Consider the following 72,089-nt stretch of genomic DNA (forward strand, 5'->3'; position numbering starts at 1 on the left):
AACAAATTGCGCTTAGGTCCATAAGCATTAAAGATAGATATTATAAGAAAATACTTGCAACGTGGTAGAAATGTAACGAACAAAAGAACATTGTTAAACAAATATGCAATGCACTTTTAAATATTGCAAAATATTTATGGATTGTTATCAAATAAAATTTAGTGAATAAAATGCTTCAAGTGAATTATTGCAAATAAATGGCGTTGAAACACATGGATTTTAGGATCAGAGTAAGAAATGAAATAAAGGTGGTGTCTGAAATTTGAGATAAACTAAGACCTTAGGGACCAGAATCTATGAACGAAGCAGGATCGGCATCATGGGTAGTATTTAGTACAATTAACCATTTGAAAAGAAGAAGTTTGCTAGATGGGCCTCAAACTAGCTGTCCCGAAATTAGGTACAGTAAGAATACGGCCAGACGTTACGAGCCAACATCAGTCAAAAGGGAAAGAAACAGATTGAACAAAGGCACGAATATATGCACGGAATTCATGTCATGTCGAGGCGTTAAGGACCAGGATTTGTCCACGTTGATTAAGACCAGCTTTAGTACGTACACAAATGTAATCCCTGAAGGCAATGACAAAACAACGCATAACAATTTTCTCAAACTGTGCAAAATGTTTTGCACATCACTAGTATACTCGTAAATTATAATGTTGATGTTCACTGACATATATTGCAATCTTGCACTGATTATTAACACTGATATCTATTCATGTTCGTTTCGCATGGGGAAACAGGTTAGAATCACAGAAACATTGATATAACATTTCAATACCTTCCTTGATTTATGCGGTAACTTCATCAAGTTATAATCATTTTATTGTTTTTTTTTCACGTATTCATTCCGTTTGCAACATAATTGAAAGTGTTTTTTTGTGATTCCATTCTAATTCCAGACCGGTTATACAACACGTATCAAACTCAAAGCGAATAAAACATATCATTACATTATCAGATACCAGGAACGCGTCTAAACCTTTCACTATTTAATTGTCAATGCTCATTGTTTATGTATTGTTGTGCAGTCTAATACAATAATACAAGGCACAGTTTGTTTGACGGAAGAGGGAAGTTAAGCAAGGCAACATAGTCCATTGAACTTGGATTTGGATTATCAATGTAGTGTATTGTCTTTCACTATCACGGCATATGATCGATACCTTTTTTATCTGTGTATATTTGTTCTTGCAACTAAACAGTAGCCATGATATTTAAAATAGCTATAATGTGTCTACTTTCAGAGCGTTCATAAAATTGTTACCTTGAATTTTCTTTTTGTTCAGTTATAAACGGACAAAAGAGATCGAAAGAAACCATCCGTAAAAAACAGTATTTATATTCACTTAAATGATTGGCTTGAAAGAACTTCCATTATCACATTTATTAGAAAAGAAAACGTGCGGAGGCTAATCAATATTGGCGGAAGTGCAACACTCAGGGACCTTGCAGAATAACTTCAAATATCATGCTCGACAGATTAATAAGGGATTTTTTTATATTTACTGTTGAACCATATTTGGTTTAAACATTATATATTTTTACAACGATTGTGAAGAAAGTTGTGAAAACTGATACTTAGTCACTCTCGTGGTACTATGTTGCACGAGAGTGTATTCTTGTGCTGTGGGGAAACCGGAGAACCCGGAGAAAATCCACTTGTCCGGCTTGGTAACCACAAACTAAACTCACATCATAATTTTAAACAGTTTATTCCACAGCCTTTCAAATTGAAACCAGAAAAAATCATCCAAATCACGCTTCTATGCAAATCGTAAAATCTCTAAACCTACCAGGATGGCTCTCTCAAGAAAATAAAGCAAAAATTAGGCTTCGTAATAGAAGCAACAAAGAAATTGTACACATCACATTCGCAGCAAAAAGGTCTATGAAACAATGTAAATCCCCGATTCCTCTTACTTTGTCAATACAAACTGATGATCACACTTACGTCCTCTTCAACTCTCTCCAGTTATTAATGCGTATTGTTAAGTCAACTCTATCTTTAAAATCCGCCATTTTCTAAAGATGCACTTTTATTCCAAAATAAGATTTACCACAGTTAAAACAATTTTTTTGATATACCAAAAATTGATTAATGAATGTCGAAATCAATGGTTTTTATGAAAGATACAGGGATTAATTTAAAAGAAAAACACTGTGTTTCTACCTTATGAGACGATAGTGGATCTTAGTAAATCTTTAAGCACTCACCAAACATTTAAAATATTGGGAATTCAGCTATTAAATAAACGGTTACAATTATGTTACCAGCAATTATGTTTTCCATAAATGCATTAATAAGGAAGTAATTAAAGGTATATGACTCAAAAACTATGGGTGTAATTCATGTATATGTATTTGTTTTGAATAAGAGTGTCACTTTAACTTGTTAAACCTCCAGTCAAACAAAGACCTAGGTTGGTTATCCTTTGATGACGGATGCTTTATCAGTGTTGTTTTTATTTACTATTGCGTTTAATTGTCATATCTTCGTTTGCAAACAACACAAAACACATTTCCACACGCAAAGATAATGGTTTTCTTTGCTAATAAAATAACTTTAATAAGATATCAATTTCTTTCTTTGCCAAATTATCTATAATTGTTGTCATTGATGTATTCGTGATGACACTGCATTTAAAACTCTTAAAGCTACCTTAAAAACTCTTGTTGCCAGAACAGAACATAATTATTGTTGTACATGCCATATTTCACTATTATTCTAAATGATGAATGCTCGTATTTGTATTAAAGATTGAAGGTTTGATGGTGTGTTGTAAAATTGTTCAATCCATTTAGGCTCTATATCTACACCTTGTCGTTGTTAAAGACTACATTTCCTTCCATGCTAAATAATAACAACAAAAATATAAGGTAGCAAACACGTTCAGAATTGTATTAAAAGTGAATTGAGGTACGTTCCTCCAAACCCAAATTTAGTTACACACGTTTGAAACAGCATTTTTGTCGTCAATAATAAAAAATATATTGAAAAAGGGCTTATGTTGAGATTATAATATTTTGGACATAAACATTACTTACCGTTTATAAGGGGAGATGATAATTCTATTTCTACATTCCTTTTCTTTGAGCTGAAAATTTGACCATTTTCCTTTGTATACAGTCATAAAAAGCAATAACAATCACTAGAACCTAAATACGATTTAATATTTTATCGATGTGATATCTGTTAAAGCTGTGTGACTTTGAAATATGAACTACCCGGAAAATAAAACAAAAAACAATTACCTCATCAATAAACATAAAAAATATACAGTTTATACTCTGAAACTCGAATGTCAACAACGAAGCATGGTCTTCCCCTTTCAGGTCTCTTCAAGAGAATCATACAGATTTCTGACAGTAAGAGTGAGTGAATACCATAAAATAAACTCGAAAACTGTTTTAATCTACTGTTAATTCTTATTTGATTTTTTACACTTTTCACTTGTTTCATTCAGTTAATGGGGACAAGTCATATTTTTCATGCGCTGTTTTATTTTATTTTGTTTGTACATTCATGATATTTTATTTGGAACATAAATGCATTAATGAAAGTTTATTTAGATACGTTGACTGAATTAAAATACAAGTGAATAATCAGCCTAAAAGAAATTTTGGAAACGTGAATATTTCTCTACGTAGAATGGAAGATTACTCGACCAAAACTGTTGTGAATGCGTCCCACCTGAAAAGGGGTATACAAAAAGTAGGTATTTTAAAAAATAAATTACATTATCAATGAATCTTCAAATATAAGTGTGTAATAACAAAACATAAAAATTATAGAATATTTATTGTCAGTGAAAGATTGTATTCCATTTCGATCATGATCCCAGGAAATACACACTGTATTTTCACTCTTGGCTTCACGACTCGAAAATCGTGAAATATGTTTTCCTATGAATTTTTTTTTTTTAATTCAATCATTAAATAGTGCAGACGTTTGAAATAAATAAATCTTATATAAGTTTTAAAAATGCAAAACGTTTGGAAAATCTTTCAATTTGATAAATCGTCTCACTGACACATTGATGTAACATATGTTATTTAATAAATTCAAAAGAAGAGTGTATAGATTAGAACCTCATCAATAATTGTTAATTTTGCATGTAATACAGTATATACTGCCTTGATATGAATGTACTTTGTGTAACTATGATTCTCGATATGCTTTGTTAAAAGAAGGCATAATGCCCTCTTCAATCTCTTCGATCATCAGGCTGTATTCTTTGAAGAAATATTGTCAGTGCGATAAGTCTCTCAGTAAGTGATTGTATAATACAGGGTTTGAATTATAAGAGTTTTTTTCCTTGAAAGGATATTTTTTCTCTCGCTTCATTTTTGAAAAATATTCTGATACAAAGAACAAACGCAAAATCTATACTAAACATTTGTTAAATCAGAAGATATATTTTTGGTTATTAACTATTGTATAGCGATTTTTACATTGTAATACACTGCTTTGAAAACGTAAATATGTTTACAGTGCATACCAAAATTGTTTCTAGTACAAATCACATTGACAGGTTTTTTTATATAAAATTGAAACATTAAACTTATTTTATATCTTACTTTAGCCTAGATGTATCATACATTTCCGCTATAATAGACATCGTATGAGCTACAATGATTTTTAAAAAATATTAAATAGAAGAAGCACTTGTAAACTTATTTAAATAATAAGATATATGGCACTTGCCGATACATAAATCAACATTTATATGTCAATCTTTTATATCAACCGTGACTCAATATGTGTTTTGTTGTGGCTAAAATGTGATATTAAAATCATCTCATTAGTTGGTAAAATGGAAACACAAATAGTATCTTTAAATGTTAGAGGTTTAGGCAAAATAGAAAAAAGAAAACAATTTTTTTCAAATGGATGAAAAATAACCATTATGACGTTATATAAACGCAAGAGGTACACTGCTCTAAACAATTATTTTCAAAATGGAAAGGCGAATGGGATGGACCTTGTGTTTTTAGCGGTAACCGTTCAAATAGCATAGGAGTCGCAATTCTTATCAACCCCTAAACCAATATAAAATTAGTAAATCACACCGAAACTAAAAAGGGTAGACTTCTTACAGTAGACATCATATTAAACGAAAATGAAATTACCTTAATTAACATATATGGACCCAATAAGGAAGAAACTAGTACACTTTATCTGCTACAAAAATATTTGTTGGAGATTAATAATAAAACATTCATTATTGGTGGAGATTTCAATACTATTCTAAATAGCTCACTAGACAAAACGAACGGCAAAACGGACACACATTAAAAGTGTAGAGATAAAATACATAACATAATAAACTCTTGTGAAGTAGTTGATATATGGCGACTACTCCATCCCTCTAAAATGCAATATACCAGGCATTCAAATTCCAAACAACATATTCACTGTCGTCTTCATTATTTCCTTATATCAAATAATATTTTAAGTATGATTAAACCAGGTTTTAAAACAGATCATTCAATTGTATTATTAAAGATAGACGACTTAATATGCGAAAAAAAGGTACGAGTTACTTCAAATTAAATAATGCTCTTTTACTAGACAATGAATATAAGTCTAAACTACGGGAATGCATACAAGAAACAAAACATTACAATGAATCTGCTAATCCAAACACTTTATGGGAAATGATAAAAGGTTCAATTAGGAACACAACGATAAAATATGCATTTCATATTGAAAGAGTGCTTTAATCAGAAGAGAAAAGTATAATAAAAGAAATTAACACTATTGAATCACAGCTTAATATAGGCAATGTCGACAATATAACTCAGATACTAAATTTAGAGAAGAAAGACTCTAAGGAGAAAACCGTTTGTAAACTGATAAAATTTTATCAGGAGTTAAAACACTCTAATTGAAGAAGGAAACTTTTATAAAAAATTCTATAGTAAAGACTTAAATGTGGAAGACAATATAAGAGATGCATTCCTAATTACAAACAACAATAGACTTCCGATCTCGATAGTACTTTATGCGAAGGTTTACTCTCAAAATATGAATGCGGAAATGCTTTAAAGGAAATGAAAAATAATAAAAGCCCTGGGTCAGATGACCTGACTACAGAATTTTATAAAATATTCTGGAAAGATATCCAGTCCGTTCTTATAAACTCATTAAATTACTCTTTTCAAAGTTGACAACTAACAACACTTCAAGGCAAGGTATAATATCACTTATTCCAAAACCTGATAAAAATTTAGAAAACCTTTCCAATTGGAGGCCGATCAGTCTATTGAATATTGATTACAAAATAGCAACGAAAGCAATAGCTAATAGAATTAAAAAATACAACCTAAAATTATTGACTTTGAGTAAACTGTTGTTTTCAAAGATAAATTGGCGAAAATGTTCGACTTATCATAGAAGGTATGCAATATCTTGAAGAAAATTAACAACCTGGTCTCCTATTTTTCGCTGACTTTCAAAAAGCTTTTCATGGTATTGATCATTCCTTTATACTTGACAGTTTGCGATCTTTCAATTTTGGCACAGAGATCATTCAATGGACTATACTCTTCTATACAGATATTCAAAATATAATAATAAGCAATGGCCATTTATCGCAGTCCTTCGAAATTGAAAAAGGGGTACGCCACTTTCTTCCATTTTATTCACCATTTGTTTACAAATGCTCTCAGGCTATATAAAACAAAACGTTGATATCAAGGGAATCAAAATCGGTGATACAGAAATAAAACAATCTCTTTTAGCTGATGATGCAACGTATTATACTGATGACTCGGAAAGGTCCTTTACATCCTTGGTTAATTCGTTGGAATCATATTCAAAATGTTCTGGTATAACCCTAAACACAAATAAATCCCTCATTCTTAGAGTGGGTACTTTAAAAACACAAATATAAAGTTCTGCAATACTAAACCATTTATTTGGACTTCAGAATGCTCAATTGCTTTAGGTTTTACATTTTATAATGACAAACAAAAGACAATAGACGAAAATATAAACGAAAGGTCGAATAATTTCATAAAGACAGAACTAAAACAATGGGAACATAGAAAACTAACCTTAATGGGTAAAATTACAGCTGTGAAAACATACACATTACCAAAAATCATCTTCCCATTTACTGTTTTCGCTAATCCAAGCAAGTATATTATTAAAAATATTAAACAATCTATCTTCAAAATCATTTGGGACAAAACGCCAGACAAAATAAAAAGAAATATTATGTACCAAAACTACGAAAACGGTTGACTAAAACTTACAAATGTCGAACACTTTTTTTACTCCATTAAAGCCGTCTGGGTAAAAAGATATTTAGACGACAAAAACAAAAGTCAAGGGAAAATATTTCTTAAACAGAAGCTTATTAATTATGGAAATGAATTGGTTCTTTAATGTGAACTAAACAATGTCCTAATAAAATACTTTCAGAAGCAGGTTCATTCATTAATGATGTCCTCAAAGCCTGGAGTAAAATTAAACAAATTTACGACTCATACTCAATGAAAACAGCTAAAACAGTGATATGGAATAAGCAAACAATTTGCAATATAGGAAACTCTCTGTTTTTTAAACAATGGTATGGAAAAGGTATTAAGTGTCTTGAACATATTTTTGACTATAGAACAAACAAATTTTATGAACTTAATAAAATGGAATACCTACACAACATAAGGAACACAGATTTTATAAAGTACCAAACACTTGTTCGATCAATTCCAATAAATATCAAGACTCAGCTGACTACAGATGGGATCATTCAAACTAATATTCAACAATTTAAAGAAAAAGTTGAAACATCAGAACAAACAAATAAACTTATGTATTCACTGTTGTTGCAAAATAGTCTTCAGCCGACTTCTGAAACAAAATGGAAAGAAACTCTGGATACAAGTGAAATTCTGGAATGGAAAACCATATATGGTAACATTCACAAATCAACGATAGATACAACATTGCGTAGCTTCAACTATAAATTCCTTATGAGAACATTACCGACGAACCAATTTCTGTTTAAACTCAAATTAGTCGACTGTAGTTTATGTACATTTTGCAATTCAAATGTAGAATCAATTGAACATTTGTATTGGGAGTGTCATAAACACAACAATTATGGAATAAATTAAACAACTTTATTGCATTGACGTCAATGAATATAACAATTTACAAACAGGAAGCTCTTTTAGGCAATTACAAGAAAAGCAAGAACAGTAATATCTGTAATTTTCTAATTATCTTAATGACATTTTATATCAACTCATCAAAATGTAATGACAGACAATTGTCTTTCGATGCATTTTTGCATTATCTGAAATTAAGAATCAAAATAGAAGAGCCAATAGCATTTAACAATCATAAGTATGAAACCGGCAGAAATAAATGGGAAGTACTCAATATTCTAAACAACTAATATACATAGGAAGACACATCTAGCCTAAACAACGAATATCACATCAAGTTTTTTTTTATTCCTGAAACAAATAAAGTAATGACATCACTTTGTGTGTGTGAGTGTGCGTGTGTGTGCGTGCGTGCATGTGTGTAGGCAAGACTGCGTGCGTGTGTGAGTGCGTGTGCGTGTGTGCGTGCGTGCTTGTGTGTGTGTGAGTGTGTTAAAAAAATTCCTATCCAACACAGTTATGTTTAAGTATATGTATATTCTTGATATATTAGGTAAATATAATATTTGTTGAAAATAAATGAGAAAAAAAAATGAAATAAAATATGATCTGATAGTGGAATAAAAACATCAGCTTCGTAAACAAAAGAAATGATGTACTTAAATGTGTTTTTCCATAATTTATGTAGTGGTTAAATGGTGACAAACCTCAGGTTTGTCTCCACGTGTGATCAATAATTGCAAAATTAAACATATTAGTCGGATCGAAGCAACACGTCGCTTTATGATAGAGGTCAATGTTACAGTGAAACACCCAACACGGAAGTGTTTGATAATTGATTAGTTCTTTATTGATTTAATGCTTTCAATTGGATTTTCGCAAAGGCATCTGGGTCATTGTTTGTGTCTAAAATGTTGATTAATATCATTTTGGGTGTAATGTTATAAACAACATATCTGCAGATATTTAATGTCTTTGATATAAAAGAAAGAAAGATGTATGTGGATTTTCTGTGAGACTATCTGTGAATTTTTTATAGGACCTAACATATGTGCTTTATAATGTTATGCGGCTATTATTATCACTTTTGAAAAACAAATTTTATCGATTAAGTTATCATGTTCTCGTTATTAACAGCCATAAAAAACCTTTTTTCATCAACACGTTCATACATGGATATATTGTTCTGTGTATGTAACTGATACAAGCATACAATGTACATGTATTTTAAGAGCTTTGTGTACACTAACACTCTGTTGTTTTATTTGAACAATTTATGACTGAATAAATGACATAACTTTTTATTTGTTTTCTCTGCTTGATGTGTATTTCCTATAACCTCATTTTACCAATACCTAGTAATACATGTACATAGTAAGAGTCCAAGGAATTCGACCCCTTGACCATTCACAAAACTAATCAGCACAGACTCAGTAATAAGACCACCCCACTATTAAGACCATTTTTTCAAAGTCTTCCACAGGTGGTCTGAATAGAGATATTTTTAATTTGTCTGGGGTAAATATGTCATATGATCAACTATTTTCGGTTCATTGTAATTCTGTCTTTTAGATTTTTGCGTCTTGATTTAACAAATTAACAGGTCAATTTATAGCAATATTCAACAAACACATAACGAGTAGCTTTATTCTCATTTTAAAACAAATGAAACATCAAACAGCAAGAATGTTAATCAGTGTGCAGACTGTCTCTTTTCAAAACAGGTCATACTGACAGGTCATTCGAGGTATTATAAACTAATTAAAGCACCCAACAACCGGATACATACATCACTTGCTTACGAATGCATTCATCCACAGCAACAGTGCCAACCATTCAAACATACAACGTTGTCCTGCAAAGACAGCTATATTAGCGGATAAGCTGACCTTTGTGATCGTTTTCGTGGTTGGATAGCTTATTTTAAAACATGTTGATTACTCAGGCGACTCAGACAATATAAAAAAACTATACACACAACCAAAACCTGACCGTTACACATAAATAGTTGAATACGTCAGTAGAAGCAGATTCCGTGATTATTTAAAAAGGCATGACTTCGTTGGAAATCTAGCGATGACGTACACACAGTATACTATAAAACGCCTCTTTGAAAACGGGACAGCTAAAATTATACAGAAACGGATTGAGTGTAGAGTTCAAATAGGTCATCCAAAATACCGTTTCGATAATAGCTTCCGGCACCAGTCCAGGGTACACTATGCTGATATCAAACACAACATGGAAGGGGAGCCAAAGAATCACGTATCCAATTACGATGTAAGTTAGTGTTTTGAATACCCTTTTGTCTTTAACATTCCTGTGTTTTATTCTTCTTGAAACTGTCTGTGTAGAGTTTTGGTCGATAGGATCTACTGACAACGAGGTTGTTCTAGCACTTTGGAAATGTTCTGAATGTTCGTCTCCTTTTAATGACTCGTTTGTCTTTCTTTCACAGTTGCTTGTTATGTTAGTATAATGTTTGAAATGGCTAGGTACCGTTAATAGGTTAGAAGCCTCAACAATGAATATTCCAGACTTATCTTTGCTTGTACTAGCCTGTTTTGTCATACCCGAGGCCCGTTGTTCTTGCTGTGCTGATAGATTACCAGTGTTACACTGAGAGCCTTCTGGCACAACGCTGTTCACATAACATGTATCTGAAAACTTTTCAGTCATATTTATGTTTCGAATCGATGAAGACCTGACCTTATTCGTTTTCAGCAATCCAACTCCTCTTCTCTTCATGAAAGCGTACACACGGGAGTAGCAGAATATCAAAACGAGAAATGGTCCATGATGTCCAAGAGTAGCGATAATGAAAACGAATTCCACATTTAGAGCGGGGTTCCAGTAGCATTCGCCCGGCTTGCTGTGTCTCAATCTATCCGATAGCCATGGCGGCACCCATAACGCAAGCATTAACAACCTGTAAAACATAAAGAAAGCAATTATCTATCATCAACACACGTATAAAGCATTTGGCCAAGCTATACTAATTAGGTGGCAATTATTATTAGTAAACATTGTGGAAACTATAGATGTTATCTCCATGTTTGTTTTGGAATGGGTGAAATAAAGGTAAGTTGACTTGACTTGACTTGCAAAAGAGTTTCTTTGTGCGTTTATGTTATCATATGTATTACTGTTTCATTGCTGATTTATATGATAACGTTTGCATATTATACACGTTTAATAACGGTGATGTATGGTAGAAATCACGTCTTCCCAGTTTAGCTTAAATAGCAAACTTATTATCGATCAGTTTATACAGTATAAGGTAGATTGTGTCCAAGGTTGCATGGTTCGTTTGAACTCGGGAGATTGTTATTAAAGATATCATCAACTAAAAAAAATTGAAACGAAAGAACTGCGCATTGGAACATGAAATTGAACAAATATCTTCTAGTTTTAATTAAACTAATATATATTACACGAGTAAGGAAGAAGCCCAGACTCTGCCTGAGCCATATTCATTAACAAACTAAGAAGTAATTGAAATTAGAAGTACTTAGATTGTACTATAATTATAATGAATAAAAAGACTGATGAAATAAACTATACATGTCTAAGGAACATTATAATAATTATATTGAATATATTTTCTGGAAACAAGAATGGTACATTTTTGCCATCTTTGATAAAGGTATTCATAAATGAGGTAACAAAAACAATTTGACAAAGTGGCATAGCTCCTCAAAATTGTTAAGTCATTCTTTAAGAGCAATCAAGCAACTTGTTGCATGGGATGGATACTTGTGTAAACTCCATTGATATACATTTGATTTGCACATTCAAAATACATAATTATTTTTTTCTTATTTTCTCACGGGTTTATTCTGAACAACATCGGTCTCAAACAATATATGTAAAAACTGCAAATTAATTAAGTCAAGAGTATTTTCCCAGTTTATTAAGGGCTTTATCTAATTACATAGTTGAGTCAAAGTGATGTCACAGCATGTGAACAATATATTGCCTGTCATGTACACATGGAAGAATTTTGAACAATCTTTAAAACAATTATTGTCATATACTATAATATTTAAAATGTATAGAAGAAAACCCTCTTTTTTGTCCCTTGTGACTATCAACTTGGTTTATATTTGAACCTTTGACTTTTGGGCTTATTCATGCCGTTTACATTATACTTTGGACTGAAGTCTTTCCAGAAGAAAATCTTTAATGTTTAGTCTATCATCTGTGACTTCAATAGACCTTCAACATTACCTTTTGTCTGAGTCAAAGACGATAACACGCGTATGTATAACATTGAATACGAATGGGGAGTTTTGAATAGAAGGGCGCCTTTAATTTTTTATTTGTATTTCAGCCAATATAAAATTGGTGAATACTAAGTAAATTAAAGTAATAAAACGTCTTACCACACGGTGACAACAGACAGAAGGCAAAACCTCTTGCTATGATGTTGTCTGTAGTGTTGAATCCAGGTAACGGACCAGAATCTGTCAAGGGATATTAGGATCAGAGTGAACACGGACACAAACGTCATCCCTGAAATAGCAGAAAACCCAAAATGATATGAACCAACAGATGCGCTTGTTGGTCAGGATTAGAGCAATACTACTATCACCAAGGATAACTCTTGGAGAGCTATATTAATATCACCAATGGTAACTCTAGGAAATATATACTACTATCACCAATGGTAACTCTGGGAAATGTATATTTCTATCACCAATGGTAACTCTACGAAATATATACTACTATCACCAATGGTAACTCTGGGAAATATATACTACTATCACCAATGGTAACTCTGGGAAATATATACTACTATCACCAATGATATCTATAGGAAAGTTATATTACTTTCACCAATGGTAACTCTAGGAAATATATACTACTATCACCAATGGTAACTCTAGGAAATATATACTACTATCACCAATGGTAACTCTGGGAAATGTATATTTCTATCACCAATGGTAACTCTAGGAAATATATACTACTATCACCAATGGTAACTCTGGGAAATATATATTTCTATCACCAATGGTAACTCTAGGAAAGCTATACTACTATCACCAATGGTAACTCTAGGAAAGCTTTACTACTGTCACCAATGGTATCTCTAGGAAAGCTTTACAACTATCACCAATGGTATCTCTAGGAAAGCTTTACAACTATCACCAATGGTATCTCTATGAAAGCTTTACAACTATCACCAATGGTAACTCTAGGAAAGCTTTACTTTTATCACCAATGGTATCTCTAGGAAAGCTTTACAACTATCACCAATGGTAACTCTAGGAAAGCTTTACTACTGTCACCAATGGTATCTCTAGGAAAGCTTTACAACTATCACCAATGGTATCTCTAGGAAAGCTTTACAACTATCACCAATGGTATCTCTAGGAAAGCTTTACAACTATCACCAATGGTATCTCTAGGAAAACTTTACAACTATCACCAATGGTATCTCTAGGAAAGCTTTACAACTATCACCAATGGTAACTCTAGGAAAGCTTTACTACTGTCACCAATGGTATCTCTAGGAAAGCTTTACAACTATCACCAATGGTATCTCTAGGAAAACTTTACAACTATCACCAATGGTAACTCTAGGAAAACTTTACAACTATCACCAATGGTATCTCTAGGAAAGCTTTACTACTATCACCAATGGTAACTCTAGGAAAGCTATACTTTTATCACCAATGGTATCTCTAGGAAAGCTTTACAACTATCAGAAATGGTAACTCTAGGAAAGCTTTACTACTATCACCAATGGTAACTCTGGGAAAGCTTTACTACTATCACCAATGGTAACTCTAGGAAAGCTTTACTACTATCACCAATGGTAACTCTGGGAAAACTTTACAACTATCACCAATGGTAACTCTAGGAAAGCTTTACTACTATCACCAATGGTAACTCTGGGAAAGCTTTACTACTATCACCAATGGTAACTCTGGGAAAGCTTTACTACTATCACCAATGGTAACTCTGGGAAAGCTTTACTACTATCACCAATGGTAACTCTGGGAAAGCTTTACTACTATCACCAATGGTAACTCTGGGAAAGCTTTACAACTATCAGAAATGGTAACTCTGGGAAAGCTTTACTACTATCACCAATGGTAACTCTGGGAAAGCTTTACTACTATCACCAATGGTAACTCTAGGAAAGCTTTACTACTATCACCAATGGTAACTCTGGGAAAGCTTTACTACTATCACCAATGGTAACTCTGGGAAAGCTTTACTACTATCACCAATGGTAACTCTGGGAAAGCTTTACTACTATCACCAATGGTAACTCTAGGAAAGCTTTACAACTATCAGAAATGGTAACTCTGGGAAAGCTTTACTACTATCACCAATGGTAACTCTAGGCAAAATATATTTCTATCACCAATGGTAACTCTAGGCTAAATAAATTTCTATCACCAATGGTAACTCTAGGAAAGCTTTACTACTATCACCAATGGTAACTCTAGGCAAAATATATTTCTATCACCAATGGTAACTCTAGGCTAAATAAATTTCTATCACCAATGGTAACCCTAGGTAAGCTATACTACTATAAGCCAATGGTACCTCTAGGAAACCTATATTACTATCACCAATGATATCTATAGGAAAGTTATATTACTTTCACCAATGGTAACACTAGGAAAGCTATATTACCATCACCAATATTAGCGTGAACACGGACACAAACGTCATCCCTGAAATAGGAGACAACCCAACATGTTAAGAATATGCAGATGTCCTTGGTGATCAGGATAAGCGTGAACACGGACACAAACGCCATTACTAAAGAAGGAAACAAACCAAAATGTTAAGAACCTGCGCAATGTCCTTTTTGATCAGGATAAGCATGAACACGGACGCGAACATCATGTACCGAATGTAAGTCATACCAAGACATGTAGGACGTGGACTTATCCATGGATATTTTGATCAGCGTCAGGAATGACACAAGCGTCCTGTCTGAATTTTGAATAAACCAACACATTCCGGACCAGCATCTGTGAACGGAGCAGGATCGGCATATTGGGGTAGTAGCAAGTACAGTTAACCATTTCAAACACGTCATAATAAAGTTTCCAAGATTGGCCTCACACTAGCGGCCCAAAACGTAGGTACAGTTAGAATACGATCAAAAATGTATTTAAACAATGTTTCTTTATTCCAAGCATTAGACAGAAGCAAACGTCATGTCAGAAATTTGAGACACGAATCAAATCGTGACGAACCAACATCAGTCCAAAGGAGCAGAAGCAGAGTAAACATGGACACGAATATATGCACGGAATTCATGTCAGATCAAGACGTTAAGGACCAGGAATTGTACATGTTCATGAGGATCAGCTTTAGTACTGATTCAAATGTAATCCCCGAAGGAGATGACAAAACAACGCATAACAATTTTCTCAAAATGTGTATAAGGTTTTGCACATCACTAGAGTGTCAATATGCACATTTTTGTTTCAGTATACTCGTCAATTGTATTTTGATAGTAGCTTTGCTTTAGAATCTTAGAAACATTGAAATAATATTTCAATACCTTCCTTGATTTAAAAGGTACCTTTATCAAGTTATAATCCTTCACTGTTTTTTTCATATATTCATTCCGTTTGCAACATAGTTAAAAGTTTTTTTGTGATAAAAAAAGAAATGCAGACTATTTATACCATGCGTATCAAACTAAAAGCAAATAATACATAATCATTACCTGATAAGATACCAGAAATGCGTCTAATACTCAAGGAATACTTATGCATAGTTTATATGACTGATCTATCGTTTTATAGAAGGAAAGTATCATTTGAAGCTACGTTATAAGTTGATGACAAAATAAATATCCATATTTCATAGTGTGTCATCAGACTTGTATGAGTCTTAATTTAACTATAGCACCAGGCATTTTTTTAAATAAATGTTTGATAAACATACTGTTATTATGAAACAGTAATGATCTTGTCTTAGATCAATATCGCCAGTTAACCATTTCCCAAAAGTAAAGCTTTATATAAGGGCATGTAACTAGTAGTCTTAGAAAAATCCTATCAAATTTTGAAAAGTGTATATAAATGATCATCAGGGCTGGTATTCAATATTGGTCTTGATTGGACCTAAGAACGATGTAGCTATTCGGGATACATGCAACTTATAACCAATCAAGTGTTAAGTATGACCATAAGATTAATTTTAGTTGAATAGTGAATACCAGCCCAGCATAATTTCTAGGTCAACCATTATCTGAAAGAAGTTTACCATAATCGAAGAAAATCCAGACTGCACACATAAACTCTCCGAATGGCCAATACGTCCCATAGAACGCCTGCGTAGCTTTAAAGCTCATGGCGCTGACGGCAACGGCGACGTCGGTAATTGCCAAATTCACGATGTAGTAGTTGAATGTTGTACGTAGGCACTTCCGAATTTTTATTGCCAATAATACCAGAATGTTGCCAATCACAGTGATTATGACTATGATGTACAATAAAACACCAACTAGTATTTTATTAAAGGTGATTTCAACCTTGATAGCTTCTGTATTGCAGGTACCATTGCAGATAGTTCCATTCATCGTGAATGTCGTCTGGAGACTGTAAGAATCGTAGAGAAATCTAGCACTATTCCATAGCATCTCCAATACCGCATGGTGTCCTTTATTCACAAGTTCTTTTTTCCATTTAGTAATGAAAAATAGCTACGGGAATCAAATATATCTGTATTTGCCTAGAAATATATTTATGTCATGGACAATTTTCTTAATAGTTGATGACCGAATTAATCATTAATTTCAATACAGTGGGAAAGTATCTTTCGCGCATCAAGTAACACCAAGGATTTTTTTCCTATCAAGAACTTTAATAGTAGTGTTAGTATTGGTTTGTAATGAATCTACTGTGATAATTGGATACACGGTAATTAAAATTGTAATTATTTCAAAATTGTACAAACCATGTGAACTTGACATATTTTCAGAGATGTATAGAAAAGGCTAGATAACCACAACAACTATTACAGTTTTATCAGTTTTATTCGTATTGCGAAACCCCATGTATGGGTGTGAATACAATGCTTATAACGTGTACATTTTGAGAGATCAATAAAACAATAGAAACTTCAGGGATATGCCAAGTAGTAGCCTTGAATTCCGTATTAAATGACCACTCAATCTGAAATACTCTATTTACTAACTAAGATATACTAGTTTCCTTTAATGGCCCTTAACTTGTTTTCTGCTGTATATTAAAAGTATTTTTCTTTTGCTGCGAACAGCTTGACCTTACTTGAGCCTTGATAAAAAATAAAATGTCTAATATGTTTTCCTAATCATGATAGATGTACCATATATGTTCACCGTCGTCTTTGAGGATGCGTGAGAGTCCTTCGTTTGATTCCATTTTGGAGGCATCTAATGAATTATACCTGATTAACTGCTGAAATACGTCTGGCGGAAAAGTTTGCAGTCGATGCCCCGGCATTCGTTTGTTTGTTACGCTCCATTGTTGCAGAGTGTGCGTTTGTAAGAGAATTATTCGCTGTGTTTCAGATGTACCTGAGTACATGTCATATTTGTTTGCGGTGACTTTAATTTGCAAATCGCCGTTTTGCTTATGATTAAAAATGATTTCAACAAATACGCTGTACGTGCATGCGGTATGACATTAGTTTATACGTGGCATGCACGCAATTGGCAGTGTCGTTCTTTAACGCCTTTGAGTCCTGCATTGACAATGAAAAACATTGATTACATAGTCATAACGTTACTATGCGTTACAAACTTTTTAATGGACACACCGACATCTCCACAGTGCAGTATCCTCACCTGGAACGTCCGTGGCGCTATGTCTTCAGCGGGATCCATTTACTTGAAACATACAACATTGACGTTAGTTGTATAAGCGAACATAAACTGACGCCGAACTGTGATGGATTTCTCAATACGTTGCATTCCTCATATAGGGCAATAACTGTTTGTGAATATGTATATATAGATACCCCCTATGGTAAAGGCGGTGTTAGTATTTTATACAAAAATAATTTAGCATTATCTGTAAATACATTGCTTAATATAAAATCCAACCGCATAACTTGTATCAAATTGTCAAATGTTAATAATTCAATTGCAAATACATTCATATTTAGTGTATAATTACCGTCGGTGAATTATGATTATGACGCTCACGAAGAGTGTGTCGATGAACCCCAAAGCTTATATGACATATATTCGTCTGAAGGGCTCATAATTATTTGTGGTGATATTAACGTGCAACTAAAAGGAAATAATTGTGACAGAAGAACACATTGTTTTCTTGACTTTTTAAGTAAAAGCAGCTCAACCAATTGTAAAAGCACTGGACTACCGTATACATTTAAACCCACACAAAAAACTCTTGACTATATCATTGTAAGCGAATTGCAAACAGATTTAGTACTTTATAATACTGTTATAGATGATGATTGTACATGTGTATCTGATCACTTGCCTATTGTTACCCATTGTATTATACCATTGTGTGTATATGCATTACCTGAAAAGCCATATATCGCATGGAACATATGCTCAGATGACCAGTTTGACATGTATAGGGAGAAACTCAAAACTCTCCTTTGTTCTATAGATCTTGATGATATATGTCATGATACACGCAGTATAGAAACACTTTATAGCCATGTAGTGAACAGCATTATAAGCGCTGCTGAGAATTGCCTTCGCTTGAGTAAATACAATAAGTATTCTAAACCATATTAGAACGAAGATGTCAAACAAGCGCATAAAGCACAACGTACCAGCCGATTGAAGAGGATATCGGAGGGCAGACCAAATGGTAATGAAAATGTTTACTTCAGGAAGTACAAAACAGCAAAACGAACGTTTATCAATAAACAGAAACATGTAATATTTAGAGAGAACGAAAAACATTTTGACGAATTAAACTCGGCTGCCAACTGTGATATGAAATTGTTCTGGAAACTAAGTCGCAAGCATAAAGTGAGTCGCTCAAATCCAATCAATGAAATACAAGCTGAAACAAGAACTGAACGCGAACCTCACGTTATAGCGTGTGAGTTCGGAAGGTACTTTGAAAATGTATTTTCTCCAAATCGAAAAACCACATTATAACAATGAGTTTCTTGATACCTTAGAAAGTAGTGTAGACGAGTTCATAGCATCTGAAGATCGAAGCCATGATCCTGATCTAACGAAGGAAGTACAATCAGCTGATGTAGAATTAGCGGTTAAGGTTCTGAAACTACGCAAAGCACCTGGCCATGAGGGTATCACATCAGAATACTTAAAACATGATGGCAACGTTTTATACAGATACCTAGCTAAATTATTTACAATGATGATAAACTGTTATTATGTGCCTGAAAGTTGTAAAATTGGAATTATAATCCCAATACACAAACGATTGACTCACTGGCGTTCTTTACAAAATGCACAGCTCCCAAATAAACAACAAAACGCCTACCAGAAACACCTCGGAACAATTATTGCTTCCTTCAACCTACAAGAACCGATCTAAGAGATATTCGAACTTGGGTCCAACGTCTATGCTGCCCTACTTGACACTGCCGGAGCTTTTGACAATGTACCACACAGTGCAATCATCATTAATATGAAAGAAATTGGGATAAAAGGAACGTTTCTACGCTTAATTGCGAACATGTACAATGCCCTTAAAGGATACGCTTTGGTAAATGGGAAAGCTTCAAAACACTTCGATGTAAAGCAAGGCATCCGACAAGGGGGAGTACTGTCCACGTGGAGTTATCTCCTCTTTATAGACGGTCTCCTGAACAAACTTGAAACTACCGGAAACGATCTTACGCTTAACAACAGTATTCATTGCGGTAATCCTACGCTTGCAGACGACTTGACACTGCTATGTGGAAATAAAACAGCATTAGAAAAGCAATTGGATGTTGTGAAAAAATATGCTAATACGTGGGGATATGACTTCAATGTTAACAAAAGTAAAGCCATAATTTTTAGTACTAACAACCATATTAATGCAACAAATATTAAATTCGGCATTAAACATATAACCAGCACAGGAACAGCAAAGCACATTGGAATAATACTTGAAAGTACACTGAAATGCACCAGACCAATTGACGAACGAGTCAGAAAAGGACGGGCGTCTCTATTTTCAATCCTCACCACCGGTGACGTCAACCCTCTAACACTTAGCCAAGTAGTCCAGAAAGTATGTATACCTGCAGTCTTGTACGGTTTCGAACTCTGGCATGACATATCAGGGCATGATCGCCTGAAGCTTGAAAAATACATCAGATTAGCTGCTAAACGTATACAACATCTACCAACGTGGACAAGAACTGATATGGCATTGAGTCTGCTAGGATGGTTCCCGTTAGAGCTGGAGGTAGATAAGCGCAAACTAAGCGTTTCTACAAAAGTTGTGTACCCTTCCTAGTGAACACTTAACTCGAAGAATATTTAATAACAGACTTAATCTGTATGTGTTAAGAGGATTCAAGCACCAACGAGGATTCATACCATGCGTTGTGCGTTTGCTTATTCAGTATGATATCTTCAACTACTTACTGCTTTATATCCGCACATCGACATTCCCTAGTAAATATAGCTGGAAGAAAATCGTTCATTTTAACCTTAAAAAGTATTGGAATGCATGGAAAGACAGAACACAACGTGATGAAGATTTTGCGCGATTTCTTGCTGTTCATGACAGCATTGTACCTTCTAACCTATGGTTACTTGCCAACGAAAGAGATGAAATAATACATGCAATCAGCGCGGTGAATGTCTTAATAGTACGGTACTTTAAACCCTACACGTGTAAAATATGTAACGCTCATGTCTCTGAACTGGCCAGACACCTTATTGTAAGCTGTTATGGCACTGCTTGGCTAAGGGAAAAACTGTTCAGTGATTTATGTTCTGTGGTTAGACTCCAACTTTGTAAGCTTTCTTAAAAGAGCTGAAAATGAAATGTTTTTTCGCATACTTTTTCAAGCAGAGACTCTCACTGCGTTTCATTTTGACTCAATTTTGCAGAAAACATTTCTGAATAAGACGCTCAAATTCATTTATGACACGGTCAATACGTACAACCGACTATAGAAAGCATTAGTCCTTATTATGATGTTCTGTATAAAACATGGCGTAATCACAAGGAGTTGCATCTAAAACATCCCAACCTGGTTTATGGTTTATATTTCTAATTTCGATAAGCCTTGACGATGGGTGAATTAGGGTTTTGTAACTCATGAAAAAATTGCTGTTACAGAAACTTATTCCATGTTATTTCTTGCTATTGTGTTTACATGTTTTATCACACACCATACTATTTTTGTTTGTTCACATATTTATATTTCATTATTCTTTGCATTTAACATGTCAATAACTTTATATGTATAATCACTGAAAAGTGGAAATAAAGAGTATATATACAACACTTCATCCTTAAATAATGTACGTCGCAGGACGTTCGCCTCTTCAGTACCTTCAGTGCTTTGATTTGCAAATTCAAGGGCCATGATTATTGTTCAACCTAGTGAAATGTTAAGTCTCATAAGGTAGAAATACCATGTTCTTTGCACCTTTTTTCAAAATAAACTGGTATCCTTCATAAGAACCATTCTTTTCGAAATTTATTCATCCTTTTTGGTATATTAAAACGATTGTTTAATTGTGGTAAAACCTATTTGGGAGTAAGAGTGCATCTTTAAATTATTAGAATTCACATGTACACCTGTTTAAGATAAGTAATACATTGATCGGTATGCTTTTATTTTTTATATTATACTTCACCAGGGCCCCTATATACTAACCTTTTGAGTTTGTGTTTAAAATAAAGACTCAGGAAAGCAAAAATAAATTTTATTTGTAAAAATACTTTTACCTGAGTAAATATTTTAAATCACTACAATCAGGCACATATATTTTGTCGAAATAAGTTCCATTATACGAGGTGATGATGATGTAGGTAGGTAGGTTTATTTCGGTAAAAAGACATGAACATTACATGGCACGTCATAATGCAGACAAATTATAACATATCATTATCAATGCATAGACAATAGAAACCATGAAATGCACACACAATACCAAGGATGACACAAAAAAGAGAAAAAAGATTTTCACTTATTTCCATTGTGGTCCTTGAAAAATTGGTGGCAGTAACCATGGAATAGTCATGTAGTTTAGCAAAATTGTTAAGTACAAGGATAATAAATCTAGACAAGTTATAATCTTATATCACAGATAATTAATTGCATAAATTATATCACAGAACTCATTAACATTATTACTCTGCATTCATAGCCTATTACACTGCATTCATGGCCTATGTATTGTAACAGAAGACTTAAGATCATAATGTATGGAATAAAAAAATGCCATTCAAAATGGCAATACTGTAAAGCAATATTAATATCACAATGAGATATGATAAGATATAAGGAAATACGTGTGAATAAGAACCCTACATGCTAATAAAAATGAAATTATTATGATAGCTAAAAATAAAAATTTATTATATTAATATCACAATGAGATATGATAAGATATAAAGAAATACGTATGAATAAGAACCCTACATGCTAATAAAAATGAAATTATTATGATAGATAAATATAAAAATTTAAAATGAATCTTTAAGACTGCAATAGGTACTGTTTGATGGCAGACTTGAAATGGTTAGGTTTTGAAATATTCCTTATATTTTGAGGAAGACTATTCCACAAATTTATGCCATTATTTGTGAATGTCTTTGCCCCAAAACTGCCAACCTTAGGCTTGGAGAAACGACCAGTGTTAACAAAGGTAAAACTATCCGCAAAATGATCAGACACTGGCTGAGCTACCTTATTAGACCTTGCACAGCAACCGTGCACATCACCTAGCGGTTTAAAATGTTCACCAAGATACTCAGGGGCAAGGCCATTCTTTATCTTATGGACATGACAAAGCATAATTTGCTCTACCCTTTTTGACACGGGTAGCCAACCTAAACTTAGAAATTGCTCTTGACCAACATGAGACATGTTATCCATCTTTAAAACAAACCTGATCATCTTATTTTGGGTAGTCTGGAGTTTATTTTTAAGTGACTGGGTAAGACCTTGATACCAAAAGGAACAAGCATAGTCGTAGTGGCACTGTATAAGGGACATAACCAAGAGTTTTCTAGTGTGCATATTTAAGAATTTACTTTTTCTGTATAAAAACTTCAACCTGGAGTTTGCCTTACTAATAACTGACTTGGCTTTGGACTCACCAGCCAGACTCTGATCTATTTTAGCACCAAGGTACTTGACAAAACTTGATGGAGTAATTGGTACCCCATTACAAGACACATTAAGCTGGGGATTAGACTTAAGTTTGGGCTTTGAACCACACAATACTGATTCCGTCTTGCCAAGGTGTAGGGACAGTTTGTTGTCCACTAGCCACTCACTAATGAGTTCCAGGTCACTTGAAAGAATGGATTGAATTTCTGATATGCTTTTACCAGCTACTAAGATGCCCGTATCATCAGCATAGAGTAATATTTTATTGTTAACCACAGCGGCCATATCATTAACATAAATTAGAAATAGAAGAGGGCCAAGGATGGAACCCTGAGGGACACCACATGTGACAGTGGCCTCGGAGGACAATGTGCCAGATACGTCGACAATCTGATGGCGATCTGAGAGATAGGATTGAAACCATCTAACAGCGTCAGCATGGAGACCTATAGCCTCAAGTTTCATCAGTAAAATACCATGATTGACCGTATCGAAGGCCTTCTGAAGGTCAAGTAGAACCATTCCAACCATTTTACCTTCATCCATCTTAAAACGAATGTAATCAGATAAATGTGAAACCGGATTGGTAGCTGTAGAGAAGTTGTTTATCATTTAAATAACCTTCTACCTGATCATATATGACCCTTTCAAATATCTTTGAAACAATACTTAAAACTGAAACAGGCCTGTAGTTCCCAACCTCAGTCTTGTCACTTTTCTTATAAAGGGGAATAACCCTGGCAGACTTGAGGTCATCAGGTACAGACCTCTGGATAATGGACAAGTTCACAACATGAGTGAGGGGACAAGATATGATAGAAGCACTATCCCTAACAAACCTAGCAGGAATGCCATCTAAACCTGTAGCCTTATTTGCACTCAGTTTATCTAAATGTTTTAAAACTTTATTTTCAGACACAATAGCAAATGAGAAGCTATTATGATTAACACCTTTATCAATATAATATTTGCTAACAAAACTTTTACCATACTTATTCAAGCTTATTGGAAGTTTTTCAACAAGTTTAGAAGCAACTGTAGTATAAAATAAGTTAAACTTTTCAGCAACTGTAAGCTTATTAAAAGAAATCTGTCCATCAATTTTAAGACCTATGCTACTTGATGAAGAGTTACATTTCTTAGAAGGAAGACCTAATTGTTTAAGTGTGCTCCAGAGAGATTTAGACTGGTTTTTGTACTGTTCAAGTTTTTCTGAAAAATAGCATTTCTTGGCCTTATGAATGAGAAACTGAGTTTTATTACGCAATTCCTTAAAAACATTAAAATTATCTTCAGTTCTATTTTTCTTAAAAACATAAAAAGCTTTGTCTCTAGCTTCAATACTATGTAAATTGTCAGGGGATATCCAAGGCTGAGTTCGTTGCTTACATCTTACTTCCTTAACAGGTGCAATACCATCAAGAACAGATATAAAAATAGATTTAAAATTTGTCCAAGCTTCTGACACATTGTCACTGAGTAGAACACTACTCCAGTCTGTAGATAAAAGACATTGTTCAAAATTTTCCTTACTGTAGTCTTTTAAGGATCTGATATGAACATTGTTATGTTTACCAATAGACATGTTTTAAACATTTCTCGATAGTGTATATTGGCGCTGCATTGCTAGAGCTTATCATAGTCAACATCATTACATTTGAAACATTTCGCGTAATTAGCCTGGAGACGCGAGGTAGATTTTTAACAATGATGTCGAAAGATTTATCACTATATTTCCTGAATGGTTCCTAAAAGAGCATTCAATTAGATGTCAGTATATGTTTAAGATGTTATCTTTCAAAAAAGCTTTAAACCAATCCAAAAAAGAAAGGTTATAAAAACGCATACAAAAGAAATATCCCGAACATGGTTCTTAAGCCTTAAAAAATGCTAAATTAAAATCTTAATATAGTAAACCAGACATTTTCCATCATGATTTCTGTTTTTCTTAAGTATTAGCAGTTCACTTTAAGCAGTAACAACATGCTGGACCGTCTTATACAACCCAACCTTATAACCTTAAAATATCATCTTAAAGATAAGGTTACATAGTTATGGTGGCATACTTCTGCCACCAGAGAACCATATAACTAACTAGTTAATTAAGTGGTTAACTAGTTACGTAACTAGTTAACCACTTAATTAACTAGTTAGTTATGTGGTTAATTAGTTACGTAACTAGTTATTTTATTTCAATAAATCAAAGATCATAACGGGAAATAAATACATGTTAGTGCCTACAACTGCCATTCTTGTATTATTTTACCAGCTTAAGATTAACTAGTTACGTAACTAGTTAATCACTTACCAGTTAGCGATATTTTGGATAAGTGGTAAGTGATTGACTAGTTACGTAACTAGTTGACTTCATAACTAACTAGTTATTTAAGTGATTAACTCGCTCATTAATCTTCAATTATAATATGCAAAGAATAGCCAGGTGTGTCGGTATAGTTGTCGACCAGGTGAGGCAATTATTGACCGGGTCAATTGTTTGAACACAAAATTTCATTGATATAAATTTCATCTTGTTTTTGTGAATTAATTTTAGAATACAATGCAGATGGATATACACCCATCAACTGAAGATGGTGGTTAATTTCCCCCAAAGACTTCGTCTAATGTCTGCGACGACTAAAGTGTGACTGTGTATCAATGCAATGGAGCAAAACATTTTTTTTATAACATAAGAAAATATTAACACTATCATAAATATAACAAAAATCCTATCCCAATGGGTTACTTTTGACTTAAATTTGGTTTACAATGTGGCCTTTCAATTGCTGGCTATGACCTTGATCACCATTCTAAAGTTTATCACGTTTAGAATCCAAAGCATTGTGGTAGAATCTACATCCGTTATATAACATCGCTAATTACTATGTTTACAATAAATGTAACGTTTATGGAGTAAATTAAACTAACATCCCTCAGACTATCCCTCAACATCGCCAATCGAGGTTCCGATTTTATCTGGTTACATTTAACGGAGAAGATATTTTTCTTTATCAACAAGCAGGTGTAAGATACAAGCTACTATATCTCAACATTTGTTTAACGTATTTGTAATTAAAAGGATTTGGACGATCGTTCGCGCTTACTTTTCAGGCTTCATGTTGAACCAAAATAGTAGGTAACGGAGATTGACATTTGCAAATTAAACAAGACCTATGGCAACAAATTTTCACAGAAATAAAGAGTTATTCACAAATAAAATATACGATAAATCGCCGTATATTCATATATTTGGATCTTGTTTCAAAACTATTTTTAAACTTGCAATAAGGTATAATTAGCATTCATTGGAAAGAACCAAATGCACACGCATGTGACTCGTTATATCACACTAAATTGTTTATAGTAAAGGTTTCATGATGTTCCTTTTCGGATCTACAGGGGAATATATCAAAATATGCGTACAGTTGATCACACGGCTGTAATTCATTTTTATTATTCATAATATTTCCTGAAAATGTCAAGAAATAAACAAAAGATGTAAACGAAACATAACGGACATTAAACCATTTTGGCCACAAAGAAGAATGCATAATGGTAGACTAGATTCATTTCAGAAGTAAGGACTCACCAAATTGATGTTTCGTTCAACGAATTTACCGCTCCTATTTCTTTTAAACTGTAAAATATTTTTTTTAAGGCTGAAAAATATTAAATTGTCATTCTCCTCATTATTTTTAAGTGGATATTCAAAGGGAAGTAACCGTGGCATTTCATACCGTTAATCGATCGGTTTAGCATTGGTTTCAATAAATTAAATCAAATCGGCTGCTTCCGGCATAAACACTGTGTCTCGAATTTTGGAAATTTAAACTTATTTTTTACAATAAATGTGTTGTGACCTTGCTGGAAGTCATTTGAAATGTAAATATTTGTTGATCATTGTTCACCATCCAATGCGCTAAAGAATCATTAATTATGCAATATATATACCTATATATTATAACATGAGAATAAGTCAGTTGAAATTAACAGAAAAGTGTTTCATTGTTTAGTCCAAATTGATATTTCAAAGTCATTTTTGACCAAATTCTGACAAAATAACAGTTTCAAACAAAAATCTTTTCACATATAGCGATCTTACCACTAGTCCGGAAAGACCAAAGAAATAGGTTTATTGGTAATTGGTTCATTACTTTAATTTTTGTTTTGTTTTTTAGCATAATCTGGGATTTATTGAAATTAAACTTTATTTTTTTAAACAGGATCGACTATACAGCATTAGAATTTGAGCAGCCCGGGAGACATTTTACCATTGCAGGGCTTGCGGACATGCAATTGCATTTACTGTGATATTCAAAACTAAAATCTGATGTTTGATGCTGGTTATGTAAAACATCATGTTTTAAACACGCGAAATATATCCTGATAAATGTCTAGATACAGCAGAGGATGTTAATGTGATTCAGGTAGATACATATGTCGTTCAAACGTTTTTTCTAAAACCAGGTTTTTTTATGAATGATCATCAAACTTTAAATATGTTTCAATTATGTTGAAGCTTTGGTTTATCCGTATAATGTTTACTTAAAACGTATGAATAAATATTATGTATACAAACATTTTACCATTGTCCACTAGAGGCTCAGTTCAAGATTGCAATCAAAGGGTTTAATCGGCAATTATATTAAACAATCTTTCTTATTTATATTGAATATAAGAAAAAAATCGCTCTTTGCTCTCTTCCGATTTTATATAAACCTACAAATGTTGTTTTGTTTCAACAAATTGCGCATGCGTGTGAACCTTATTTGCATATCTATGAATGGCTACAAGGTTTTCCTAAATTGACTTATACAAACGATGACCATTGTGTACATGTTTGGGAACACTGTTGTCGTGCTAGTTTCACACCCACATTCACTAATATGTATACAAACACCAGTTCCTATCAAATAATGAATCAACATCTCATCTTGATATTCAGTGTCTTCCTGATTTTGAAAATGAATTGACTGTCGTAGATTTTAGAGTTTAAAGTTTTTGGTAAGTGCTGAAAAATTAAATAATGTTTCTTATTGTAGTATTATATTTAGTATATAAACAAACAGATAAAAACAAACACTCAATGGGCACCTAAAATCCGCCGCTTATTCGATTTGTTGGAAGCTGCTTTTCATCACCAGTTAATTAGAACAGTGTAAGTACCCTCTTCGCGCCCCTATTAGATACACTATATGTGACCTCAACACATGTGAAAAATTTATCGACAATAGCAACTTCAGCTGTAGCTATCTAAAATGTTAACATTTTAGTAGGGATTCAAACACGTATGAATAATTAAATAAAAACTCGTTAAAACTGTCGGAAACTGCTTTTCAACCAGTATTTCGTGTTTTAATTGTCTGAATCTGCATTCCTAGAGTGTATTAACGTCAATATAATTACAGTTACAAAGAAAAGCGTAGTAGTTTTTCAATCATGATTATAGAAGATTTATTTTAATCATTTCCTGCATGTTTCCTGAGGGAGCATGCAATTCGATATCATTACGTGCATAGTTGTTATCTTTTCAAAGAAATTGAATCCAATTATGGGTTGATAAAAGTCCGCATCTAATGAAAAGCATACAAAAACTGTAAACGGTAAAATGATTCTAAAGTTTCAGAAATGAAAATTAAAGATCTTAAACAAAGTCTACCAGTTGAACATGTGCGTCATTTATATCTGCGTTCCTTGTATGAATGTAGGAAGTATCTGATTCAGCACAGCGATGTAAAATCATTCATTTTAAAGACTCTCTCGAACTATAACTTTCGTGGTCTAAGGTTTATAAGTTCAGTTAAATGTTGAACCAGCTTTGCTATCGCCTGTTGTTATAAGAACTGGCCCTAAGATATGTTTATATCATGGACAGTTTTCTTAATAGTTGATGACTGAATTAATCATTAATTGCAATACAGTGCGAAAGTATCTTTCGCTCATCAAGTAACACCAATGATGTTTGTCCTATCAAGAACATTAATAGTAGTGTTAGTATTGGTTTGTAATAAATCTACTGTGCTTTATGGATAGACTGTGATTGAAATTGTAATTATTCAAAATTGTACAAATAATTTGAACATAACATATTTCCAGAGATGTATAGAAAAATTTATCGACAATAGCAACTTCAGCTGTAGCTATCTAAAATGTTAACATTTTAGTAGGGATTCAAACACGTATGAATAATTAAATAAAAACTCGTTAAAACTGTCGGAAACTGCTTTTCAACCAGTATGTCGTGTTTTAATTGTCTGAATCTGCATTCCTAGAGTGTATTAACGTCAATATAATTACAGTTACAAAGAAAAGCGTAGTAGTTTTTCAATCATGATTATAGAAGATTTATTTTAATCATTTCCTGCATGTTTCCTGAGGTAGCATGCAATTCGATATCATTACGTGCATAGTTGTTATCTTTTCAAAGAAATTGAATCCAATTATGGGTTGATAAAAGTCCGCATCTAATGAAAAGAATACAAAAACTGTAAACGGTAAAATGATTCTAAAGTTTCAGAAATGAAAATTAAAGATCTTAAACAAAGTCTACCAGTTGAACATGTGCGTCATTTATATCTGCGTTCCTTGTATGCATGTAGGAAGTATCTGATTCAGCACAGCGATGTAAAATCATTCATTTTAAAGACTCTCTCGAACTATAACTTTCGTGGTCTAAGGTTTATAAGTTCAGTTAAATGTTGAACCAGCTTTGCTATCGCCTGTTGTTATAAGAACTGGCCCTAAGATATGTTTATATCATGGACAGTTTTCTTAATAGTTGATGACTGAATTAATCATTAATTGCAATACAGTGCGAAAGTATCTTTCGCTCATCAAGTAACACCAATGATGTTTGTCCTATCAAGAACATTAATAGTAGTGTTAGTATTGGTTTGTAATAAATCTACTGTGCTTTATGGATAGACTGTGATTGAAATTGTAATTATTCAAAATTGTACAAATAATTTGAACATAACATATTTCCAGAGATGTATAGAAAAAGCTAAATAACCACAGCAACTATTAAAGTCAGTTAGATTCGTATTGCGAGACGCCCGTATAGGGGTGTGAATGTCAATGCTTATAACGTGTACATTTTGAGAGATCAATAAAAGAATAGAAACTTCAGGGAAATGTCCAGTAGTAGCCTTGAATTCCGTATTAAATGACCACTCAATGTGAAATACCCTTTTTACCAGCTGATATATACTAGTTTTCTTTTATGGTACTTAGCTTGTTTTCTGCTGTATATTACTTTTAATACGAATTGCTTGACCTAACTTGAGCCTTGGTAAAAAATAAAATGTGTAATATGTTTTCCTAATCATGATAGATGTACCGTATATGTTCACCGTCGTCATGCGTGAGAGTCCCTTCGTTAGATTCCGTTCTTCAGGCTTCTAATGAATTATAACTGATCGACTGCTGAATTACGTCTGATGATAAAGGTTGCAGTCAATGCCCCGGAGTTCGTCTGTTTGTTACGTTCTTATATTGCAGAGTATGCATTTGTTAGAAAGTTATTCGCTGCGTTTCAGATGTACCCGAGTACATGTCATATTTTTTGCGGTGACTTTAATCTGCGAATCGCCGTTTTGCTTATGATAAAAAAAATGATTTCAACAAATACACTATAGCGGATTTAAGAGACTGATCCGGAACGTGCAAGCGGCATGACATTAGTTTATACGTGACATGCAAGCACTGGGCAGGGTCGTTCTTTAACGCCTTTGAGTCCTGCATTGACATGTGCTTAACGAAATGAATAGGATCAGGGTATGTGTAGAATGATGTTATGATAAATGAATTGTTTAAGACATGCCAGATGATCGTGGAAAAAAGAAAAAAGTGTGTTTACCTGTCAGAAGCAGCGTTTTTTTCTATACTGAACGCTTTTTGTGCCAGATATTAGTGCGAAGTTTTCGTCAGTATTTGGTAAAATATTGACTTCCTACCATCATTTAAGACCATTATTTCAGACCAAACAATGAAACATATTTTAGTGGAGGCAAGACTATTTTCATCATCATCGACTCATGATCAGCTCATAAAATGAGTATCTATTTGAGTGAAACAATACTTAAAATAGTAAATAGGTTTAAGAAACGGTTCACAGTCAAACGATAAGCTTTTCTTGAAAGAACAGTTGACTTTTAAACTTATCCCTTTAAATTAAATATTCATTTCAGTGTGAAAACATAATCTCAACTCAGTTACATGTTTACCGGAAGCCGGTTTATATATAAAACTCTGCGCAACGGTTACTTCCCTTTTCATAATAAATACTATCAAACTGCGAAGATAAATTGTAGTCAATTATATTGCGGATTTCTAAAAAAACTAGTTACCACATAAAATCTGATTCAACGTTAAAATTAAGGTGCGGACGCACAAGAAAATATACGTATTCAAAAACATAGGTGCGGTTAATCCGCGAAACGCAACATCAATTAGGTGAGGCAATATTCTTGTAAATAATATTGTTTTACCAATGACGTGTCAGAAAAACTGGAGAGAGGCCCGACAAACAGTCACGTCCTGACATTCAGATTAATGTTAGCATTGATCTTTATCGTTTCATAGGAATTCATTAAATAGTTTTCAATGATCATGGTTTATTTATTATTGTGAAGTCTAACACAATTATTTCTTGAAACTAGACAGTAGATATGATATTTATAATAGCAAAAATGTGTCTACTTACAGAGAGTGCATTAAATTGTTACCTTGAATTTCATTTCTTTCTGCTACAAGGACAAAAATGATTGAAAGAAACCTTCGTTTTAATTGAAATGCTACAGTCGAAGAGAAGGTTAAACTTAACAAGAATATCCTTAAGGAACGGTATTTCTATTCACTTTGATGAACGACTGAGAAGAACTTCCGTTATCACACTAATTAGCACAGAAAACGTGCTGAGGCTAATTAATATTGGCGGACGTGCAACACTCAGGGACCTTGCAGATTAATTTCAAATACCATGCTCAACTGAGCACCACTGCTACATAAGGTATTTTTATATATACTTGTGTACCATATCTAGTGTAAACACTAAATGTTTTACATCGATCGAGAGTGTGGTCTTGTGCTGTGGGTGAAACCGGAGTACCTGGAGAAAACCAACTTGTCCGGCTTGGTTACCACAAACAAAACTCTATAACTATAAACAAATATTTCTTTGTTTTCGTCTATACATTGACTCCTATATGGGGCCGGTTTCAATCAGGCGGTGCTTAATGTTAAAAGGCTAGCATGCGGTTAAATTACATCGATATTCACTTTAATAGCACGATCGTTTTGATGATACTTTTAGATAATACTTTCTCAGTCTTATTTGAACCATCAAGAATCAAAAGCAACAAAAAATAAATTGCATCGTCTTTAAAATCTTTAAAGTACACATGGAGTACATATAGATCAATAAGAGTTTGTGTTCCGTTATAACACGAGAATCAATACACATTCAAAAGTAAATTTAGGTATACTGAACACATACTGCAAATAACCAAAACCCAAACGCATTGAAGGGAACATGACAGTGAAATCTGCCAACGGATAAAGCTGTTATAGCAGTGCAGCGGATTTCACAGATTCTTTACCGATTTCTACCTCAGGTTATGCTGCTACAGAGTCTCGCCTCCCTGACAGTGACCGTTTCTTAGCGGTGTAACATCCATATCAAGATTTGGTTAGTCACACTATATTGTACATAGTCAAGGCTTTGTGATGTCTTCTTACGGATCTACATGCGAATATATCAAAGTGCTTGTACAGTATATCCCACGCCTTCGATTCAAGTGGATGATGTCAATAAAGAAATAAGCAACAGGTGCAAACGATGCATAAATGAAATTATATAACTTGGGGCACAATGAAGACTGCAAAAGTGTTAACTAGACTTATTTCAAATATGCCCAGACGCGGATAGGAAACTGAACAATATTCAGCTCAATCCTCTAGAAGATAAATGCGGCACCATTATTTTTAAAAACAGTTTTTTCTTTTTGTAATTTAAGGGACATCTTTTATCAGAACGGGTGAAATATAAATGATAAATCGCGAGTGCGCAATTATTTTGCTGCCAAATATTCGTGTCATGATTAAAGAGTTCTGATGCTACACAATATTTTTTCGATGAAATCAAATTTCATAATACCGACCTAAATTGTCCTGTACAAGAAATTGACAGATTTGCATTTACTGCTAAACGAATTAAAGTTAAAAAGTTCATGCTTTTGTGAAATTCATAATAAAGCAGTTATATACAATTAATTAGCAAATATCAAACTTAAAATGGCATTTTTTTTCCAGCATGTCCAAGCATAAGAACGCTATCAAGAAAGTCTGAAAACTAGTGCGGACGACCTCAATATCGTATGATGTTCTGTATAAAGTAAATGAAGTGATATTTTGCTCGCGTTTTTATAATTTAAGTGTCTGATACACATGTAAAGGGATAACGTCAGTTGAGCCGTGTACACACTTTGGATTTGATCAAGTTTCCAAGTGTTAAAACCGTTATTGAAGATATGTACATGAAACATATAATTTTGGTACAAATGACAGTTTATAAGCACAATTGAGGCAAACTCATAACTTTAAAAATTTAACAATAACATATTTGTTTCTAATATTTTATTACGGCTATCTTATTATTTATCAAAAATATAAACTCACCAATTTAAATCAAAAAATGAATTTTTGTTATAGTAACTGTTTGGCTACGTCTTGGTTTCTACTGACCTACGACGCTATTCCAGCCTTTCACCACTTCATAATTTACTAATATACGTTTCAAGACAATCGTTGCTCTTTACTTGCCTACCAAGTTATTCCAACCTTAAAACACTTCATCGTTTAATAATGTACGTTGCAGGGCATTCTTATCTTCAGCACCGTCAGTGCTGTGATTTACAAATTCAAGGGAAATGACTATTGTTTAACCTAGTGAAATGTCGAGTCATAGTTGCTCAATTACACATGCTGATTAATTTCTATGAAGTTGTATGAATATAGTAAGATATTGGAGCTACATGCGACACAATATATTTCAAAACTTTTGTCCCTTAGTCATGCCTATTTTTGTTTGCCCGAGTGATATGTGAAATGAATATCATGTATGCAATAATTGGTTATACGTACCAACAGTCCTATGATGTTGCATGAGTATAGGTCAAATACAAAACAAGATTTTTCAAACCGTTTCATACCATTTTATCACTAGGTCAAGAGCCATAACTTTTGTAATATGAAGTAAAATGTCAAATAAATCCAAGTAACACAGCAGCCTATGCTTGCTAATCAGAGAAGGCTGCTAAACACGCTTATGCTCTGATCATTAAATACCGAGTCACTGGACATCATTTTTATCAAATTTATTTCTTTTTAAATAATTCGTATGTTTGCAATCATATCTAAATTATAAGAATTCACATGAACACCTATTTACTTTGGTATTAAGAAAGGTAATACATTGATCGGTATACTTTTATTTTTATATTATACTTCAGCAGGGCCCCTATTTACTAAAGTCTTGAGTTTGTGTTTAAGAATTAGACTGAGGAACGTAAAAGTACATTTTATTTGTAAAAATACTTTTACCTGAGCAAATATATACAATTAATCAGTATTACAATCAGGCACATATCTTTTGTCAAAAAAAGTTACCTTACACGAGATGATGATGATGATGATGATGTTTTAAACATTTCTCGATAGTGTATATTGGCGCTGTATTTCTAGAGCTTATCATAGTCAACATCATTACATTTGAAACATTTCGCGTAATTAGCCTAGAGACGCGAGGTAGATTTTTAACAATGATGTCGGAAGATTTATCACTATCATTTCCTGAATGATTCCTGCAAGAGCGTTCAATTAGATGTCAGTATACGTTTAAGTTGTTATCTTTCAAACAATTTTAAACCAATCCAAAAAAGTTATAAAAACGCATACAAAAATAATATCTGGAACATGATTCTTAAGCTTCAAAATTGTCAATTAAAATTCTTATAATTGTTAACCAGTAAGACATTTCCATCATGATTTCTTTTTTTCTTAAGTATTAGAAGTTCACCATACGCAGTAACAACATGCTGGACCGTCTGATACAAGCAAACTTAATTAATTCAACCAATATTTATTGAGACCAACAACATGCCGTCAAACAACGATTTATTATTTCCAACCGAAGCCAGCTCACATGGCCAATATCTTTCGTATATACCGAGACACTAAATACAGCAGCCCTATAATGAACCCAAGTTCAGCAATCTTACTTTTGTTTATTGTAATTCCATCTGCAAATGCCTTTGGTGTTGTTGCCTCCACATGAATAAGACATGAGTAAGATTATAGTCCATATTTTTTAAATAAAATAAACGCCATAAGTCATATTAAATCATAAATTTACTTTGAGTACTCAAGGGCCAGATATAAACAACAATAAGTAAAAAGCCATAGCAACAGTATTTACAGCTCCACAGCTGAAAGCCATGCATTCATGATTTCTAATAATGATATAATAGTTACACAGGATTAAGAACCAATGAGGAATAACGAACAATAAAATATCATTTTTAAGATAAGGTTAAATAGTTTTGCTATTACCCTGAAAACTATACAGTACCTTTTAAAATTTTACAGCAAATCAACCAGAGACACAAATGAGAGAAAACATAGATAAAATAAAATTGTGTTTGTCAAAATATATTAGGGTTAACACATTTATAACATCTAAAACATATGAAGTAACGGGGAATGGAATCAAGGAAAAATATACAATTTGATGGATAAATAATAATCCGAGGTTTAAAAGAGAAATATTCTAAAAGACATTAAATTCAGAAACAAATAGACAGAATCACCTTCTAATTTCGTTTACAAAAACAAACCCGAACAGGAAAATTCTAGACCATTCGTATATAATAACGATGTTGCGTAAATTGATGAAACATTTCGTCTGCTTTTCAAAGATACTCATCACACATGAATGAACAAAGAACACTATAGACCGACAACTATATCTTAAAAGCATTGTTGATAATAACTCAATGCCCCTTTCTCGTCATTCACAAGCAAGGACACACGGTTACTACCTGTTTATTAGAAACGTGATGTTTAATTGATACGCAGTTGACGTGACACATTAAATGTGCCCTTTAGCAAACATCGTCACCGGATAGCCTTTCTCTTTTAATTAATTATATTTCACAGACAGAAATCTCTTCTTTGCGTGTAACGATTAAACATATTGTATGTCATTAGATACTGGTTACATACTACCTCATTGGTTAACACATTATCAACGCAAAATCTGTCGCAGGGATGGGGAATCGCATGAGCGCTAGTAGGCGGAAATTTTTAACACTCGCGAAAGTTGAAATTCTTAATGATTTAGCCTACTTAATGATTGCCTATCTATGAATTCATTGGCAGAAAATGTAGGTTTTTCTAATTTTTAGGGGTAATTATATACCATCCAATTTGTGAGTTTTTCAAACTTTTTGGAAGACCACGAAGGACCATTTTGTCCATCTATTTTAGAAATAGGCACATATGGTGACAGCCGAAGTTGGTGACAGCGCAAGACAATACCAAAATTGGAAGAATTGTTAAGCATCAAGCTCGCCGACGTTACGACAACATTCATTGGGAAAAGACAAGGGGCAGTTGCTTAAAATTTTATTTTTACACAACGATGGGTTTTAAAAACGTGTTCTCCGAAAGTGAATGCTGGTTACGGATTCTAATGCGTCTTAAATGGTGACATCAATGAAAAAGGGTTATACTTTCTGATGAAAGTAAGATTGTAAAAGGACACTGTAAGCGAATCTCTTTTCGGAGAAACAAAGGTGAAGATAACAGGTCAGACCTTATGGTGTCTAAGGTCCGCCCCAAGCTGTCAGTCACGGACTGGGAAGTATTTGTTCGATGTGAGTCTGGACGTTGATCCATGTTAATGGTAACAGTAATGCTGCTAAATGCTGACAATTTATGGCCAGTTTTAGCTCGCCATATTCAGGATGGCGGCAACATTTTTCAGTACGTATGTTAGCTTGAATGTTTATGCTATAACACAAATAATACAACTTACTATACGTCAGACACCTACATGTTAATGTGTCAGCGTAATAGTTATTGTTATAAAAAATGTTAATTCAAATACGAATTACATGTCGCCGCTAACTATTGACAATCAGATTGTTGTATTTCTAATACATGAAAAAGTTAATTTTATATCTTTGTAAAGATGTAACGTTAAGCTGAAACATTATTATTTCATTGAGTCTTCCTAACTATGTAAATGACAGAGTAAGATAGAATTTCCAATTTTTGATCAATAATGGAATAAATCTCACAGTATAATGACATGTACAAACAAGCCTTACACAAACACAAAGCCTTATTTTGGTAATTTATAACAAGTTTAAAAAAAGGCAAAGCACAATTTCAATCAGCTCAATTATTCAGTATTTTGATAAAACTCTTGGATATAAGAAAATGTTAGCACTATCATAAATATAACAAAACTCCTATCCCAGTTGGTTACGTTTGACGTAAAATTTGGTTATCAATGTGGGCTTTCAATTGCTGACTTGACCTTGATCACCATTCTTAAGCTGCTTACGTTTAGAATCCAAAGCATTGTGGTAGAATCCGTTATATAACATCGCCAATTACTATGTTTACAATAAATGTCAAGTTTGGGGAGTAAATTAAACTAACATCCCTCAGACTATCCCTCAACATCGAGGCAACGATTTTATCTGGTTACATTGAAAACTTTATTCAGACCATAAAGGGTCATGTGATCGTTACCATCGCAAACGCATTTTAACGGAGAAGATATTTTTCATTATTAACAAGCAGGTGTAAGATACAAGCTACTATATCTAAACATTTGTTTTACGTATTTGTAATTGCACGTATATGGGCGATCGATCGCGCTTACCTTCCTGTCGAACCTCACTGGTAGATAACGGAGATTAACATTTGCAAATTAAACGAGACCTTTTCACAGAAATAAAGAGTTATTAACAAATAAAATATACGATAATTCGCCTTATATTCATATATTCGGATCTCGTTTCAAAATGATTTCCCATCTTGAATTTAGATATGATAGGCAGACATTGGAGAGAACAAAATGCGCAGGCATTGAAGGAAACATGACGGTGACCTCTGCCACGGAGAAACGGTATAGCAGTGCAGCGAAATTCACAGATTCGTCAACGTTTTTCAGCTCTTTGACGGTGATCTTTCCTCGTCATGTGAAATCAATATCTTGACTCGTTAAATCACACTTAATTGTTTATAGTCACGGTTGAATGATGTTCTTTTGCGAATTTATCAACGTATCTGTACAGTTTATAACACACCTGTAATTTCTTTTTATTATTTATCGCCTGAAAATGGCAAGGAATAAACAAAAGATGTAAACGATACATAGAAGACATTAAACCATTTTGGCTACGAAGAAGAATGCATAAGTAAAAACTTGATTTATTTCAGAAGTAAGACCACACCAAATTGATGTTTCTTTCCACGGATTTACCGCTCCTATTGTTTTGAAAATGTAAAAAAAAATAATATTTTTATTGTGTGACCGCACCTATATTTTCACCGCCAGCCAGATTTTTGTGGTAATATTTTTTTATACAGGCTGAATTTTTTTTTGTCATTTTCCTATGCTAGTTTAAGTGGATTTTAAAGGGAAGTAACCGTTGTGTGGCGTTTTATATTGATTGGTTTAGCATTGATTTTAATTAATTTAATCAAAACGGCTGCTTCCGGTATAAACACTGTAGCTCGAAGTTTAGAACTTTAAACTTATTTTTTTTTACAATAAATGTGTTGGGACTACTCTGAAAGTCATTGTTCACCATCCAATGCCCTAAAGAATCAATAATAATGCAATATATATCTATATATTATAACATGTGAATAAGTCCACTGAACTTAATAGGAACGTGTTTCATTCTTTGGTCCAAATTGATGTTTCAAAGTCATTTTTGACCAAATGCTGACAAAATAACTGTTTCAAACATTTAGCTATATGTGGTCCGGAAAGACCGACAAAATAGGTAAGTCTTCGCTTAGTTTATTAACTTAATTTCTGTTTTCATTTTTAGCATAATCTGGGATTTATTGAATTTAAATTTTTGGATGAACAAACCCGAATTCTTATATTATTGCTTGGCATTATTTTTTATTAACAAGCCCTACTGTATAACATCAGAATTTGAGCAAGCCCGGGAGACATTTTACCATTGCAGGGCTTGCGGGCTTGTGTTTATTTCTGCCGTATATAAAAACGACTCTCTGACCATAAAAGTACTCTGAACATTCCCTTGTATCCCTCAATTCGACAAGCACATGTAATTGCACTAACTGTGATATTCAAAACTCAAGTCTGATGTTTGATGCTGCTTATGTAAAAATCATGTTTCAAACACCCGAAATCAATCCTGATATATGTCTAAATACAGCAAAACATGTTTATGTGATTCAGGTAGATATATATGTCGTTCAAACTTTTTCCTAAAAGGAGGGTTATTTTTTATGAATGATCATCAAACTTTAAATATGTTTTAATTATTTTCGAAATTTTGGTTATCCATATAATGTTTACTTAAAACGTATGAATAAATAGTATGTATACAAACATTTTTCCATTGTCCACTAGAGGTTCAGTTCAAGATTGCAATCAAAGGTTTTAATGGACAATTATATTGAACAATCTTTCGTATTTATACTGAATATAAGAAAAAAATCGCTCTTTGCTCACTTCCGGTTTTATGATAACTGTTGTTGTTGGTTTTTGGGAAAATCCGAGGAACATTAATTTTGTGTGGCCTAATGAATACACACAGACGCGAAACTGATCAATGTTCAGCGCAATACCTTTGGAGTTAAATGCAGCATACGAGTTTTAAACGCTTTTTGTACCAATAAATGAAAAACTACGGAAACAAGTCAAGGGACGTCACTTTTATAAGAACGGGTGAAATATAAAATAAAAATCGCGGGTGCACAAATTATACACCCACAGTGTATTTGTAATTCTTATGCGACACAATATTTTTTTCTGACACAATCAAATTTCATACTTTCGCCCTAAATTTTTATAACACGTAAGTAACTATCATTATTATTATTTAAAGTTAAATATTATTTTTCATTAAGTACACCTACTCGCACGTTGGGGATCGTCACACGCAGCGAATTGCGCATGCGTGTGAACCTTATTTGCATATCTATGAATAGCTACAAGGTTTTCCTACATTGACTTATATAAACGATGATCATTGTATACATGTCTGTGAACACTGTTGTCGTGCTAGTTTCACACCAACATTCACTAAAATGTATACAAACACCAGTTCCTATAAAAAATGAATCAAAATTTCATTGACATTCATTGTCTTCCTAATTTGAGAATGAATTGACTGTCGTAAAATTTAGGGTTTTAATTTTTGTTAAGTGCTGAAAATTAAAACCTATTTCTTATTGTAGTCTTATATTTAGAATATAAAACAAACAGATAAAAACAAACACACAATAGGCACCTAAAATCCGCCACTTATTCGATTTGTTGAATGTTGCTTCTCATCACCAGTTAATTAGAACAGTGTACCCTCTTCGCGCCCCCATTAGATACACTATATGTGACTTCACACGTGTGAAAAATAATCGACAATAGCAGGTTTAGCTGTAGCTACATAAAATATGGACATTTCAGTAGAATTTTAAACATAATAATTCAATAAAAACTGTCGGAAACTGCTTCTCAACCAATATGTTGTTGTTTTTATTGTCTTCGTCTGCATTCCTAGAGTGTATTAACGTCAATATCATTACAGTTACAAAGAAAAGCGTAGTAGTATTTCAATCATGATTATAGAAGATTTGTTTTAATCATTTCCTGCATGTTTCCTGAGGGAGCGTGCAATTAGATATCATTATGTGCATAGATGTTATCTTTTCAAAGAAAATTGAATCCAATTATGTGTTGATAAAAGTCCGCATCTAATGAAAAGCATACAAAAACTGTAAACCGGAAATGGTTCTGAAGTCTCAGAAATGTAAATTAAAGATCTTAAACAAAGTCAACCCGTTGAACGTTGCGTCACTTCTGCTAGTCTGTGACTCATCTTTCGACCCATCACTCCTGCCAGCTTGTTACTAGTAACTCCACCAATAACTCCTTCCAGCCAGTGACTGGCAGGTTTTTCATCAGTCCAACGTTCACTACTGTTTTTAAAATGCACAGAGTCCGACCAGCTGTCTAAGTGGAATATGTGCCTGAATACTAGTCGAGGCCAAGTTACAAAACAGCCTCAAGTCTTAGATTAAACTGCAAATATTCATTTCAATATAGCGTCTCTGCCAGCAGTGCATTGATGGTGAGCTAAGGCGAACTCAGTTACTTAATGGAAGTTAACCCATTATCCACATATATTATGGAAGACATAGTATTGTTATGTTCCGGTTAGAGCCTTTGCACTGTTTTAAAAGTATCACCCTGGAAGATGAATGTTTTTTTTTGCAATTATCTAAAAAAAGAATGTATCGATGGATAAAAGCAAAATAGTATAAATTGAAATTGAATTAAGAATCAAATAGAACAGTTTCACCTTCATATCTCGATATAAAAACTAAAAGAAAAGGAACAGTTCTAATCAATTTGAATATAATAATGATATTGCGTAAACTGATGAAACATTTCGTCTGCTTAAAACTGATAAACACCACAGATAAATGAATCACAATATGGACCGAATACTATATCTTGAAGGCGGTGTGTGTATCACATGACTGCCTTTCTCCACATTCGAAAGCAAGGGCACAACTGGTACTACATGCTAATTACGTAACGCTGGATGTACTGTTGATGTGCAGTTGATGTGACGCACGAAATGTGCCTTTGAGCAAACCTTGTTCCTCTTTTAATTAATTATTCTTCAAAGACACGTGACTTTTCTTTGCGTTTTATGATTGAGCATATTTTATGTCATTTAATATTGGTAACAAATACGGTTAAAACGAAGATGCATTTTCTAAACTATGACAATTAGTTTCTCTTACTATAACCTATGTTACATCCAGGATCACCACACTTACGTTACTCAAGAATCGACATTATATTTTGTATATTAAGCATTTTTGTGTATTCCAAATGTAAAATTGGCACTCAAGCAAATGTATGTGCATTGCATGAGAATGCTCTCTACAACATAATGACACTATAAGGGGATTCGGTTCATAAACCCTCAATTTATCTTATTTGTATTGTGATACGCAGTTAAATGAAAGTCCCAATTCGCGCTCTATTTATTCACCGGCCAGCTAATCAACATGCCAGTAGTATTTATGACTTCATCATTCTATCGTTTATGTTATTTTGTGTCTTCTTTGGATAAAAGGTCAAGTCACATGAATTAAAATCTGCTGTTGAAAAGGTAATTCTAGTCTCATCAAATTTCGGATTTTGAAACCTTTTAAAGGGACTAGCCACAAGATAATACAATTGCAAGAAAAAAATATAAAAACATCATAAACTTACATAAAATTGATAAAATTGTGTACAATGCATCGACTATTACTTACCGATGTACCAAATGTTTTACGACACATGTATCTTTTGCAGTTTTTGCGTGTTTTTTTCTTTTCGAAATTTATTGTTGTGTTTGTCTACCACGTAAATTGAAGTCAATTTGAAAATAGCGTCGGTATATGAAGCTGCACTAATCAAATGCTAATGTTCATACTATAAGCTGAAAACCTTTTTTTGCCCTATTTTCAAACGGATAAACTCAGCTGAGACTGCGACGAAATATTACTTTTATCATGTAAAATGATGTATTATCGGCATAATATTAGATCTATACTATAGATACTATGGATATACTATAGATATATTAGTACTTATAATTCTAGGCTTATTTTGAGTAAATACTGTATTTGCTGATTTTGGAACCATCTGGTGTCTAGTCCCTTTAAGGAGACCACGAAGCACTATTGTATTTTATACAGCTTTTTTAATGCAGTTGTTATGTTGAAAATAAGCAAATATGGTGAGGGCCGAAGTTGGTGACAGCGCCATATTATCCCTAAATTTAGAGTATTGTTAAGAGATAAGCTAGCCAAAGTAACGAAAAGTAACATAACAATTCCATTTAGAGTTTCATATTTCATGGGGTTTAAAGATGTGTTCTCCGAAAGAAAATGGTGGTTGATGAGAATTTTTCTTGTATTATTTTATGGAAAACATTGAGAGAAAGAAAGGTGAAAGTTACAAAACTGACCTTATGATGTCTACAGTCCGCCAAAGCTGTCGGTCACGGAATGGGATGTATTTGCTCTAATTGTGTCATGACATCGATCAATGTTAATGGTAACAGTAACGCTGCTAAGATTACACTGTACGGCCAGTAAAAGCAGGCCATGTTCAGGATTGCAGCTACATTATTAGCGCGAATGTTAATGCTATTACATAAATAACAAGAACGACCATTGATGCAAAGCATCAAAGGGCGCCGTTTGATAGTTTATGCATTTGTTATAAGTTGAAAAACAAGGAATGTCATGACCAACAAGCATATTATGGTGCATCGAACCGCATCCATGAAATTCTCAAAATATTTGTAGTATTCTGCTTAACAAGATAGGCTAAAGCATTGAAATTGAAGAGTTTCAAGTTGAACATTTCATTAGGGGTGTGATACATTAATGAACACGACAGAATTAGGGTGCTTGTGCTATGTATTTTTTGTCATTGCCATCTATTTATATACCAAGTTTTATTTCAATACCATAAGTAGTTTTAAAGTAATGCTCTGGCCAAGAAAAAGCGGCAAAGGGCAATAATTCTGTAATTAGCTGAAATACAGATATAGTTATTGTGCACTGCACTTCCTCTCGTTGTACTTTACCATTGAATGATGTTTAATGAAATTCCAAATAGTAGTTTTCTAGTTATGCTCAAAACAGGAAAAGGTACAAAGTGAATAACTCTTGCAATTCGCTGAAATAGAATTATATACAATGCAGATCTAATCATTTAGGGGGAGGGGGCAACGTCACCATGCTGGAATGACAACTTGAAGGGAAGAATAAGTTTCCTTAATTAAACTGAATTAGGGTATTAGGGTATTAGTAATACACACTTTTATAAAAGCTTTCATCGACAACATAGTTATTATCATGGTACACTATGGGACTTTTATCAAAATTTTGAAGATATTTTTCCGTGAATTAAAAAAGTTATTTAAGTTTCATTACACCCAGCCCCAAACTCCAAGGGCTACAAAGAGCGACAAGTAAATTTTTTGTTTATATTTGATTTTTTTTCACATTATCAGAGATTATGAAAAAAACACAACAGTTTCTGGTAAAATAAACTTCAGTTAACAGAAAACTTAAGTTAAGTTTAACCGAACACATTATTGATACACATGGGAAAAAGACAACCTGCTGAAATCATTTTGAATATTTTCTAAGATGTCTAATGAACAATTTAAAAGACATTTTATGATAGTTTACCGTTCAGTTTTGAAGAAAATATACATAATGTCATGTAACCATACATTTTTATAGCTAATAAAATGCTTAAAAATCAACCTTTGTCTTGTAACAATTGATAAAGTTTTATTGGACGTATTCATGAAATGTAATCATTCAAATAAATGAATTTTAACTATGATACTAACTCAGAATTCAGATTTTCTGGTATTCTAACATTTAGAATTTTTCACAATAGTTCTTCACTCTTCAACATTTGAAGTTTTGTCTGTTCCCATGCGTTTGTACTTGTAGTGTGTGAACAGATGATAATTACTCAATGCTGAGTCAATGCTGATTTGGTTTTCATGCCCCTTCAGGTACTTTACCCATCTAGAGTGTTTAGTACTGTAAAGGAAAACAAATTTACTTTAAAGCCTTTCTAACTAATTAGTATAGATAATAATACTGCCATACATATACAAAATAAGATATAAACAGTTTAATATTTCTCAACATTATTTAAAAACAACAAGCTGATACATACATGTATATAATATAAAAAAAAATACTAAATTTATCAATAAAATTCAGCATCATAGTATTTAATGCAGGCTGAAATTCTTCATAACGCTGATTTGTTGACTTAGTAATATTCTGTCATTTTCCTGCCTGAAAGAAATTAAACTTCTGAGTATCAACCACCAGAAACTACCACCGTAAAATACAATTGCACATGTATTAATTATACATTCTGCACTAATATCCGTTTTAGCCAAGAGTAAGGGTTGGTAGGCACAAAAGTGTAGTTGTTGTGCATACATATGGTTGATAATGATTCACAACAGTATAGAGTTTTAACGAGACCTACACCAAGCAAATGAATGTCGCTAGTGTGCAAGCTGTCGTGGCTTCCAGCCCGAAACCATGTTCATATTTTCTTACAGGTTTATTTTGAAAATATGCAATTTATAAACAAATAATGGTTATGTTCATGTATTATGGTATGTTAGAAATAGGTCACATACCAAAACACATCAATTTTAAACATTTTATTTTTATTTTAAGTCTAATAGTTTTTATAAAACAATCAAATAAAAGATTACATACTCATATCATATACATAAATAATGTACATAAGTGCATTTAATAATATGTTACATGTACATAATGCACCAGTCAATTGTAACCATGGCCCCCCAGGTCCGGGGTTATGCCGGGGGTAGCCGTGGAAATGGGTCATGTTTTTACCTTTCAGGTGGCCCTGCAGTGCCGGGTGAATGCGGTGGTTTTGCCTTCGAGAAAAATATAGCGGGGAATATGCACTACCTAGGCATGGGGTGCGGGGGCATATGGCGGGGATTTGACCATCAGTTAGTCCCCGCAGGACGAGGATTTTACCCGGGGTTGGCTGGACCGAAAGACTGGCTATTCCCCGGACCTGGGGGCCGTGGTTACAATTGACTGTTGCATAAGTAGATGTAAAGTATGTAACATATGTATATTCATAGTACATGTAAAATTATTAACACGCTGTCTTAACAATTAGCAAATAAAATGATTTAAGAACTCCAAAGATAAATTAAAAAAACATTTTTGAACACAACAACGTACAAATTACTCAAGGATACTTACATTCATAGCCCTTTGATACGAATATCCCAGTTCATGCTGATTGTTGACATTCGTTTTTCGACAGGAAATCTTCTCTTACGCGTATAATTCACTTAAAATCCATGTTTTACTGCAATGTCTCAAATTGTAAGATGTATCTTAATCAAATGTCAGTGTGCACTTTTAGTGTTTACTTATTTTAAACGTATATTCATGAGAAAAACATCACGAGTTTCCAACTACTACGATGTAAAAATTCCATAATTGACCAATGAATAGCGGGGGAATACCTTCTGGTTCTAAAAATAGCAACATCCGGTATGTGTAGTGTTCTAAAAATAAAACAACTCGGGGGCAATCGTAATAACATTTTACTAATGTCACCTTCAACACATTAACAAATAAGTTTAGGTGAACATTTAATTCCAATATCGATTAAATTAAAGAAAACAGCTTACCTCGTTGTTTATCAATGCAGTAAACATAACAAAACAACATAAAACATAATTATTCCCATTCACATAATTACCGGTCCACACATTTTACATTTCCGGCACATGATATTACAGGTAACCAATCGGAAAACGTAAACGAATCGGGAACAGTTATTAAACTTATTAGTCGTTCTTCCGAAATAATGTTTTGAAGATAAATTGAAGACAATCTATTCAACCATAAATAGCATTTTTAACACCCATGCAATCGCCACCTATTTGCATTTTTTTATCATAATAAAATATAACAGTAAAACCCAACTGTCAATCAACTTAAAAACCGCTCCTACCACTAACTAAAATAAATTCCCATTCCATAATAGGAGCGCACTTCAGTGCGGCGCAAATAAAACAAACTATATGTCAGGCACCATCATGTAGATGTTTCCTTGTAACAGTAATTGTTGTCTAGAATTGTATTTCAAATATTAAAGCTTAATCATACCATTGTATCACCCAAACCTATTAGATGGCTGTATTCCAACACATGAAAGGGTTTATTATACATGTTTGTCAATGTAAAGATGCAATGTTAAGCTTAAGCGTAATTTTTAATTGAGTCTTCCTAAGTATGTAAAATAGAAATGCCAACTTTTGATCTATGGTGGAAAAAATCATACCTTACAATGACATGAACAAACAAGCTTTATACAAAACAAATCTGTAAGTTGGTAATTAGTTACAGTTAAAAAGCAGGAAAGCACAATATCAATCAGCATAAGAAAATGTCAACAAAATCATTAACATTTAAACACCGTTATTTAAAAGTCGCCGGGATCCAGATAAAAACTTCAGATTAACGATATTTCGGATTAAAAATATAAGAAAAAAACAGAGTTCACGAATTAATGGTGACGTAAAATATTCAGTCGTTGTAATTGCATTGTCGGTTACACGTTACCAACATGTTGCATCGTTCAGTAAACATGCAATGAAAATAAACTTTGTTAAATCAGTATCGTTCGGGTTAATTTTTAAAGAATGATTTAATGTATCGTTGCACTTAGTTTTCATATTTCTCCTGGTAAGTCTTTGAGTTGTTGCGCCGCTTAACACACTTCCCTATTATTTTAACAAGCGCTAAATGTGCTTCATTATCACCTCAAACCGATGCCTGATTATTCATGAAAAAAATCAATTTAACAAAGAAGAAATAAAATCGGGACCGAATTATAAATTAGATATACCGAGTATTTCGGATAAACTGTGTTCGGAGTAACGGTGTTCAAATAAATATAACAATACGCCTATCCAAAATGCTTACATTTGAAGTACAATTTGGTAACGAATGGGGGCTTTCAATATCTGGCTTAGACCTTGATCACCATTCTAAAGCTTCTAACGTTTAGAATGCAAATAATTATGGGAAGAACATTAAATTAAATTTATCCAGACCATTAAGGGTCATGAGATCGTTTTAAATTCATCGATTACTTGACGATCACAATGGCATTATAGCAGTTATTTATATAATGTGCACGTAGAATATATTTTTTCTGTACAATCAAGCAGGTGTAAGATACAAGCTACTATCTCTTAACATTTGTTTTACGTATTGGTCATTGAACAGATTTGGACGCTCGCTCGCGCTTACCTTCTTTAAGTACCACACTGGGAGTTAACCAAGATAAACAAGCACAAATAAAGCAACGTGTATTCTTACAGATTTGAACAAAAATAAAGCGTTATTCGTTAGTATTTTGGTAATGTTTTGAAAGTAATAAAAATATTAGTTTCCAAATCTACATAATATTTTTCGAAACGCGTTTCTGAAACTCGGACTACTGAAATTGTAAAGAAACGGGTTGACAGTAGAGTTCAGATAAGTCATCCAGAAAACCGTTTCTAATATTGCCTCAGGGATTAGATCCGGGTAGATAATGCTTACATCAAACACAATATGAAAAGGGAGCCAGAGAACAGCAAACCCGACGATAATGTAGGTCAGTGTCTTAAAAACTTTCTTGTCTCTATCATATTTTTCGATATTTCGTTTTGCTATCGACTGTTCTGCTGGTTTCACAGACGAACAAGCTACTGAAATTTCACCCAAATCCATTTGACGAGGAGCGGCAATTATGCTTTCCTTTTTCAATTGTCTAACAATTGGTGAATCCGACTGCTGGCTCTTTTCAATGATATTTGCTGTCCCTTTATTTTCATCTTTTCCAGTGGCCTGGCCCTGGACCGTTGATATCACAACAGCTGGTAGACCACTATATATCTTCATCGCTCTCTTCTTCATGAACAAATACACACGAGTGAAGCAAAATATCATGACGACGAACGGCAGATGGTGCCCGACAATGGCAACAATAAAGACAAATTCAAAGTTAAGAGCCGGGTTCCAGTAGCATTGGTCCGCCTTACTGTGTCGTAGTCTGTCTGTCAGCCAGGCTGGTACCCACAGCACCAACATAAACAACCTTAAACAGAAACATGTATAAAAAGAACGAAACAACACTTAGCAATGCAACTATAAGATGGATAGGAATATACAACTGATTTTTTTCTTTAGACTCGTTAGGTGTTTACTTCGGAACATATCCAATTCTTTTTTTATGATTTTGCAAAACTCTTCTCTCTTCTCCTCTAACATTGCTTTTTGTCTCTTGATCAGAATATACGTCGCTCCTCATATTTGAAAACAATTTAGTTTGTGAAAAAATGTTGTTTTTGTTTTTTATTTATTGTATGACATGCCTTTAATTCATTACGGTCTTTCACGTTAAGTTTTTATGATTAGTATTTATAAGAAAACGTAGTAATGTTTAATGGACTTCGTAAGAAGAAAATTGATATTTTATCTTTATTTCTTCTAGACTTTATATCAAAACGTTACGAATACTATCATTTATTCAGTAATAAAATCATTAGAATATTAATATAGTTTTATTACGTAAAAAGAAAACAAATGTAGCATTACAGTTGAAAGAAATCATCTAATTCCAATTATTTTCTGTTAATTTTTTACTGTCAATTACGTATAGAGATCTATTCTTTTTCTAACAAAAGATCGGATATATTATTAATTTCAAATTATTCCGGGGACTACATTCAAATTTCTGAAATGCATGCAGCGCAGTATATGGTATTGCTTTACGGTGTCCATCTTTTAAGCGGTTCAATGAAACACGATGGGTTTCTTCGTTATGTTTTCAGATCAGGCATGTGATCAAAAGCTACTAGGCACTTTGCAAAAACATATTTTCAACGGCATGTTATACATTGTAAATGCTGTCTTATAATTTGGATTGTTTTTTCAAACTTGGTATACGATTTCTTAGATACAGTTTGTGCAGCTGTTGTAAATAATTTATCATAGTATTTACGGGGTGAACTCACCAGACGAACCAGATTGAAAACAAGCAAAGCCTCTTGCTATGATGTTGCCTGTAGTGTTGACTCCAGGTGACGGACCAGAATCTGTCAAGGGATATTAGGATCAGCGTGAACACGGACACAAACGTCATGCCTGAAATATTTGCCGAACTCGGTACAATAAAACATTCGTGAGAAGGGCCTCGTATCGAAATATAAGCAAGCCAAAACAGGTTTTATATCGCCATATCGAAAAGGCGCAGGTATATTAACGAAATATACTGTTTTCGGACGGGTGCCAGAATGCGATTTAAAGAATATGACACATTTATAGCCTTGTTAACGGTGCGTGATAAACGTTGTCATTTCATCCGGGCACTTGTATATGTTTGCGATTATTTTCTTATATTACATTTTACAACCAGAGGTAGAGACAACACAAATGCCGTCTTTTCATTCTAGCTCTAAACGAATATGGCATAAATCAGCGACCATGTATATGTTGATGATAAACATCAATCGGGACATTGTTTTTCTTCACACAATGTTCCACACGTTATCAGAAAGCATTAAAGTTGTTTGACATGTTGTTTTCCAATAGCGTCGGGGGCAAATTGAATATATTGAAGAACATATTTCCAAGCAGTCCTGCTGAACTGATAATGCCGCAGTCGAACGTTGGTGGATAAGATACCAGTTTGGTCATTGCTGTCAATATTTTATGACCAAAATCGCGATTAAAATATCCTTACATATTCAATTTACGTCGTTTCGCTCTTGACATCATTGATTAAAAAAACTCCACCGTCACCAGCTGCCCTGCTAGGCATTGATTAAAAAAACTCCACCGTCACCAGCTGCCCTGCTAGGTGCTTGATACAATGAGTATAACGGCAACTGGAGAAATAAACTTATTTAATAACGATGGATAAATTTACCGAATCAAATATATATGTGTGTTTAACGAAGAGTGATTTTCTAAAAAATAAAATACATTTCCTTTACCGTAATCAAAGAAAATCCAGACCGCACACAGAAACTCTCCGAATGGCCAATATGTCCCATAAAAGGCCTGTGTGGCTTTGAAGCTCATTGCGCTAACCGCGACGGCGAGGTCTGTAATTGCCAGGTTCACGATATAATAGTTGAACGTTGTTCGAAGATTCTTCTGCATTCTGACTGCCAAGAGCACCAACACATTCCCGAATATCGTTATAAGGACAACGATGTATAATATAATACCAACAACTAAGTTGATGAATGGTATATGAAGTCCTTCATTGTTAATAATTTCAGTATTGTTAACTAATGTTTCGTTCATAATCTCTTAGTAACAGATAGAGATTGATTGTACTTTTATTTCGTATCAATTCTTGTTCTTCAGAAATATCCGATTATAGTCTACTAACTATACGTCCGAAGTATTTCACTTGTCAACGTGTTGATATCATTATTTTCAACCAGGCTAAACATATGTCAAAATCTGCCCCTAAAGCACTCCGTATTTCAAAAACCTATATTTTTCCACACTTCTAAACTAAAGCAATGAATTGACGACGATAATTTAAATTGGTAAAAACATCATATTTAAATTAATTGACATTAAGAACAAATTAGCAACAGATATACGTTGATATCGAATCATCGTCCACTGTGTTATATGCTGCTTAGATGCTTAGTAAGATATCGTAGAATGCAGGCCTTTTATATCAGCAACCTGTCTTAAAGTAATTTCCGTTTGCTTTGCACACGGCAAGAGAAGAAAATGAAATTTACTGTAGCCTCAGAATTGTTAGCATGACGTTTGCATTTATGAACAACGTCAGACTTTGAGCAGAATGAAAAACATCTCACATGTCGTCATGGCGTAAAAAAGAAAAGAAAATCAAATTTCCCGTTTTCTCATCATAATCCGATATATATGATATTTTAGTTAATGTATATATATGCCAATCAATCAAACTGGTACGTAAACAACCGAACTTCTTGTAAACACAATTTTCGAGCAATGGCGTTACAGCTTCACCCATGAATTTCATTATACACATTGTTCCATCCAAATATGAGATATAAACTCACTGCCTAAGCACGATGTATTGTACACAAATTAGGTAATCAATACTGTTATTGCTGCACACCCATTGATGAGGTCAAAACGTTTATCGGCGTTCTGTACATTACAATTAGACAAAGTGATATATTGTCTAGTCACAGCTGCGACACCATAGTTTGGCAACACTATTTTGTTTCTCTGAGCAGTACGACTACACGTCTTGTACACAACAGTTAACTAATAGACAGTTGGTTGTATAATTCTAAAGTCAGCAGAAACTGCCATTGTTCTATTTTATACTTTTTCTAGTATGTATATACCCAGTACTTACCAGTTGTTTGCCATATATATGTACTCGGCAATGTAGTTGGGTGCATTAACACATTGTTGATAACAGAATTAAGATCGTATTTACAGAGTTTGTTACAATGTTTTGAAATAAAATCCTACTTTACGGTAGTGTTAAATAGATGACAAATATCTACGTATAAAAATACGTTGAGATGTACTTTTATAATCAGGACTCAATATCAAGTGTCAAAAACCAAAGTTGTTTTTTACAACACCGTTGCAGCTAAGCTTATGGAGTCCTACCATTGGGTCAAATATTTCAGATCTCGTAAAAATATGAAAACCTGGTAAAAAAAATATAACAACTTAGTTCATGCTTTTCGATGAAATATGGGGTTTTATCAGTGAAATAACAACAGTGAGGAGTGAAAATATCACATTTCAGAACTATTTTTAAAATCCTTTCCAGTTACTTCCCCTTGATCAAAACAGAACACTTCACTTTGAAACAGAAAGTGTTGGCAAAAAATGTTTGAAATATAAAAAAGTGTTTTATAAATTTAAATAAATATATATTAGGAAAATAGCAACTTACCGTTTATTACCGGTTATCCCGTTTTTCAAACGTTTTCTTGATCTTAAAGCTGAATGTTCCAACATTTGCTTTAATACCATACAAATTACAGACGAAAACAACTGTTCGAACATAAATAGAATTTTATAGTATCGTGCAAATGTATTTTGAACTGTTTGCCGTTGTTATATGTAAAACAAGCTTCCCGGAAAATCCACACAACAATTTACAGATATCTGATATTTTTTATCCCACCCACGCCTCAAACATTGTCTGTTTTCAAGCATAACAGACTGGTCTCTGACAGTAAGGTGACTGAATATTTATGTATCATGAAACACAGTCTAAAACTAAGAAAAATGTTTGAAATCCGAAGATTATCCGCATTTGTTTTGCTAACACATTTGACCTTCCAAATTTTATACATTAAATGATGTGCACTTATAAAACTTCATTGATTAATGTTCATGAAAGCTTTTCACTAAAAAAACGAGCGAATAATAAACTACAAGAATGAATAGCAGATAACTTTTTCTCAACAAACCGGAAATAGTTAAGTTTACAGCAATAATTTTTCGTGAGGGGCGCCCCAAGGGTAGCGGTGTAAATAACACCCTTTTCAAAAAAGGGGTTAATTAAGAAATAAAACAAAAAAAACTAATAATACTCCGAAAATAAGCAGAAAAGATACACACAATTTGTTTATTTCAGTGTAAGATCGTATTTTATTTCACTCGTGATCATAGAAAAACCATATCTTCACTCGTGACTTCGCCACTCGTGCAAATATGTTTTTCTATGACATTCGTGAAATAAAACACGTTCTTACACTAAATTAAACAAATATCCTCTATGGAATGTTGGGATTTGTCAATAAAATACAATTGTATGGGCAATTAAGTTACACCATAATTCGTAACCATAGATTCGTCACTGGTGAAAATATGTTTTACTATGACACTCGTGAAATAAAACAAGATCTTACACTGAAATAAGCAAATATTCTCTATGGAATGTTGGGATTTGTCAATAAAATAAAATTGTATGCGCAATTAAGTTACACCCTACTTCGCAACCATAGATACTTATCGGCTTAATTATTTTATTCCGATCAACGCTTAATAATGAGTTTACTGCATCAAAGGGGTGAACAATGCATTTCATGCATTTCTTGTCTTTTATAATCATTCCTAAATTCTTTTTTTTTTTTAAATTAGAACCCTGTCTTTTCCTTTATTTTGTTTTTAAATATTTGCAACGGTATATATGATTATAATACCATTATAATTTTAAAAATTCAAGCTAACGCCTTCTTCGTTAAATGTAATTGCGAACATTGCCGTATATACCGGTGCAAATTAAAAAGAAATCCCACAGTAATTCCTATATAGCAGTGCCTTCAGCGCTTTCATAGCATTAGACGTGGTATAGCATGTGAGTTGGATTGATTTGTCCCAGGTATTGCCAAGCAATTATAAAACTATCAAGATAAATCCTTTGATCATCTAAGATAATATCTTGTTTCGTCAATGAATGAAGATCTTAAATGATAAACAATCGATTTACAGATGTTTCATAATTATGCACATGAAAAGAATATATATATATATATATATATATATATATATATATATATATATATATAATCATATTTTCGCTTACAGATTCAAATAGTGTGCCTCAGTGCGCTATTTCGCTTAGTATACAGATACGGATATATTTTTTATTTATTAAAATGCTCAAGTTTGTCAGTACGAGGTCCTGCGAGTATTATTTTCTAGCAAACAAGTAACTACAAATGTGTAACTCTTTTCTATATCAACATTCAGAGTCTGATAATTGATAATGGACACATATCCCAGTCATTTGGACTATAAAAGGGCGTTCGACAGGGATGCACATTGTCGGCTACAGTGTATTTTTCTATCTAACTACATTACAGTAAACGATGACATAAAAGGAATTAGAATTAATGACAAAATCAAAAAGGAAAGTTTTTTGCAATTAATTTAACATTTTTCAACATGGTGACAAATAATCCTTTGAAACACTTGTATAAACACCTGAAATGTTCTCAAAATGCTCAGCCTAAACTTGAACATCAATAAATCAACTATTATGAAAGTGGGATTATTAAAACAACTCAAATATACAATTTTGAAATACCAAAACAAATGTATGGACATCTGATTAATTCTTCTTTTAAAATGACATTTACAAATGATAAAAATACAAATATTTCAAGAAAAATCGATAAAAAAGATCAAGAATTTATAAAAATTTTAAAACAATGGCAATGTCCGCTCTTTCGTTCAGACTGTGTTACATGTATAATACTTAGAACTTTTTATTGGATGTTATCAAGTGTGTAGTATATAGCATGAATCACTCAGGTCATAAGATTAAAGGCCACACACACACACACACACATTCACTTTTTATTTTGTCACGGTAACATATCGTTACAACAGACATGTAATAACATATACAGGCAATTGGGTAAACAACATGACGGAAAATAACAATTGAGGCAATTTTACCACCGGGTACAGTGACAAATCGCTAACAGGCATGATTAAGGAAATCAATGTAATACAAAGTTGTACAGCTTAAAATTTGGCATGTATACTAACAGATCTGTTGTAAAAACAAGTCCCTTAAACTCGGGATATTTTATGAATGGAAATTCGCCTCGTTTCGTTGGCTAACGGTACAAAAAGCACGTGCAGAAAATTATGAATGGTGTAAGTGGTCTTGGACTACAAATTTAATATGAGATTATTTAGATTTAACTAGTTATGAATAATGGACTTAGTAGAGATAATGATCGCTGCGTGATTAGGAATATAAGCCTGGAGGTAAGAAGTAGAGTAATCAATAATTGTTAAAATTTCACGTGATTCATCAGATATCTGGCGAACTTTGACAGATTAACGAGAATTTTTTTATTACTTGTACTTAGGAGCTCGCTATATTTTATCATATTTGGATGCTGCCAATAATATCGTGAAATGAAGCTTTTTCTTTGATCCTGGAAAATTGTGCACGTTAATATGTAATGGTAGCTGTCGCCAATGTCTGACTGACAGAGCGGACACTGCCTGTGCGCGTATTCTATTCCTTGCCATGCTAAAGTTTCAACTGGAAATTTAAAATTACATGATCTAAGTTTGTATAAATTTAAAGCATGATTTAGTGGAATGATAGTTAAATTCTTCTCTTGTGTAATCGTTTGCTTAAAGCTATTATAAAATATTCCTTTATTGGACGATCTCATTTTTTCGTGCCAAAATTGTAAGTACTGGTCTTTTAATATTTTCGTTATACTATAACTTGTGAACTTAACATTTACATTTATTTGATTTTCGAACAAATTTGAATTACCAGTGGAGTCAAAAATAAACTTTATATAATTAAGCCATTTAAAATTTAGGTTACTTTGTCGCATCGAGCGGTAAACAATTGATGCATATAAGTCCTCAAATAGTACTAGTTTGCTCCAATAAGCAATCATTCTATTTTGAATTGTAATTTTAAGCGGTTCTCTGCCAAGCTCGCCATATAACATATATGCAGGTGTACTTTTCCTTGAATTTGTTATTTTCCTTAAAAAATCTAGATGAATTTTTTCATAAATTTCGGTATTCTCAAATCCTAGGATTTCACAAGAGTAAGTTAATATAGGAACAATAGTATGATCAAATAGTTTAAGTTGAAGATCAATTGGTAAATCAAGTTTATTAATTCTTCTGTATAGGAAATGAAGAGCCTTTTTTGCTTGTTGGGCTAAATGTTCTTTGGCTTTATTAAATTTCCCAGTTGGGCTAAATACCATTCCTAAATACTTATAGTTATCAACGATTTCTAGCTCTTCGTTGTTCAGTGTAAATCTATAATGTCTCCACGATCTTCTGTTCGCCCCAAATATCATGACCTTTGTTTTGTTTATGTTGACCTCGAGCTTCCAATGCTGACAATATTCGTTAAAATCACTAAGGCATTTCTGAAAATCATTTTGTGATCTGGCCAGTATAATTGTATCATCGGCGTACAAAAGAACGAGAATTTTTAAATAGTTCGTTAAATCTTCTACTAAATACTCAATCGTTACTCCATCATTATTCCTAGTATCCAGAAATTCGTACAAATCATTTAAATAATAGGAGAAAAGTATTGGAGAAAGATTTTCTCCTTGGCGTAAGCCTATGTTACAAGAAAAAGTTGCGGAGCTATTTCCATTTAGTTGAACGCAAGATTTGATGTTCGAGTACATATTACGCACAATTCTAAGAATCTTGCCGTCTATGCCCATTGAAATTATTTTTGGAATAATTCAATTCTAGGGATGGAGTCAAAACAACGTTTAAAATCGACGTACCCAACAAATAGCTTTTGTTTCTGTAATCTTAATAATTCTGTTAAAAAGTGTAAGGTAAAAATATGGTCCGAGGTGGAATGATTTTTCCGGAAACCTGCTTGATTTTCAGAAATAATTCTGTACTTATCCGAAAATTTAGTTAACCGTTCGTTAAGCACAGCTGTAAATAATTTTCCTAAGCAACTTAAAATTGTTATCGGACGATAGTTTTCAGGAGATTTTATTGATCCCTTTTGTTTGTAAATTGGTATAATGTAACCTTCTGCCCATGATTTCGGAAAAAATCCGGTATTAAGAATGCAATTAAGGAATTGTACATATATAGGTAAAAGTATTTGTTTAGTTGACTTTATATATTCGTTACATATATTATCAGATGGACTAGAAGCTTTGCCATTATTGCATTTATTAATCATATTTTCGATTTCTAAGGAAGTTAAAGGTGAATTTAGTGTCTCTTCGTCATTATCAATATTAATGGTTATGATATCTGGGTTTTCGGCACCGTTGGTGGTGTTAAGATTTTTGAAAAAATCTTGGAAATCCTCAATACTAGACGTTTCGCCATTAACTTTCTTTTCAATGTTTTTAAGGTAAGACCAGTATGTTTTTGGCTGGGATTTCTGCATATTCCTTAAGGTATTGGCCTTATTAAATTTGTATTGCCTAATATAGAAATTCATCGTACGTTTATAATCTTTACTTTTACGGTTGAGTAACATTCTATTATTCTCCGATTTATTAATATTATATTGCCTTTTTGCTCGGTTGTAAACAACTCGTTTGTTCCTACACTGAGGCCCGAACCATGGTTTGTTAGTCTTAGCCGTATTATTATTGCTATTATTATTATTATTATAAGAGCTTTTACGTTTGGCGGAAAAAGTATTTGTGGCTGCCTCGCTAAAAAGGTCGGCGAATGTGCTTGCTATGCTATCTATAATATTTTGCTTTTCATCACTGTTTTCGAACTGGTCTAGTTGTGATTGCAAATGTTCTATTTTTCCGTTATTTATTTTATTGACGAATTCGCGTGTGTTTTCTTCGTTCCACTTATGTTTTTGACTAGAGGATATAATTTTATCACCAGGCGGGTTATTTGCAGCAGTATATAGAGTCACAGTTAAAGATAATAGTGCATGACCATCGGAGTAAAGTGGGTCTAAATCATGTATTTCAAATTGTAGTATATTTTTCAAAAAAAGAGGCGAGCTTATGAAGTAATCTATAACGGAATTTTGCTTATAGGTACTTTTGCCTATGCCCTTATCCCTTCCAAACCTACCATTTAAGATGAATAAATTATTATTTTTGCATATTTGCAAAATAGTTGTACCGATTGTGTTTATTTTGGTATCAACAGATGAGCGATTTAGCGTTAACTTATTTAAATCAAGTGTTCGAACTTGATTAAAATAATCTAAGATTTCGTTATCAAAATTGAATAAATCTGCGATAAAATCATCGCTTTCAACAAAATCCTTTGGTTATTACACATATCAATTATTTCATTTTCAAAAATAAGCATTTCATCATGGCTAAAAAATGTAGAAGATTCAGGAGGTATGTAAATAATACCCAATATTACATCTTTATCTATGGACAGAGATCCCTTATAAGCCTTTACCCACATGATATAATCAGACTGAGTTTCTATAATTTCAAAGTGCTTGACAAGTTTGTCTTTTATAAACAATCCAATACCTCCTGATTTCTTTAAAACATTCTGTTTTCTAGGTTGTGATAGAAATTCATAATTCTCAATGCTAATGATATCTAAATCTGATAACATAGTTTCAGTACAGCAAAATATATCATGGATATTGATTAAATTTGTAAATTCCGTGTAATTCAATCTTGATTTAATTCCACACACATTTAAAGATCCTATTGACAATGTTTCATAGCTTCTTTCATTGGTCACTGAACCCTGTCTGTCCTAAGCGGGACCATTTCCGGAGGGCTGGGCCGGCGGTTCTGAAGCTGTTTGGCTGTGAGGGGGCGTTTCTGCACTGTTAATTGGCGGGGGCGCCATGATCACTGGCTCTATGGTGAGGGGAGTTACGACCCCGTCGTGTTGTTGTTGTATTGAGTGAGAGGCGCCCGGTGCAGCCGCTTGGCCGGAAGTCGGTACTGTAGCCGGAACTGCTTCATTGGGTCTTGGTGGTACACTTGGGGTGAACCCTCTTTTCTGTCTGGGGCTCCCTGGTGGCATGTGAATGGGAACTGGCGGGAGCTGGCGTCTCGTATAGGTCGGAGCGTCTTGTTTCGTATGCAGACATCACACGTCTTTGTAGGTTTGTGATGCGGCTTTCGGCTAGTACAGTGTTCCAGTTCGGGAACAGGTCCCGGATTGTTTGGCCATTTACCACTAGGGCAGCTGGGAATTTGATTCTTACGTTTTTGGCTCCAAATCTATCCCTGTTTGCCTTAAATTCGTGCCAAAGGGCTTTTCTCGCCTCCTGAATTTCCCTAGGGTAGTCCCTATTCAAGCTCACTTTTGAACCCTTCAACTTAAAGGCATTTTTCATAACCTGGTTTATCTGGCCTGGGTGCGAAAAAGACACAAATATGAGCCTATGTTGAAATTGTCGGGGACCTTGCTGATGTTGCCTTCTGCCAACCCGGTATGCAGATACGACATTAAAGTCCTCTTCTTTCAGTTTCAGATTTTGAGCGATGACGTTTAAGGCAAGGTCCGTGCAGTTTTCACCTAGCACTTCTAGCAGGCCACCTATATACATATTTGATTCACGTTGACGGGCCGCAAGTTCGATTGATTTATATTCCAATAGCCTTAGTCGTTCATCAACAATATCAAGTGAAGCGAGATTATATGTACAGGCATGCTCTACATTGTTTATTCTGCAGTGTCCCAAATTCAACGACACAATGTTTTCAAGAATGACATTCAGTTTTTCATCATTTGGGAGTTGCTTTAAAAGCTCAAATTCCACAGGAGTGTTATTTTGGGTCAGGGATGGATAACTATCTGGATATATTGGGTGGCTCGGGCTGGAGTTTGGGCCTCTAGGTTGAGGTGGTGGGGTCCTTACCCCACCCGTCGACGTGGAGGTCGTCTCTTCTCTGGTCCGTTTTTTCGGTGTAGGGTGGAGGTAACCGTCACTTAAGGGTAAATACTTCCCTGTATATATTGCTTGATCCATTGCAAGGTTGTTAAGGCTCTTATATGCTCTTATATGCTTATTATGCTTTTTTAATTTGAAGTTAAATGTTTACTTTTTGTCACGTTAGTTTTTAGGCGGCCAAAACCCACTTTTGGAGTAAATGTCACTTGTTCACTATTGTTTGTTTGTCTGAAATGTGTGATATATGCAAGTGATTCTCTTACATGGATTTTTTCTGTTTACATAATACCGATTGAAAAAACTGTGCCAAAAGGTTCGATTTCATTAATTTACTTCATTTAAAATTAGTTACTGTTGTTTGTTATCGCAACGAAATCCCACGTATCCGAATATACCCACTCTTGATAAACACGTGCTAGTAAATATTACAGGTATTATCGCATCTATAGATTACGATAAACCTCTAAACAGCTGATTTGGGGAAAAAATACAAAACCAATTGCGACACAATGACAGTCCTCATGGAACCTATAGTTCATGCATAGTTAGTGGGGTAATTAAATGCATTTGGCGTAGGTTAAAATTCACTATTTTATTTAATGTTTTCATAGAGTGTATATTTATCATAAAAATTATACCATTCAATCAGGGCAAATTGTGGCGAGCACTTTCGACATGGTCGGTAAAGTGAAGCCGTACTCCTATTTAAGACGTAGAGCATATGCAGGACTATTAATTTCACATCGCTAGCGGGATGATTGTGTCACAATCCGTTTCTGCTTACAACTTAATTACGGAAGAAAATAATTACAAAGCATTGTTAATAGGGGGAAATAAAAAAAGAAAAATATCCCTTTGTACATATACTTTCTGTAGGTTGTAATATTTGACTAAGAATGACAAATATCAATCATGTATTTAGAATAGTTAAAGAGCTCAAGTCAATGCCACAACTATCCCCAGTACATTGAAAGGCTATACTCCATACAGTACCTGAGTTCAAATATCTATACTCAGTAAATTGCCACCAAGAAGTTCTCAGATATAACTAAGAAGTTCTGAAAATGCTTTTAAACCGAGAAACTTGACTAACAAATAAAGAAACTCATCGATGCTTCAGACGACGGTCTTCAACAAGAGAGGTTAGTGCGTGGCCAATATTTGGATCTACTTTTCTCTCTCACTTTTAGATCCAAAACTTTCCCCATGCTGAAAATTATTATCTTGCCCACGGGCAAAGATTAAATAAGTACCAGTATGGAACTTTTTATTGCCATTACACAATTACCACCCTTGTTGAAGACCGTCGTCTGTAGCATCATGGAAACCTTGTTTTGTGGCAATAATTAATATCCAAATTAATTATAAACCATAACAAATGTTCACGCTGCATTTAAGAAATAATGCTGCACTTAATACTGGGCAATTAATAAGGAAGAAATTTTAGTCTTCTAACAGATGACAGTGCTTATATACATGACTTTCTGAGATATTTTAACAATTCATTGCCATGACGTTATGAAGTAGTTTACACTTAAATTGTGTGACTTTATTATCTTTTGTTTAACAACTACTTAACGAACGCAAAAGCACTCAGCGGATAAGAGAACTGAAACACAGACAAACTTTTGAAATACCTCTTCAATATAATAAACAACACTGATAAGTATGTATTTATTAGAAATTACATGTGTAAAAGCATTTGTTTTCATCGACGGAAATTGTTTACTTAAATATTTTTCTTTTTAAATAAACCGTAAGAAGAATGATGGCATAAATAGCAAACATTACTGACAACAGACACATGATGGACATGTATTCCTCCGTTGACATTCAGAACAATAAATAGCAAAATATGTACTGTCTGCATATTTTATTGGAAAAAATAAGAGTTTTGAAAATGTTTAACATCATAGCAAAGTATACAAAATATCTAGTGCAAAGCCATATATACAAAACATGTACCACAATGATATATGAACAAACTAAGTAATATGGTATGGCAAATTCGAAGGGCAAACAAACATAGATTTTTGAGCAATCTGATATACGCATATAATATAGGTAAACGTTGCTTAGGACAAGTTTCACTTTGAGGTTGGGTTGTCATAAACCTGCTAAAGCCTCCAATGAGTTCGTACTTTGTTTTGACTGACATTACCAAGGGCGGCTACTAACAACTTAATCGGGACACTTTGGTCATCTCTGCTATGTGACGAGCCTCGGATATTTGCCGGTGCATAAGTAAAAGTAGTTAAATTAAAATGGCAGCTATGCGTACAAAGTTGATATTTGCCTCCACTTTATTTTACGTGTCGGACAGGTATCTTGTATTGCTTGTAAAATCCCAAAGCAGCACAAAGTCAGGTGTATTCTGTAATTGAATTATTGGCTTCATTTTGAATAAACTACACGATCAAATGAAAAGCATAAACATTAAATGTAAATAATTCTGAAATTGTAATCCGTCCATTTACAACCGATGTTGTTTTCAGAGGTATATGAACGTGGTGTTTCGGTTGCTTACGATTTGTTTCGATATATTGAGGTGTCTTTGTCTTATGGCGTTGAATGACTTTTGTGTTTGTTTGGCCTGGATCATTGTGCCCTTAAGCAGATTTCAGTCTACTCGGCCTGTCCCTGTAGCTTCTAGTGTTAAATTGATAACATACAAAAAAGTTATAGCTGATTAAATATACACAAGGGCAATAGTAGAAAACGGATAATATTATTTCGTTCGTAGAAACAGCAGTCCAATTAATTTATACACGTCGCTTGCAATAGCATAGAGATTTGAGTTCGCATCCGGTTACGCTGATTTGTTTAATTTTGGAATTATTGTTAATTGTTGGGACAAAAGTCAGACAAAAGGTTGTGTAGTCATAACTAGTTTAAAGTTTTTTCATTAATGTCGATTAGATATTATCGCTCTGTCAGAGTGGAAATTGCCTAAAAACTTATATTCTTAGCATTAGAGGCGATGGAAACATTAAGAAGAGATATAGAACGTTTAACATGTTCCATTTATTGCTTTAACCTTTATTTCAACTCCTTTAATCGGGACATATTTCGAATTCCAATAACCTAGTCCTCCACTCGTCATCTTTCCATAAATGCCATTCACATTGCCAAGTTTGTAGCAGTTTTTCCACCACCATCCGCCCCCTCCATGATCCGCACAACAGTTAGCAGTGGCGTGTACATCGTTATCTCTATCGTATGTGGAGAACACCATGTTGTCGTGAAAGGTAAACAGTTCATTGATGGAACCTTGGTAACCGTAAGCGTCAACGTTCATTCTGTATTTCGTGGCTGCTCCATGAACGGTAAATGTCTGATAATGTGCAAAGTCCGTCGTGTCGTCATAGTTAGTAATGCCGAAATAGATCTGGCTGCCGCCTTGCGTTAGACGGTGAATCTTCTGAAGACCGAGCCAAAATTCGCCATCAACGTCACCGAAGCCGTGAACGTAATCATCCCAATCACGGAAGAAATTGACGTTTCCGTTTATTCGACGCTTAAAATAGATTGCGTATAAATGCTGACCACAATTACACAATATTTTGTAAAATATATTCAAAGAACTCCGCTATATGACGTTATATATTCGGTCGTATAATTAAAAAATGGTATTTGCAAAAGTCAATTGTCACGTTATATATCATTCATTAGGTGATTGAAATAGTTTCATGAAACAATAACCTTATTAATAATACCACAAAACAAAATGTTTAACTGCAAGTGGCAACTTATATCAGAACTTGCATTGATATACCTGAATGACGGTCCAGCCTCCGTTCGTCATATCACAGTGGACGAAAAACGGGCACCTGCCGTCAGGGGAGATGGCGTAAATCCCTTCAACCCGCGTACCGTTTTTGTAGATTTCCTCACAGTCTGTAAAAAAAGAGAAACGCATTTGGAAACTACAAGGGGCAAAACATCTCGAAACGTATTGTGAACTTGTTTAATCGTAATAGTTTATATTGATATCTTTACATGTGTTTCGAAAGATATTTTAATTATTTGTTCAATTAAATGATAAATATTCGGGTTTGTTTTTTGATTGATTTATAGAACTTTTTGGATAACTAAAGTCCAACCAAATAAGTTTTTTACTAACTTTGACCCAACCAAACGGGAAACAATTTAAATACAACAGGATGCATATCTTTCTCCCTTTTCATATACTTTAATATATGTGTTACTCAATTATTTGCATTTAGATATCTGGTGCCTGCTATGTATCATTTGAACGCGTTTTATGTGTTGAAAAAGAAAATAAATTGCCAATCAATCAGTTTTAGCCTTTAAGTATTGTAAATTCGAATCGGATATACAAACTGCAAGTTTCTTCATATGTTCCGTAAATTGTCATTTATTTTACATATAAGTCATCAGCGAGTAATCCTGAAACCATAACAAAATCAAACTGTTTCACCACGGTGTTTTTGAATTTTTCGCTGACATCATTAGTCGCAGACTCATAATCCCCACTTTAACCCCTACATAGACACACTTCAACCCCATTGTTCCTAGTCCCGTAAAATAAGGAATACACTCATTAATAAAGAATCAAGGTACAGAAAGTGAGTAGTTTGTGTTCAATATCTCATTGTTTTAAAGCTCTACCCGCATTCCTCTCCGCCTTTGTCAAGAATCGAAAATCTTCAAAAAACCATTCTGAGACAAGCACACTCCAAACATTTAAAACAACGTCTCACCTTCCGGATATCCCTGAACTGTTGTGTACGATGGGCGTGTTCCACCTTGAAGGAGAGACTGAACCTGTAACATCTGCTCCTCCAGTGCCCTCAGTCTGCTGGAAACCTCTTGATTATTGCTGTGCATACTGTTAACATCCGAACATTGGAAATTCAGTGCTAGAGTTAACCCCCATTGTTGGCTGAAAAAGGCCAACAAATAGAAAATATTCATAAACATTTTGAAGTACGTCATTATACAGCAAAATCCTCCTGTCCACTGACAGATAAGTGGATTTTTACCGAAGCTATTAGGAAGAAGGAAACTTAATATACAAATGATTAAGCATGCTTTAACAAACGTTCAATGGACCTTTGTATGTATTGAATAGTGTAAACCAGGCGAAAACCTCTAACACGCAATTTGTTTCAAAACTAATATAATTCATAAATGAAACTGCCTGATTCTTACCTAAGATAATCAAAACACATTCCTTCTAGCCAATTATTTGCGTTTGTTTGTTTATTAATAATACTTCTGTGTGAAAATGAACTATTGGAGTAATGAAATGAGGTATTTGAAGGTGATCGTTGACTTTTCCGCCAAAATTCATAAAGTCATTTTCGATTCAAGTGCAACATCTAAGGCCTGTCAATCGACTTAACGGATCACAATAGGCCGACTGCCATCGTCAGCAGATGAAAGTATTAAACGTGTGACCGTCAGCTAACTGTTTAGAAGCGGACTCATACACCCGCAAATGATCCATACGGGTGCAGTTTGGATCGGCTGCATTTCAACCGCCGAAGTAAACCGAATCCGTCAAAAAAAGATCTTCCAAATGAAGAAAACTTATTGTTCGTAATCGTTTTGAGGGCAATACAGATTGACAGTCTCTTCGTTGCAAAATAGGAGCAAGAAATCATGATTTTATAAGCAATTTGGCTTTATAGCTTAATTTAGGGTAGTAACTCATTTGCAAACATTTTCAAAGATCTTCAACAAGTATTAAGACATAGTCTTATTATACAAGAACAGCCTTAATTCCTCATCATTACTGGATATTACGTTCCCCGATTCCTATGTCGACGTTCTCAAAGTACTGAGAACACTTAAAATGCTACATTCAGATTAAATGACTGATCAGCTCAATGATCATTTAAACATTTATTTCAACAGAGGATATATCGGAAATATTTGACAAGGTACATGTCTATTAGTTTTTGAAAAAGAAAACTTGCCACCCGAATTCGCTGCTAAATTAGTTGCCGCACGTTCAATACTCTAATCGTAAAGATAGACATACGTGAGGGTTGGATGCCTATCGTGGCGCTTGTATACTAAGACCATGAATTCAGTGACAAGCTTCGTTTCTCTTCCGGTTAATGGTGGCTCCGATAAGTCTTCTATTTCTGAATTTTTGAACGTTGGGACAAGTTTGATGTTGCGCTGACGTATATAATTAAACATTTAGTGAGCATATATAAATGAATATACTTTGATTAACGTGTAAGCGAAATTTTTGATGGTATGAAAGTATGCGAGAAACGATGCGCTTTGCATTAAAGATTTATAAATTGGTGAGACTTAAATAGACTGTATACTGTTATGTCTAAAACTGACAAGGCATCCAAGTGTACTCGTATGTATGCGTCATGGAATGATGTATTTTATACAGAGGAGATATTTTGTAGTTTATTTGTCTGGCACCTTGACTTTAGTTGTCTACGAGAAGTATCAGGCGAAAGATACGATCTAGCCACCAAGCGCCAAATCTAATACATTCAAGACGTTCGTTCGACCTTTTGTTAATTACGCCTCATCTGTCTGGTCCCCTCACTCTATGTAACATCAACCGACTAGAAATGGTCCAACGTCGCGCTGCAATATTTGTGAAACATGACTACGCCCGAACAAGCAGCGTCACCGACATGCTTACTGACCTCAAATGGGACACCCTGCGACACCGAGGCAACAACAAGAGAACAATCATATTTTTCAAGATAATCTACAACATTGTTGATATTATACCAGATCCCCCACTCAACAATCCGAAGTTTACCAGAAGGCATAACCAACGGTTCAGCCAAATCCGAGGCCGCACTTCCATCTACCAAAACAGTCTCTTTTCTGCATCCATCGTACTTTGGAACAAGATGCCCCAAGACGTTGTTGACCAAACCAGCCTGGATGTTTTCCAATCAGCTTTGGCTAGCCAACATACAGAATATTACTTGCAGATGTATTATCCCTTTAAAAAGAAATTGTAAATAGTAGAACTTGAAAAACAGTCAGTCATGTCTGTATATACTGTTTTAGCCAATTGCTAGTATACTTCTTGCGGAGTAATGCAATCACTTGATGTAATGATGATGAACATTGTATTCATGGTACAGAAAAAACAATTAAACAAAGCCTATATAAATTAGATCTTGTTAAAATTGTGTTTCTAAAAAAGCGAGAGTGACTGTTCGTAACAGATGCTTAAAACAAGTGTGTATAATATATATACACTATTCAAGGAAAGAAACTTCAGAAATATGGTATCTTTTATAGTTACCAAAAGGCCGGCAACCGAAGTTTACTTGATATTGGACAAGAAAGGCAAGTCAGAATAGTCAGCTCATTTTTAAAAACAGTGAAATATAAAAATGTTTTGCACTGTTTCAAAACAGTAAAATATCAATTATATTTTACTAATTAATATTAATTAATTAATATGTAATCCATAGGAGAGCTTATTTGATAAAACTCTTATATCGATGTTTCTACACGCTTGCCTTGCAAAAAAATATTCGAATTATTCATATTTAACTATTTCACCTCATTGAAAAGCGTTTCTTTGTTTGTGTTGATGCATTCATTTTATATCAGAACTCTAACCAGTAGGCAGGTATCTTGTCATGATGATAAATAAAAGCGTATTTTTATTACGAACGGTACTAATTGCACGGATCAGCTTGACAATGCAACAGAACAGTTGCTACACTACCTTCGTGACTGAAATTATATATAACCCGCACTTTATGCTTGTTGTGTATAATTCCGATGATTGTATAGCAATGGGTATTGTTATTTTAACATAACGTTTAGTGTAACGTAAAGGTGACCAATTCGTTTTACAAATGATGCTGCTACTGATAACAGTGGTTTAAGTCATTTTTCAAGTCGAAAATCTACGCATTTAAAAAAAATCTAACGAACAACTAGGTCTTCCAATAGTGGTTGTGTTCACATTAACTAACAAGACCAAAACATTGGCAAAGGTCACAGAGGTGTGATGGGAATACATTCCTGCTTTTTCATATGACCTGTAAAGTGACATGTTACCTAAATATATGCATTTTATTCAGATTTACATAATCACTACAAACAACGATCATATATACCATTTTAAGAAGATCTCGTAAGGCAGAATATAAACTTAGGAAAAATGGCATTTTCAATTCTACTAAGAACGATTCACAATACAATAAATTCAATCAGATAAACAGAAACAGCAAAGCCTTTCCTGCCTACATACAGGTAATAATCATATTTGAATTAACAATTGTTGCGTTAGGATACTTGTAGAGTTGATGCATTCAATTTATTGCTTTATCATTCCTTTCACCAATGTTAATTGGAATATAGTTTGGATCCACTTAGCACAGTCAAAAATACCATTTACATTTCACGTCGGTAGCAGCTCTTTCCACCATCATTCGCCCCTCAGTGTTCAAGACAGTAGTTGACAGGTGCCTGTATATCGTTAAGTGTCCCGATTTCAATTATCCTCACATAATTTTGTAAATTGATAGAGGTAGATTCCTTAATATAAGAAAAGAACGTAAATGGAAGATGAATGCACAGACAATCGTAAATCATTTTCTTCTTTGCTGTTCTTCAAATAAAGATTTACGTAGGAATCAAACTGGTCTAGTTTAGTTTAATTTAAGAATTTGGTATCTCGGAAACATGTCAGGGCTATCTATTAGTCTAAAGTAAAAGACGCTCAAAACGGGATTCTTCTAATTCCTAAACGTCTAAACAGGTTTGTTTAAACACGAAGCAGGGTAAAAAGTATTAATATTGTATTTTGGTATTAGAGTATTTGACGCTTGGATTAGATTATAAAAGGTAATATTTATATTTTACCAGGTAATTGCAAAGGAACAAGTATTTAACACAGCAAAAACATTAAATCTAATTAATAAAACAGGTATTATCTCTTTAATTAAATTCGCAAAACAAAGCGCCAAATGAAACAGAAAACAGTTGTCTGTTTAATGTGCATACCGTTATGGGTTTTTTACAGTACGGAATGAAAAAACACCTTAATCTCATTATTGTTCCTTGGAAACCCAGAATTCGAATCGGAACAACTGGCCGAAAATGGCGACAAATTAATTTGTAAGAATTTGCCATTTAGACAAACGACTGCAAAAGGGAATAAAGGGAGCTTTATTACATGAACTAAACTATTGCTCCAAACTACAGAAGCGAGCGAACAATACATATATTAAACACAGACAAAATATTATATGGCGAACAGTTACATGGAATGATCTGTGCATTACAATGTAAACAAAAATATAAACACTCACAAGCAAGCTCAATTGAATAGCATAGCGTAAATGTTTCAATGAGTTAAGAAAGTGGGGCGGCTGAGCATAAACTCGTGCACGTTGGGTTAAAAGCATGTAACTATGCACACCAATTAAACATTCCCTACTGATTATTTTTAGATATGGAACCAATTCAACAGCGCCAGCTGGTGACCATGGTGGCCATCTTTCAAAATGGCCGCCAAAATGGCCGACAATTTCATCTTATGTTTTTTTCTTTGTAACTATATGTTACAGACACATATTATTGGTGTCTTAATATACAGATTTCAGGCCAAGGAAGCAATTGGGCACAAAACAAAACAAATTGATACATAAAGTATTTTGTTTTAGAAATAACTTTTATATCATTTAAGATGGCTATTTTTGGCAACATTACCGACAAATATTATACGATCATAATCCGGGTATCTAAGAAATCTATAAAATTTACTGGTTCCAAAAATGTATAATATATGGTCTCATTGTGACAAAATATTATGTAGTTCTTTATTTTAAACAATGCAGGCTACTACCACAACGTATGTATTCTAGTAAGCTTGCGAACTTAACAATTGTCTTCCAGCGTGGGACAAAAGGCTGCAACGCGCTTTCTCTCAATGCGTCGTTTTGAACCATTCCATGTGTCTGATCTAAGAAAAACCCATTCGTATATCTCTGCCACCACTGTTCTTCTTCATGTTGTATTTACCCTTACCTATCTTTTGCCATCCAAATAGTGTCTGTCTCATAATCAGACCAGATCCTGTTGTTACTAAATTAAATGAACCAGTCAAGCCAGATAGTCCTATTGCAGCCTCAAAGAAAAATGTCTGGTTGGAGAAACTATGGGGACTGCTCTGTAAACAGGAGCTAAACAAGGAAGATTTTGCATGGTTTGCATGTCATGTTTCCAAAGAGCTGATTGGAACAGCTCCTAGTACAGTTGAGGCCCTTAGGTCCCTGTTTCTTGAATTCGCACATTCGAAATCCATTATAAAAATCGTTCGATGAATGAAGTTATAGCTCGAACACCTCAATATACCTGAACACATTTATAGTTCAACTAAACACTATGAATCACAACTGTTCAAACCTCATTGACCAAGGAAGTTCGCGTTAAGGTCTTAGAAGCAACTGGAAATTATTTTAAAGAGGACAGTGTTGATCTGCTTACAATAGACACAATGCTACTTCAATTGTAAAAAAGGCGTACAAAGTAGGCGGCCAGGAGCACTATGACATTTTTGTCAAAAAAGGTTCGTTACCAAACTAAATCAATCAATGACTAAATAATGAAGAAAGACTGTTTCCTGTTTTCCATATTAAAAAATTCATGCCAATGCATGAAATTATATTTTGAAGACTTTTGCAAGCTCTAAAACCAGCCATGGCCTTCAGCACTCCCGAAAGGTGTGACACTGAGATCTGATAACAGGGCAGACTTATTTGTAGAACTGCTGATAGGATTGATAAAGTGCGGGATGTTAACACCAAGGCAGTGAGGGGGGAGGGGTAGGGAGGAGAGTGTGGAGCTTTCATCAAAATGCCAAATAAGTGGAAAAGTTTTCTTCGTGATAATGAGATCAAGACAAAATAGTTTCCCCTGAACAAAGTGCTTCCAGTACCAAGGCGAAAAGATAAATTGCAGATCTTACCATGTACGCATGAAGAAGCCGACATCAGATTGATCCATCATCTGCTTGATGCATCACTTGCTGGTCATAAGTAGGTATTGATAAGGACATGCGACTCTGATGTAGTCTTGAACATTCTGTCAAAACGAGCAAGTGTTCCAATGGCACATGGAGTCTGGATATCAATTTGTAAAGGAAGGCACCATAGGTGCATTACAGCACATAATATTGCAGCTTCTTTGGGCCCACCTAAAGAACCAGCATTGGCAGTATTCCATGCATTCACAGGAAATAACGCAACGACCTTTATAGCAGGCATCGGCAAAAAAACAGCATGGAAAACGTGGGATGTATTTCCGGATGTCACTGATGCATTCTCGTTACTCGCTGCAGCCCTTCTAAGTATACTTATACTAAGTAAGTCAGCACATGTGAAGTATCTAAAGCAATATGTTG

At 33.8% G+C, this 72,089-nt stretch overlaps 3 protein-coding genes across 3 annotated transcripts; all 3 read right to left on the reverse strand.

The window, feature by feature from the left end:
* Positions 1 to 10,194: 10,194 nt before the first annotated feature.
* LOC128204304 (5-hydroxytryptamine receptor 1D-like) lies at positions 10,195 to 16,747 on the reverse strand. Its single transcript, XM_052905715.1, has 3 exons — positions 16,372 to 16,747; positions 12,510 to 12,639; positions 10,195 to 11,053 (listed from the first exon to the last, which is right to left on the reverse strand). The coding sequence occupies exons 1-3, from the start codon at positions 16,745 to 16,747 to the stop codon at positions 10,195 to 10,197; spliced, it is 1,365 nt and encodes a 454-aa protein (XP_052761675.1).
* A 3,079-nt stretch (positions 16,748 to 19,826) lies between these two features.
* Positions 19,827 to 51,642, reverse strand: LOC128204305 (muscarinic acetylcholine receptor M5-like). The gene is made up of 4 exons (XM_052905716.1): positions 51,327 to 51,642; positions 50,346 to 50,475; positions 49,105 to 49,426; positions 19,827 to 20,000 (listed from the first exon to the last, which is right to left on the reverse strand). Exons 1-4 carry the CDS (start codon positions 51,640 to 51,642, stop codon positions 19,827 to 19,829), a joined length of 942 nt encoding a protein of 313 aa, XP_052761676.1.
* A 10,922-nt stretch (positions 51,643 to 62,564) lies between these two features.
* LOC128205252 (microfibril-associated glycoprotein 4-like) lies at positions 62,565 to 65,688 on the reverse strand. The gene is made up of 3 exons (XM_052906769.1): positions 65,431 to 65,688; positions 64,482 to 64,603; positions 62,565 to 64,223 (listed from the first exon to the last, which is right to left on the reverse strand). Exons 1-3 carry the CDS (start codon positions 65,663 to 65,665, stop codon positions 63,717 to 63,719), a joined length of 864 nt encoding a protein of 287 aa, XP_052762729.1. The 5' UTR covers positions 65,666 to 65,688; the 3' UTR covers positions 62,565 to 63,716.
* Positions 65,689 to 72,089: the final 6,401 nt, after the last annotated feature.

This window comes from Mya arenaria, chromosome 10 (genome assembly GCF_026914265.1).
Source record: "Mya arenaria isolate MELC-2E11 chromosome 10, ASM2691426v1".
Lineage (NCBI taxonomy): Eukaryota > Metazoa > Mollusca > Bivalvia > Myida > Myidae > Mya > Mya arenaria.

Excerpts from the sequence above, each read along its gene's own strand:
- LOC128204304 (XM_052905715.1), bottom strand. The coding sequence starts at position 16,747 with ATGCTATGGAATAGTGCTAGATTTCTCTACGATTCTTACAGTCTCCAG. Across the intron at positions 12,640-16,371 it reads CTGGATTTTCTTCGATTATG|GGATGACGTTTGTGTCCGTG; the intron begins GTAAACTTCTTT and ends CTGCTATTTCAG. Across the intron at positions 11,054-12,509 it reads CTGTCTGTTGTCACCGTGTG|GTTGTTAATGCTTGCGTTAT; the intron begins GTAAGACGTTTT and ends TATGTTTTACAG.
- LOC128205252 (XM_052906769.1), bottom strand. The coding sequence starts at position 65,665 with ATGACGTACTTCAAAATGTTTATGAATATTTTCTATTTGTTGGCCTTT. Across the intron at positions 64,604-65,430 it reads AGTTCAGGGATATCCGGAAG|ACTGTGAGGAAATCTACAAA; the intron begins GTGAGACGTTGT and ends CTTTTTTTACAG. Across the intron at positions 64,224-64,481 it reads GAGGCTGGACCGTCATTCAG|CGTCGAATAAACGGAAACGT; the intron begins GTATATCAATGC and ends ATCTATTTTAAG.
- LOC128204305 (XM_052905716.1), bottom strand. The coding sequence starts at position 51,642 with ATGAACGAAACATTAGTTAACAATACTGAAATTATTAACAATGAAGGA. Across the intron at positions 50,476-51,326 it reads CTGGATTTTCTTTGATTACG|GCATGACGTTTGTGTCCGTG; the intron begins GTAAAGGAAATG and ends CAAATATTTCAG. Across the intron at positions 49,427-50,345 it reads TTTTCAATCTGGTTCGTCTG|GTTGTTTATGTTGGTGCTGT; the intron begins GTGAGTTCACCC and ends TTTCTGTTTAAG.